The following is a 72,089-nucleotide window of genomic DNA, read 5'->3' as shown; positions in this document are numbered from 1 at the left end:
TTAGGTCAGAGAGGGCTCGGGAGCTCGTTCTCTGGACCAGACGAAGTCGGAGAGGGCTCGGCAGCTCGTTCTCCGGACTAGGTCAGAGAGGGCTCGGGAGCTCGTTCTCTGGACCGGATGAAGTCGGAGAGGGCTCGGTAGCTCGTTCTCCGGACTAGGTCAGAGAGGGCTCGGTAGCTCGTTCTCTGGACCGGATGAAGTCGGAGAGGGCTCGGTAGCTCGTTCTCTGGACCGGACGTGGAAGTCGGAGAGGGCTCGGTAGCTCGTTCTTCAGACTATGTCAGAGAGGGCTCGGTAGCTCGTTCTCAAGACCAGGAAGGCCTTAGGATTTAGGGATGAGAAACTCTAAATCCACATGGGCATTGGATCGGTCAGCAGACCGATCCAGTGATACTCGAGTGATCTGATCGGTCTCGTGACCGATCAGTAACCACACAGAAGCATTCTGTGGGTTATCTGATCGGTCCACAGACCGATCAGGGATCGGCAACCTCACTATGAGTGAGAGGTGGGATCGGTCTGGGGACCAATCAAACTAGGGCCTGATCGGTCCACAGACCGATCAGGGATATCCTGGACCGATCAGGCTATAGCCTAATCAGTCCAGGTCTAGCCGTTGAGACACAAGGGCTAGATTTCTTCTTCTTCTTCGCAGGTTCATATAAATCTGGAGAGGGCCTCTACAGTAGTAACGACTGTTTATTCTTGCTTCTTCCTCACTCTTGCGATCTGAGCTTTGCTGAGCTCCCTATTCCTGAAGCTTCGTGTGAGCTTCCCTCGACTGGGTGATCAGCTGCTGTTGACATCGTGAAGTTGCTGCTTCATCGAACTCCAGTCGACGAGAAGGAAAGCAAAGTGTTTTTACATTTATATTGTTCTTGTTTTCTTTCTCTATTGGTTGTACTCCATTCTTGCTGTTGCAAGAGAGATTGTGGCGAGGTTTCTCCACCCAGAAGGAGTTCATATTAGCCGGTTATCCGGGGTCTCATCCACCGACGGATTGATAGGCTTCGTCCACCTTACGGGCACGCCGAGGAGTAGGAGTATCATCTCCGAACCTCGTTACATCATCGTGTTTGAGGTTTGATCTTCTCCACTTTCGTTTCTACATTGTATTTCCGCTACTCTAACCTAAATTGTAGGAAGAAACGATAATTTGAGGCCGGCTATTCACACCCCCCCTCTCTAGCCGCATCCGAAGGTCCTAACAAGTGGTATCAGAGCAAGGTTGCTCTTCGTCGGATTAACACCCGGGGGGAGCACAAGCTAGAGAATGGATCTACTTGGAGAAGACATCACGATTCCACCCTTCTACGATCGCGACGACTTCGCGTATTGGAAGGTAAGAATGAAGTATTTTCTTATGACTAACCTAGTGAATTGGAATTGTGTACGAGTAGGTTTTACTCCTCCGGTGGATAAAAAGGGAGAACCTCTCGAGAAGAAGAAGTGGACGAAGGAACAAATCCACCAATCCACAATCAACGATGAGGTAACGAAAATCCTTGAATTTTCATTACCTAATGATATCTTGTGTAAGATAGGTGGATACAACGATGCCAAGGAGTTGTGGAACAACTTGGCTAAGTTCCATGAGGAGAGCTCCAATTCAAGTCATGAAGAGGAGTCAAGTGAGCCAAGTAGCTCACATCATGGAGGTATGGAATTAGAAGTTGAGGGCTACTCAACATCTAAGGAAGAAGATGAGGAGAGTTCTTCATCAAGATTGGTGCAAGAAGAAGCCTCTACCTCCGGAAGGGATGAAGAAGAGAGCGTATATCCATCCTCAACCCTAGGTAACTCAAGCAACTTAATTTCAAATAAATTACATATAATGTGCTTTGAGTGTAGGGAATATGGTCATTACAAGAGTAAATGTCCAAAGAGGATTAGGAAAACTCCACCGACGCCAAAGGTCAAGGAAGCCGGAGTCCCGATAAGCAAGGGCAAGGAGCACGTGGTGTGCTTCCAATGCAAGCAAAGGGGACATTATAGGAGCCAATGTCCGAGGGGGAGGCAACCTCGCAAGGACAAGAGACCAAGCACATCTATAGGGGGAGCTGAGGCAAACCCTAAGGTACCCTTTAAGGCACATTATTGCAATTCTAATAAGAAACATGCTAGTAGCTTTATTGTAATTGCCAATGATGATAAGCATGATAACCATAGAAACCGATACATGTGCTTAGGTGCCAAACATGTTAGTCTAGGTAAGGATAATACTAGAAATGCCAACCCTAGAATTAACTCATCTAAGGTTAAGGAAAACCTAGATAGGAATCCCAAAACAACTAGACATATGCCTAGGAATACCTCAAAGAAAAATGACAAATTAAAACTTGAGGTATTAGAGAAGGAAAATCAAGTCTTGAGGTCAAGACTTGACACCTTAGAAAAGACTCTTAAGAATTTGGAGAAGTCAACTCTAGGGTCTAAGGGTCAAAAGCAAAAGCCCAAGGACATGAGAGGTTTGAGTCATAAACCTAAGTCTCAAGTGGTCAAGCCCACATACCATAATGTTCCATTCGATTATGGAACAAGATCTAGGGCTAGGAAGACCATCACCAAGGTCACAAGGGGAGTCACCCCTAGAGTTGATCTTGATGAGTCCCAAATGACCAAGGCTTTAAAGCCTAGGAGGGTCATTAGGAGGGTTGCTAGGGAAGTCATCCCTAGTGAATATTTAGTGAACCCAATGAGCTCAAATAGGTTTTGGGTTCCTAGGAGCGTGATTTCATCACGCTAGATGGTTTAGGGTGTGCCCACCTTATTTGGATAGGTAGTTAACCTAATCATGGCAAAAGGTGGCATTTTAGGAAGTTTCAAGGTATAACCAAGCCTTGAAAATGAAATTAAAAATTATTCCTAAGGTGATTAGGATGTGCCAACCACATTTGAGGAATTTTCTAGGGTCAATCTAATTGGCACATAGTGATCTAAAAATCTTTAGTATATGATTTTAGATCTATTACACTTAGGAATATAGAATTTATGGCAAAATGATCAAATTATCAAAAATGACAACTAAAGCTAGAATTAGGTATTTTCTATACCTTTATATGTTATTTTCCATATATTGTTTGTCATATGCCATGTCATGACATCATATCTAATTTACTATCATTTGAAATGTCATGATAATGCTTAGGTTAATTATATGTCATGCCTTATTTAAGTTTCATACTTTATGTCATGACATCATGACATTGGCACATGTTTCTACTTATGATATTATTTTATGCCATGTCATCATCTCTTGCATGTATGATCAATTAAATTGATTTAAGGATAAAAACACAATTTGATATGGAGATCAAATTGTTCTTTAGAAAATGCATGAGAACTTAGCTTAAGATGACCTAAACCCATATCTCACATCAAAATTGACTTGGATGTGTTTGATACACCTTAGATGTGTGGGAGATATTAGGATTATGAGTTAGGATCAAGGTGCATAGTTCTTGTACCTAGATGAGCCTAATTCGAAATTGAGGATCATAGGGAAAGCTTGCGTACAAGTCATGTACACTTAGCCCTAAGATTGTGATCCTAAATTGAATGGTTTAAAATCATTTCAAAATTGATTTGAAAAACCTTGATGAAGCTTTTCTAGTGATAGCATTCATCATTGAGCAAGTTGATACAAAGATGGATTAACCTTGAACTATTTCAAAGTCTTTCGAACTTTATATCAAGATTTAAAAATGGAAGTTATTTTCATAGAAAACTATTTTTCCATGATAATATATGTTATGAGGAATGTATCCTCAAAATTTTACAATTTTTGGAATTTTCTGTGATTTTTTTTGGGGATTTCTGAATTTCGGGAGAAAAATCAGAAATCCCTATCAGAGATTTGTGGACCGATCAGATGGGATCCTGATCGGTCCAGGGAAGTCTGGATCGGTCACTGGACCGATCCAGAGAAGTGTGGATCGGTCTGGTGACCGATCCAGTGAGGATCTGATCGGTCTGGTAACCGATCAGAGCGTGCCAAAATGCTGATTTTCGATTGTTGTCTGAAATTTTAGCTTTGGAAGTTGGGGTTTTTGATTTCTAAAGGGTTGAAACTCTCCAAGACATTGTTGGTGCAATGGTCTAGGGGGAGTTGACCTTTAGGGGGAGTTTTTACTCGATTTATGAGGATGAGTGATATGGGATTATCACTAAGTTGATTATTGTCTTTAGTATCAAGGGGGAAATTAAGGGTTTCAATGAAAGGTATGGGACTTTCATTAGGAAGAAACTCTTAACCTTGATTCACTCTTTTTAATGTGTGTCAAAAAGGGGGAGAAATGTCTAGAGAATGTTCAAGGAAGAACATTGGAGTTTGGGAAGAATGTTCAAGGAAGAACATTGATTGGAGAACTATTGGAAAACCTAAGTTAGGTTATCGGGTTAACCTAACTTGATTATGGTTTTTGTCAAACATCAAAAAGGGGGAGATTGTTGGTGCAACCTTAGGTCAAGGTTGACCTGGTTGACCCGACTCGAGTTGACTTGACTCAAGTTGTATTTTGATGTTTGACGAGAATAGAAAAGTTGTATCTTGATGTTTGACAAGAATACAAACTTGGGAGATTGTGGGTGCAACCTTCGGTCAAGGTTGACCTGGTTGACCCGACTTGAGTTGACTTGATTCGGTAAAGTCCAAGTATGGCGACTTGGCACGGGAAAAGTCCAAGTATGGAGACTTGGCACGGAAAAGTCCAAGCAGGAAGCTTGGCACGGGGAAAAGTCCAAGTATGGAGACTTGGCACGGAAAAGTCCAAGCAGGGAGCTTAGCACGGGGAAAAGTCCAAGTATGGAGACTTGGCACGAAAAAGTCCAAGCAGGGAGCTTGGCACGGGAGAAGTCCAAGTATGGAAGCTTGGCATGGGAAGTCGGAGAGGGCTCGGCAGCTCGTTCTCCGGATTAGGTCAGAGAGGGCTCGGGAGCTCGTTCTCTGGACCAGACGAAGTCGGAGAGGGCTCGGCAGCTCGTTCTCCGGACTAGGTCAAAGAGGGCTCGGGAGCTCGTTCTCTAGACCGGATGAAGTCGGAGAGGGCTCGGTAGCTCGTTCTCCGGACTAGGTCAGAGAGGGCTCGGTAGCTCGTTCTCTGGACCGGATGAAGTCGGAGAGGGCTCGGTAGCTCGTTCTCTGGACCGGACGTGGAAGTCGGAGAGGGCTCGGTAGCTCGTTCTCCAGTCTAGGTCAGAGAGGGCTTGGTAGCTCGTTCTCAAGACCAGGAAGGCCTTAGGATTTAGGGATGAGAAGCTCTAAATCCACATGGGCATTGGATCGGTCAGCAGACCGATCCAGTGATACTCGAGTGATCTGATCGGTCTCGTGACCGATCAGTAACCACACAGAAGCATTCTGTGGGTTATCTGATCGGTCCACAGATCGATCAGGGATCGGCAACCTCACTGTGAGTGAGAGGTGGGATCGGTCTGGGGACGGATCAGACTAGGGCATGATCGGTCCACAGACCGATAAGGGATATCCTGGACCGATCAGGCTATGGCCTGATCGGTCCAGGTTTAGCTGTTGAGACACAACGGCTAGATTTCTTCTTCTTCTTCACAGGTTCATATAAATCTGGAGAGGGCCTCTACAGTAGTAACGACTGTTTATTCTTGCTTCTTCCTCACTCTTGCGATCTGAGCTTTGCTGAGCTCCCTATTCCTGAAGCTTCGTGTGAGCTTCTCTCGACTGGGTGATCAGCTGCTGTTGACATCGTGAAGTTGCTGCTTCATCGAACTCCAGTCGACGAGAAGGCAAGCAAAGTGTTTTTACATTTATATTGTTCTTGTTTTCTTTCTCTATTGGTTGTACTCCATTCTTGCTGTTGCAAGAGAGATTGTGGCGAGGTTTCTCCACCCAGAAGGAGTTCATATTAGCCGGTTATCCGGGGTCTCATCCACCGACGGATTGATAGGCTTCGTCCACCTTACGGACACGCCGAGGAGTAGGAGTATCATCTCCGAACCTCGTTACATCATCGTGTTTGAGGTTTGATCTTCTCCACTTTCGTTTCTACATTGTATTTCCGCTGCGCTAACCTAAATTGTAGGAAGAAACGATAATTTGAGGCCGGCTATTCACACCCCCCCTCTCTAGCCGCATCCGAAGGTCCTAACAGTTTTGTGCTAACTTTGTTTTGCAAGGAATGTGTTTGGGACTAACACTTTTGCAGGACCAAAGGAGCACAAGTTAAGCTCGGATGAACAGTGTCTGAGGCGCCTCCATGGAGCTTGGAGGCACCTCGGGTGCAAACCAGAAGAAACCAGCGCAGAACAGTCCAAGGCGCCTTGGAAGAGGTTTAAGGCGCCTTAGACCAGCGGATGGAGGTGCCTTCGGGTGCATGAAGGCGCCTCTAGATGGGATAAGCGCAGAATGGTCAGCGCTCATCTGCACGGTGGACTCGGAGCTGTGGAGGCGCCTTCGGAGGCTTTCAAGGCGCCTTGAGCTTACTATAAAAGCAGCACTCGACGTCCAGCTTAAATAACAATTGACAAGCTTTCCTTCTGCTGTGTGCTGCTCAAGAGTTGATTCTAAAGTGATGTTGCAATCGCCGACGACCCAAATCTTCATTTATTATTATTCTGCTGTCGGTATTATTTTAATTTTAGTTGTACTTATTTCTACTTGTACTTATTCATGATATTTTAGTTGTTGCCCATGGAAAGCGATCAAGGATCGCGAGCCTTCGAGTAGGAGTCGATCTAAGCTCCGAACGAAGTAAACGACCGTGTTCTTGTGTGTTTGTTTCTTTTTTATTCCGCTGCTTAAATTACTCGACGAACGTTTTACAATTCCGATAATCGAACGAAATAGCCGCCAGCGCTATTCACCCCCCCCCCCCTCTAGCGCTTCTCGATCCAACAATTGGTATCGGAGCGAGGTCGCGTTGATCTGGTGCAACCACCAATCATGCATTTTTTTCGTGGTTATTTTCTGTTTTTTCGGAGTCAATTAGAATTAGCTAATTAGATACATTCTAATTATTTTACGAATCGATTTTTACTCGAAGCTAGTGCAACACCACTCGAGTTCATTATTTCTTATCCTTATCTTCCCGCATTGCTAATCCAAGACCTAGTCTTGGCACATTTCTTTTGTTTTTGTTTTACATATATTGTCGATATTACAAATGGCCCAACAAGAAGGGTTCAGCACCGTTCGCCCCACTTTTCTCCGGAGAAGACTTCGGATATTGGAAGGGGCGAATAGAAACCTTCCTGAAGACACAATTCGATACGTGGATGATAATCAAGACCGGAATACAACTCCCATCCGACGAAGACGGCAAGGCGACACCCTGCGAAAAATGGGAATCTACCACAATCAAGAAGGTGAAAGTTGATGCCAAAGCGACCTGCATCCTCCAGTGTAGGCTAACCAAGGAGGAGCTCAACAGAGCTGGTCCATTCTCAACGACAAAGGAGCTATGGGAGAAATTAATCGAACTTCACGAGGGCACCTCCGAAACCAAGGTAAGTAAGCGTGACTTATTATTTAATAAACTGTACAATCTAAAAATGCAGGAAGGAGAGGCGGCGAGTTCGCTCCACGCACGGATTCAAGACATCCTCAACTCTCTTCATGCGATCGGGCAGAAAGTCGAGAATCGGGACGTCATAAGGTACGCTCTAAACTCATTTCCGAGTAGTACATTGTGGGCATCAATGGTAGATGCCTACAAAGTCTCCAAGGACCTGTCTTGTTTAAAATTAGATGAGTTATTTTCTGAGTTTGAACTTCACGAGCAGACTAATACACAGCCAACCGAGAAGGGGATTGTTTTGGTTGCAGGTACCAGTCGAACACGGGAACCGAGATTACGGCGAAAAATTGAACGGGAATCAGAAGACGAACCCGACTCAGAAGATGAAGAAGACGAACTGACCAGCGAACTCGTGAACCTCGTGAAGAAGCTCTACAAGAAGAACAAGGGCTTCAACAAGAAAGACTTGAAGAAGGCGGTACAATCCAAGGAGGTCCAACCGAGTTCTAAGGTAAAATTTGAAGTAATCTGCTACGGATGCAACCAGAAGGGGCACATCAAAGCCAACTGCCCCAACCAAAAGGAAGCAAAAAAGCAAAGAAGGAAGAAGGCCCTGAAGGCGACGTGGGAGGAATCTTCTTCGGAGGATGACGACAATGAACTCGATCAGACGAGTTTACTCGCGTTGATGGCCCGGGACCAGATCGACGAATCCGAGAGCGAGAGCGAGTCAAAGGCCGAGTCCGAGCGAAGCCACGGATCCGCATCCGTTTCCGAAGGGCCAGACTCCACTGTAAGTATTCCTAGACTTAATAATTTAGTCATTTATTTATTACGCAAGTTAGCTAAGTCAAACCTTAAGATTAAGTCACTTCTAAAGGAAGTAGCTGTCCTCAAAGAAGTGACTAACTCTAAATCCTTACCTGATCAAGTTCAGACTGGAAATTCAACTCAAGTTCAAAAACTTGAGGAAGAAAATTCTAGTTTAAAAAATCAGGTCAAGGATTTAAAAAATACCTTAGAACGGTTTTCTTTAGGCTCCAAGAATCTTGACCTAATTCTTGGAACACAAAGAGTCGTTTACAATAGAACTGGGCTAGGATATAAAACTAAAAAGAAATATAAATCTTATTTATCCTTAATAAACAAACCAAATAGAAAGATAATCCAAGCATGGGCCCCCAAGTCCAAATTGGTCAATCAAGTTGGACTTGGCTAATACTGGGTCCCAAAGGATCAAATACACTACCTCGATAGACCATATCGAGGCTATGATCCAGGGGGAGTAAACACGAAAACAATTCAAATTATAAATTAAAATTTGAAATTAAATTAAAATTCAAAATTCAAATTACAAATTCAAAATTCGAAATTAAATTAAAATTCAAAATTCAAAATTAAATTAAAATTCAAAAATTCAAAATTCAAATTACAAATTCAAATTATAAATTAAAATTTGAAATTAAATTAAAATTCATAATTCAAAATTCAAAATTAAATTAAAATTCAAAATTCGAAATTAAATTAAAAATCAAAATTTAATAAAAATTTAGAAGGAGGATCCAGAATTTCTGCCACCCCTAACTATACTACCCGACTGGATAACCGAACTTAATCTACCCAAAATGGATAAACAAGAGTAGACTACCCGGCAGGGTAATTAAGGTTTAAAAAAATGGGCTAGGTTTAACTTGACCCACGGTACTGGTGAAGTTTTTGGATGATAGTACGTTAGGGAAGCTTGGGCATCGCATGTCTAGGAAGATATGGCTTCGACCTGGTGCATTTGGCCAAGTGGAACTGACTGAAGCTACCCTTAAATGGATCCTAACCAGTTAGACCAAGGTTTAGTATTAAGTTCAATGGGTAGGACTATTTGGGAAACCTCGAAGGCATGGTTACTTTAATGAGTTCCTTGTGACTCACCATAGCCTAGAAGTTTATCCAAAGAATGCTTACTTGTTAAAACCAAAGCTAAACCTGAATCTAACACAAAGTTAAACCAGACCCTAAAATTCAACCATAATTTATCTCACAACAACTATAGGATACCCTGATTGAAAATTTAAATCAGGTGAGATGACTAAGGAATAAAAATTAATTCAAATTAAATTTGGAATAAACATAAATTCAAATTAAATTGGGAATACAGAAATTATCTTCAAAATTAATTTAACTTAAAATTCTTTTTCAAAATTAATTTAACTTAAAATTCTTTTTCAAAATTAATCAATTTAAAATTCTTTTTCAAAATTAATTTAACTTAAAAGTCTTTTTCAAAATTAATTTAACTTAAAGTCTTTCTCAAAATTAATTTAACTTAAAAGTCTTTTTCAAAATTACTTTAACTTAAAATTCTTTATCAAAATTACCTTAACTTAAAATTCTTTCTCAAAATTAATTTAACTTAAAAGTCTTTTTCAAAATTAATTTAACTTAAAAGCCTTTTTCAAAATTAATTTAACTTAACTTAAAATTCTTTGAAATCAAAATTAATTTAACTTAACTTAAAATTCTTTTTCAAAATTAATTAACTCAAAATTTTCAAAATTATTTTCTTAAAATTATTTTCAAAATTAATTAAAATTTATCTTCAAAATTTTTGGTTATCAATTAAACCTTCAAAATTTAATTAAACTTAATTAACTAAATTATTTAATAAAACAAAAATATGGGGACACATGGCACCTCATGGAGGCGCCTCCCACACGGGAAGGCACCCCCAAGCGCGACGGGAAAATTCCCGCCACATCGTCTTAAGGCGCCTGGATCAATTCGAGGCGCCTCCAAAAATTTACTTAAGGCGCCTTAATTTGCTTAAGGCGCCTTCAATCCCTGAAAACGAACAGAACGCTTTCTGTTCGCTTTCTGCAAACGCCGAGCACGAATTCCGCGTGCGATTTCTAGCAACCAAGGCGCCTTCAACCCGTTGTTCTTCCCTCAACACCTAGCAATGCCTCCTAGGTATAATCTCAACCCTTCCTGATCAAGTTTTACATAAAATTCATGCTTATTTTTGCAATTTTGGTAAAATCGTTGAAAATAGGAAGCGCTGTCACGTTGATCCTACTCCAGCTAGACTTCCATCAGCAGATATCAGATTCCCTACTATACATCTTAGGGATACCTTTACTAGATACACTTTTGATCCTATCAAACCTAGATATGTAAATAGGTCCTTTTTTACCCAGTATTGCCAGCCATCTATCCAGATGATAGAGCACTATCAACTGGACCAACTGGTTTACTGCACTGATTCAGTAAATCAGGAATTATGTGCACAATTCTATCACAACCTTGAGAGGGTTGATGATAAGATTTACTCCACCAGAGTCGCTGGCACTGACATTGAGCTTACTCCCACATTGTTACGCACCATCCTAGGACTTAGGGCTTCAGAGTCTACTTTCCTATGCTACCCCAGTAAGGAACTGCCATTGGCGATCCCTACTCGCATATTACGTTAGATACTATCTATACGTATTTCTTCGGGGAAGAGAGACCTCTTGGCCTGACTGAGTTCAGGTCAGTCTCTCTTCGGGTTCAGGACTATGTGATGTATAAGGTCCTGACAGCATGTATTTTGCCGATCTCATCTCGGGATGTTCCGAAGATGCGGTCTTCACACTCATTTTTCTTGTACGCCTTGTGTCATCGATTAGATATCGATATAGCCTTGCATATATTCCAGAACATCATTTGTGCATCTGGGACAGTCACTTCCAGGATAGTACACATGCCCTATTGTCATATTTTGACACGCTTCTTTTCGACCATAGAGGGCATAGATATGACCAGAGGGACAGTCATCCCTCTAACCATATATGACGAGCTAGGGTCCCGCAGTTGTAGACTAGCAGTGCTGAGATCACTGCTGATGGAGTTCTAGCCTGGACAGGACGACCACAGACAGCCGCTGCACCTATCGCTCCAGAGGCCGAGGACATACTAGGCGAGGGAGAGGAGTGGGTCGACTTCTTAGCTGAGGATCTTTTTGCGGATCCTTTCCCGACTGTCGGGCCATCCACCTCAGCCGGACCTTCGACCTCTGCACCACTCTCTGTCAAGGACAGACTAGCTCGACTCAAGGTCGAGTCCATCCAGACACGACGGATAGTTCTCTCCATTCGATCCGAGATGGCTACCGGATTTACCTCCCTCCGAGACGAGATACGACGTCTAGGTCAGCCAGCACCCGAGCAACCCCATGCACCACCTCCCGCTGATGACCCGCCAGCTGATGCTCCTCGAGTAGATGATCCTACTCCTTGATATGACCCTTTTATGCATTGTACTATGGACTGTTAACTATGTACACTTACACTTCACTATCCATTTGTTTTGTTAGACTTTCTTGAAGTGATATCTACTTATTTGCATGCTTGCTAGTCAACAACTTACTTAGTTTCAAATAATCTGGGTCTACTTATCATTTTAAAAGTTCTAAGAAAATATTTATTTCAAAATCTCAATTTATTAGATTTTTCAAAAGTTAGACTTAGCCTAGGCTTTCCCCTAGAAATCATATTCCCCTAGACTTAAGCAGAGCATCTTACAAACACATAGGTATACATTGATTGTGTTTGAAAAATATAGAATGGCGTGAGATGCATAGGGTACACCTGGACTCAAGAATGCTTATATCTGTGCATCAATATGAGTCTGGGCGTTAAACACGTAATATACATCAATCAAGTCAAGTTTTCCAGCTCTAGTCAAATCTATCTGGACCAAATTTACTTAACTTAACTAACCAAGTGAAAGTTGTTTCCCTCTAGGCAATCAGCAAGTAGCTAAAGGTTGGACAGTTGGTAAAGGATACTCAGTTTTCAGGCTAAGCATGTTTGATCTTTAGGGCTCTGATACAACTTAAAGTAAAACTGGATAATTTGAAATCTATTGAACTTGACTCATGCTTGGATTTAAGGACCAACTGACTTTGAATAAATAACCTAAACCAAATTTTTATCTACTCCACTCCCTCCTTGTCCTAAAATTTAATAAGTATTGTTTAAAATTAAGCTAAGTTTTTTCTAAGCTATAGTTTTCAATACTTGCAAAGAGCTTAGCTAAGTTCCAACTTTTATCTACATAGCTATTTTCAAAATTTTAAAACTTAGCCCACTTTTAAATCTAACTTTGTAAATTCTTGCTTTCCTAAGTAAAGCATAGTTTTGCAAAATTTAACTCATTGCTTTCAAAATTTTCTACTAAGTAAAAAGCGACTTTAAAAATGTTTTCTCAAAAATCATTTGGCCCCAAATATTTCTCTAACAAATTTTCAAAATCTAGACAAGTACTTCTCTACGTATAGTTTTACTAGCTTTTCAACTTAGCTAAAGACTGTCAAAAGGTTCCACCCTCTAGTGGTTTTATAATTTTAACTAACATCATCCTTTACAATCAACCCTTATTAACTTTTAGATCTTTATTTCACTTAACTAAAAGGTAAGAACAGAAAATTATAAAATGTTAAGTGTTATCAAAGTCTTGTTATCCCTCTTTAAAAATCGAATGACTATTTTGATTATTTTTGATATATGGCAAAGGGGGAGAGTAGCAAATTCAAATACTCAAATAATTATCAAATTTAAATTCAAAAATTATCAAATTCAAATTCAAAAATGAGAGTCGCAAATTCAAATTTAAAATAATGAATAACAAAATATTAAAGGGGGAGTAACAGTTAAGGGGGAGCCTAAACTTGATGCTATGCTTTAAATTCATGGAGTTTACTTTAGCAAAATATTCATTGATGTTATGCTTGCTTTAAATGTTTTTTTTCATCTATTCTTTATTTGATATCTGTTTACTTAACTTTGAATTTGAGTTGTCATAATCAAAAAGGGGGAGATTGTTGGTGCGGGAAGCATCCGACGATCGAACTCATGTTTTGATAATGGCATAGGATTCACAGTTAAGGTGTTTTTTGATCTAACAAGTCTGCTTGAGTGTTTCAGGAAAGTTCTAGCTGCGGTTAGGCAAAGGGAAAACCCTAGGGGGTGGTAACCCTAGGTCATAGGGAGTGGTAACCCTAGGTCATAGGGGGTGGTAACCCTATGTGGAAAGTCTTCGCAGGTCAAAGGCTTCAGGCAAAAGTCTTAGGGGGTGGCAACCCTAGGTGGAAAGTCCTGGTGTCGCGAACCAGGTGAAAGACTGGACTAGCCGGGAAGCGGATGTCCAGCAGAAAATCTGGAAGCTTCGAGTGCTGAGCAAAAGTTCAGTCGATCTGGAAGATCGCACTGGCAGCAGGTAAAACTCCTGAGTGGAGTAGGTGAGGACGCGTTCTCCGTAGAGGGAACAGTAGGCGTCGGGTCGACCTAGGGTTTCCGGTTGGAAATCCGAAGTCAGACCCGGACAGTCCGGAGACTGTCGTTATATTCTGTTAACATATTTACTGTTGTTTTGTGCTAACTTTATTTTGCAGGGAATGTGTTTGGGACTAACACTTTTACAGGACCAAAGGAGCACAAGTTAATCTCGGATGAACAGTGTCCGAGGCGCCTCCATGGAGCTTGGAGGCGCCTCGGGTGAGAACCAGAAGAAACCAACGCAGCACAGTCCAAGGCGCCTTGGAAGAGGTTTAAGGCGCCTTAGACTAGCGGATGGAGGCGCCTTCGGGTGCATGAAGGCGCCTCCAGATGGGATAAGCGCAGAATGGTCAGCGCTCATCTGCACGATGGACTCGGAGCTGTGGAGGCGCCTTCGGAGGCTTTCAAGGTGCCTTGAGCTTACTATAAAAGCAGCACTCGACGTCCAGCTTAAATAACAATTGACAAGCTTTCCTTCTGCTGTGTACTGCTCAAGAGTTGATTCTAAAGTGTTGTTGCAATCGCCGACGACCCAAAGCTTCATTTATTATTATTCTACTGTCGGTATTATTTCAATTTCAGTTGTACTTATTTCTACTTGTACTTATTCACGATATTTTAGTTGTTGCCCACGGAAAACGATCAAGGATCGCGGGCCTTCGAGTAGGAGTCGATCTAGGCTCCGAACGAAGTAAACAACCATGTTCTTGTGTGTTTGTTTCTTTTTTATTCCGCTGCTTTAATTACTCGAAGAACGTTTTACGATTCTGATAATCGAACGAAATAGCCGCGAGCGCTATTCACCCCCCACCCCTCTAGCGCTTCTCGATCCAACAGATTACAACCTAGGTGGTTGTTAATCGAAGGTAAAAGAAAGCGCTGAAAGATCTCCTTCGTGTAGGCAGAGAAGTCTATTACACTCTTGAAAAGCTCAACAAATGTGCTAAGAATTGAAAGCTAGAGTTGATATATATTTCCTAGGTCCAGGGGCTTTTTTATAGCTCCTGAAAAATCTTATCCAAAGGCTGAAGGCACCTCCAAAGGAATTGGAGGGCACCTCCAGCGAGGCGCAGTGGATAAAACTTTATCCATTGCCAACGTCTAGTTTGACTGACCGAAGGTGCCTTCCATAGCCTTGGAAGGCGCCTTCACACTGTTCATCGAAGGCGCCTTCCAGCCATGGAAGGTGCCTTCAACAGCCTTTGAAGGCGCCTCCAGCAGCACTTGTAGCTCCATTTTGCTCCTTTACTGCTGCGATCTCCTAGGTGATTTTGGCCATCGGAATAGGGCTCACTCGAACCCAATTTCCGACCTTCTCCTCGAGCAAGCTTCCTCTCCGACTTCTCGTCCCTCGAACGTCGTGTACGTTCTTCTTGCCCACCGGTGTACTCTTCCGCAGCCCTTTCGTCCCTCGAATGCACCGAGCCCGTCGACTCCCTTCCCATGTCATCTTCTCGCTAGCTGTGTCTTCTGTTCGACTTCTTGTGCTCCTAAGATCCTGCACACTTAGGCACAGGGATCAAAACCAAACATGACCTAACCTAACTTGGTTGATCACATCAAAACAACCACGGGTCCAACACTTTATCATTAATCATATACGTATAGAAAAGTAAATAATTACTAATAAATACTTGTCTTTATAAAATAATTGTCGACAAAATACATAAGAAGTACCTTGGCACATAAGTGCACACACTAATAGTTGTATCCTAGAAAACAAACCACCCACATAACCTCAAAGCACAGCCAGAGATGGGACGAATTTGTTTTAAGAAAATTGCTTAAAAACAAGCATTATCATCTTCTTTTTCTGACTCAGGAGCCCTCGAGAGCACTCCGGAGCACTCGGCTTCCACTTGACATCCACTCGGAAGCACTCAGCTTTCATTCGAGATCACCCGACATCCACTCTGCTACTCGATGCACTCGACAAACTCAGTACTCAATTGACTCAGACTCGGCACTCAACATATTTGGACTCGATCGATTCAATTTGATTGACAGTTTGAGATTATCTAATCAGATCACTCAACAGATACAACTAAATTTAAATTTGTAAATTTCAAATATTTCCCCTCTCTATTTCTGCCAAAATCATCCAACACATACTTTGTATTCTAATTAAATTGTTTTTATCTATCAAGTCTTGATCTTTAAATGTTTATTTTGTAGGATTGAATTGTGCGGTAGAAGAGGAGATGAATATTACTTGTTAAAAATTTCTTTTCTTTTTAACAAAACAAAATAGATATGCAGTAAAAAAATAAAATATAAAAAAAAACTCAGATAGTTACTTAATTCATAATATAACGACTGCTGCTTTAAGACTCATAATATCTTAAATCATTTATATATATATATATATATATATATATATATATATATATATATATATATATATATATATATATATATATATATATATATATATATATGTGTGTGTGAAAAGCCGTCAAGAGACATTAATTGTGAGGGATTGATTGTGTAATTGTATGAACTTGATGGAGTTGGTACACTTTACTTGGATACATATTTACTTTTATCCAAAAATAAAATAAAATAAGTGCTACAGTGAGCTATTCCTTGCTTTTATTACAGAATTAAAAAGATTTATCAACGCCAACTCTAAAAAAAATTCAAAGTTGTAGAACTCAAAGCTTCTATAGGGTTTCCTACCTTGGTATCAACAAATGGAAGCTTCACTTTCATAGAACATAAAATGTCTCCAAATCCAGAATAGGTACCTATTTAATATGCCATTTCAATATAGTAATGAAGCATATTTAAAGCCTCAAGCATGTCAGTCTTTCCCTAGCACAATAATTTCCTGAAAGCCCTTTCAAGTCCCAAAAAGAAGTACAACATAGGTTACAATATTTGATACAAAATGGAGTGTGAAATAGGTTACAACAAGCCTTGCGTCTCAAATATTTAGGGTCGGATGCAACATAGGTTACAACAACTAATGCAAAGGAATCGATGAGATTATCCATCATTGGTCAATATAAAGGCTAGCAACGCTACAAAGAGGCTGAAAATAATAGTAATGACCGCAAATAACCAAATAACCCATTGTGAGGCCTTCCTTTCATGACCTGCCATCTCCACCTCCTTCAACAGCTCTCTGATCTCATCTATGTCTGAATCCTTTGCTGCATGAATCAATCTGTTCTGAACCTCATCAAGCTTGTTGAGTCTTTTGGTTCTGGATGCATCTTTGGAGGACCAAATAAAACCAGTCATCCTCCATAAAATGATACCAACATAGATTGCCACAACACAATCCACAGTATAATGGTGTCGCTCCCGGATCTCTCTCTGGGCACTATGCAAGACTAAGAACCACATCAGAATTGATGTCCAACCACCATATGCTTCCTACAACAGGAAATATAATATATTAGATTAGCATACATGTAAGATGTAACCATAAAAAATGTCCAAAAAAATCTGTAACTCAAGAGGTTAAAATTGCTTTAATTTGTAGTAACACAGCTAATTTCACGTTTATTTTAATGGCCACTTGATCAAACTTCACCAATTGGAAGAGTATAAAAGTATATTAATCTATCAAAAGATGTGAAGTACAATGGATCACATTTTTAAGTAGTTCAAGTATTTACAATTGCCACACCCTCTTAGTTTTGCTAAAGATTGATCAGTTCAAACTCTTACAGATGAATCTTTGCAAATCTCCTAGTTTACTTTGACTACTGATTTTATCAGCCTTTTCCTTTTCTTGATCAGCTAAACTCAACATTTTAGTTTACTTGGATATTTTAGTTGGATTTGTCTTCTTTCTTGTACTATGTCCAGTTTTAGAAAGGGTACTTCTTGCAATGCTAGGGGCCTTATTTACTGGGCAAAACTGCTACCCAAGAAAGTAGTTCACTAGGGAACACATATAGAAACAATTTTAAATGAACTTTGTTGGTACCTCTGTTTTATAATCTCGTGTCTCATGATTTGATATCAATAGAGATGACTATAATGCCTTCTTAAATACTTCATGATTCTTATACTAGCGACTTCAATTGTTCTGAACCATGACCTACTCATACTTAATTCTATATCCAGTTCAAATGACACTACTTTCACTCTCAAATTTGTATAATCAAAATGACTGCCATACTTTTTTTCTATTCTAATAATTTTGATATTAAATTTCCTGAGTATTGGAATGGAAATGGAACAACAATAGTGGTTATGGAATTACACTTACACAACAAGCATTTAGAATTACTCACTAATGCAGTAAATAATTTTGAATACAGATAATTTATTTTTCATGGTTTAATCTGCTTTAAAGAAATGGAATGGATATCATTGTAGATAATTTGTTAAAGGATGAAGTTGTAGGAGTAGGTAGAAAAGGGGATAGAATTATAGCCCTTAAGATAATAGTGGCGAAAGAAACTATGAACATAATTAGCGTATATGCACCACAAGTAGGATTAGATGAAGCTACCAAATCAATGTTTTGGGAGGACTTAGATGAAATATTACAAAATATTCCACCAAATGAAATGATTTTAATAGGAGGTGATCTAAATGGGCATGTTGGAGTGAAAAATGAGGAATATGATAGAGTACATGGGAGTTATGGGTTTGGAACGAGGAATGAGGAAGGGAAACTATATTAGATTTTGCAATAGCATATGATCTTATATTAGCTAATACGTTTTTTAAGAAAAGAGAAGAACACTTAGTCATATTCAAAAGTGGGAATAATAAATCGCAAATTGACTTTCTTATGGTTAGGAAGAAGGATAGAAAGATTTGTAAAGATTGCAAAGTCATCCCTGGAGAAAGCTTAACTATTCAACATAGGGTAGTAGTGTTGGATATACGCCTCAAACATAGTATCAATAAAAAGAAAATATATACAATTTCTAAAATTAAGTGGTGGAAGTTAAAGGATGGGAAACAAAATATATTTAAGGAGAAGGTAGAAGTACAAGCACAAGCATTAGGTGGAATATACAATGACTCTAATACAACATGGGATAAGATGGTATCAAAGTTGAAAATAGTAGCTAAGAGTGTACTCGGTGAGTCAAAGGGGCATGCACCACTAAGTAAAGAATCTTGGTGGTAGAATGAGAAAGTACAAGAGAAAGTGAAGGAAAAACGAATAGCTTATAAGGAATTATATATTTGTAAGAATGAGGAAAACTTAAAAAAATATACAATAATCAAGAAAGAAGCTAAGAAAGTAGTGAATGAAGCAAAAAATGAAACTTTTGAACGGTTGTATCGAAAATTGGATACAAAAGAAGGGGAAAGAGACATTTATAGAATAGATAAAGTAAGAGAAAGGAAAACAAGAGATCTTAGCCAAATAAAATGTATTAAAGATGAATGTAATAGGGTATAAATGATGGAGAAATAAAAGAGCGGTGGAAGAGATATTTTCATCAACTTTTTAATGAAGGTTTAGGTGACCAACTTAACTTAGGTAATTTAATTAGGTCAAATGAGCATAGAAATTTTAATTTTTATCGCAGAATTCAAACTTCAGAAGTAAAACAAACTTTAAATGAGATGCACAATGGAAAAACCATTGGACCAGATGATATTCCGATAGAGGTATGGAAGTGCTTAGGGAAACAAGGTATTGAATAACTTACAAAATTATTTAACATGATATTGAAAACGAAAAGAATGTCTGATCAATGGAGGATAAGTACTCTAGTTCCCTTATATAAGAACAAGGGAGACATATAAATACAAACTATAGGGTATTAAACTAATGAGTCATACTATGAAACTTTGGGAAAAGTAATGAAAAAGATTAAGGAAGGAGACCACAGTGATAGAAAATCAATTTGGGTTAATGCCGAAGGATAATAGAAGTTATACATCTCCTTAATTAATTGAAAAATATCGGAGCAAAACAAGATCTACATGGTATTCATTGACTTAGAAAAAGCTATGATAGAGTCCCAAGAGAAATTATATGGAGAATTTTAGAAAGAGAGGTGTTAGCGTAATATATTGAACTAATTAAGGATATGTATGAGGATGTAACAACCAGACTAAAGACTTGCAGAGTAATCAAGCATTTCCAATAAAGATAGGGTTACATCAAAGATCACTAAGTCCCTATCTTTTACACTAATTACGGGCGAACTCACTGCACATTCAAGACGATATTACTGTAGTGCATGTTGTTTGCAGATGATATTATTTTGGTAGATGAGACATGTGAAGGAGTAAATGCTAAGCTAGAATCTTAGAGGGAAACACTAGAAGGGAAAGGTTCTAAGCTTAGTAGATTAAAGACAGAATATATGAAATTTAAGTTTAGCAATATTAGAAGTAATGAAATAATTGTTAAGATAGAAGAGGACGAGTTGCCCAGAACCGAGAGATTTAAATATTTAGGATCATTTTTACAAAATGGAGGGATTGAGAGAGATGTCTTACATAGAATACAAGCAGGATGGGTGAAATGGAGGGGAGTGTCAGGTGTTTTATGTGACCGTAAAGTACCTCTTAAACTTAAAGGTAAGTTCTATAAAACCGCAGTTAGACCTGCTATGTTATATGGAGCTGAATGTTGGGCTATGACTCGAGCACATGAGCAGAAGATGAGAGTTGCAGAGATGAGGATGTTAAGGTGGATGTGTGGACATACGAAGATGGACAAAATAAGAAATGAGAGCATTAGAGAGAAAGTCGGAGTTGCATCTATTGAGGACAAACTCCGAGAGACACGTTTAAGATGGTACGGACATGTACTTAGACGACCAATAAATGCTCCAGTTAGGCGATGTGAAACTATGATAAACATGCATATCAAACGAGGAAGAGGAAGACCAAAAAAGACTTGGTTAGCAACAATAAAACAAGATAAAATTTATTTAAATATAGATGATGATATAATAGGAGATAGAGTTCAATGGCGTAAAAGGATTCATACAGCCGACCCCACCTAGTGGGAAAAAGCTTGGTTGTTGTTGTTGTTGTTGTTATTTAATCTGCTTTAAAAGTTCAATTATAAAAATCAATTATTATAAATCACTAGTTTTGTAAAGAAGGTAAAAATAAAGCCCACTTTTAGGAAAATATGCCCAGAGAACAAGCCTTTGGATTTTATTCTCTATGTTTTAATTTGCTTTAAAGTTTATTGTAAAGATCCATTATTACATTTCACAAGTTATGGTAAAGTAAATAAAATTAGACCCCACTTTAAGGAGAATAGGTTAGAAGAATGAGTCTTTTTTGTTCTATAAAAAAGATCCCCAAACTTTCAAGTATCATTCAACTTTAATAAGAGTCATCCGTGAGATTTTAAGTGAGATTTTCTGTTCAGCGCTGTATCAAGTGGTCTCAATACAGGTTACCATGTAAAGTAAAGAGAATATCTTCATGGTTGTATTCCCTCTGGTCAATGTCCTTCCATGAATGTTCAGTATTATCCTTTGTAGTTTGACTTTCTGACAATTTGGAACCAACTATATAAGAGACAACAAATATATTCTCAAACACAATGGAAAAAATATCAGATTGAACATACTAAAGCTAATTTGATTGAACTAAAGCCCAAGCAAGAAATTAGCTTGATCTTTGAGTCCATCGCTTTGCTTTTTTACCCAATGACAATTCGAAAAGGAAAAGGAAAAGAATGATTCAGGCATAAAGTTTGTCTCGGTAGCTTAACACATTAAGATTGACATAGTAGCACACTAGAGGACCATCCTCTATAGTTAAGAAGATTTTAGGTAACATGAAACGATATAACCCTTAAGTGTTTTCTGATGACTTGGTAATTTTGCATATAGTTTAACACCTTTCAAATTCTAAATTATCAAATCTCACACTAGCATATAATCTTTATTTTTACAATAAAGGTTTTAACTAAATAAGGAAATCAAAGGACATTTGAAGGACTTATTAGCAAAAGTTCTTGTACTGTCACCTAGACTCAATGATATCCTAAATTTGATGACTTAGCATAATGATTATAGAAAATTCAAATATGCAATGGGTATTACTTACTAGAATTGGATTGATGATGAATGGAAAACTATCTTTAAAACATAGGATGGTAGAACTACTGGTGGCAATTTGGGCTGGTAGATTTTCAATGGGTTGGGTTTGTTGGACCCTTAAACTCGACACCTTTTATATACAACAGCAACCAAGTTTTTATCCTACTAAATGGGGTCAACAAACTTGACACCTTTTATATACGAGTCAAAAATCTATAAATGCCTAGTTGACTTGACTCGATCTGTTTATTTAAAAGGATTGCACAAGTCATGTTGTTAAATGACCCTTCAATTAAATGAGTTATACATGTCATAGATGGGTCATGTGAGATGACTTGTTAATTAAATGAGTTAAGCAAGCCATAAATTCGTAACAATGTATGTGTTTAAACCATATAAATTAGAATAAAGATAACATATATAATAATAATAACTTAATAAGATATATTTATAAACTATATATTTGTTGCTTATATGGTTAACTATATGTAATAATATCGATATTAATAGGTATATTTTCAAGGGATTGCTAGATTCCAGTTCTTTACTGATTACTATTAAAATAAATATCTATATATACTAGTTAGCATGGCTGACGCATACACAACCAGACCTAACCAACTTATTTGTTGATCATAAGCGAGCTAACCTCAAACCTAAATGCACAAAATTATAGAGGGTATTTTGTCATGTCAACTTTTATCAAACCTTGGTCGTATGAATAATTAGCTCTGTCATTTGGATTTTTGAATATCCTAAGCACATTCATGATGATAATGAAACAAGTCCTAAAACCCTACAAGATAGTTCGTAGTAATCTATTTTTATGTATTTTGATATACAAGAACACACAAGATACCCACTTAGAACACATTAAATTAGGATTTGAAACCCTTCAAAATGAAAACATATTAGTCTGAAGAAGCACTCATTTTCACAACCCTTGCCTTTACCATTTTTCCATAGAGCATCTTTACAAATCCTAGCAAAGTTAGAAAAACTTTTGTTGGTCAAAGCCCAACACCGTCCAAGAAGCCTGATGCTTTCATGACTGTTTAGAGATGCTTCATTAGGAACTTTAGAACCATTATAGCTATTTTCATAAATTGTTTTGAGAAAGGAAAGCTGAATTAGATTGGCTAGCCTATACAGCCTTTTAAGAAATTAAGGAAAATGATGACTAAGGTCTTTGTTCTTAAACATGTTGACTTCTTAAAACTATTTAAGGAAGCTTATAATGCATCTGGCATACAAATGAAAGTCACTGAAAGCTATGAACGGTATCCCACTGCTTTTCATTAGTAGAAAGTTAAATGAGACACAACAATGCTACTGTAATCATAGCAAAGATTTTTTACATTACTATCTAGCTCCTAAGGCATTAATGCTACTATATATGCTCAAATGAGTTGATACTGCATTCTAACCACAAGCTCTTATTTTCAACCAGTGACAAAAATAGCTAACTGTTAAGCACTCTAGATGGTTTCAATTTCCTCCAAAATTATACTTTTATTAGAAAACACATTCTTGAAAAGGATAATAAATTCATTGATATACTAAGCTAAGTTGTGGCCACCTATCATTAGATGAATATAAGGGCAAAACGATTTGAGCATCTTAAGGATGAGTACCCACGTGTTTTGATTGTTGGATAATTTTTAAGATATTCAAAATAAGAATATGATTAGATTCACTTCACAAATATTTAAGAGTCCACGCATGTATTATTAAAACAGCATTTGAGGTTTTATAGTTGAAGAACTAAGCTCAAGTGCTTTAGCAAGACACTTTAAGATGGACAAGATAATGCACTCAAAATTTTAAATTCCATTTAATATATTATTGAAAAGTTTCAAATTGTTCAAGTAGTCAATTTTTTATAATTTATTTTATTTCTTAGAAAATAACTAGAGAATTTAAAGATTAGTTAGTTTTTTAAAAAAATCAATTAGAGTTTTTATTGGAATATCTTATTGTAAAGATATGAAAAGGGGTTACGATTTCATAAATTAGATACTTTTAACTTACTACAATTTTTCTTTTTATTCTTGACTTGACTTCTTTCCTTTGTGAAAATTTTCCTCTAATGACGTTTATTTTCTCTTTGAAATATTTATCCCCTTCTCTTCATCAATTTCATCCCTAGTTCCTGAGTGATTCGACGGTTCAATTTTGGTGTTGTGTCAATTGATATTAAAGTTGAAACCTAGTGGTTCGGTTTCGGTATTTGTTATCCCTCCATTCTTCATCATCATCATCATCATCATCATCAAGCTTCACCATCACCCTTATTCACACCTTTCCACTTCCACTATTGCTCTCCTTCTATTGGATTCTAACCAAACTTCCACACCCTCTCCTCAACTCCGTACTCTATTAACCTCCTTACTCACTTTTCAACAAACTTCAACAAATGGCACACCAACCATCTAAGGACACTAGTATGATTTGCTATTAACATAGATTACCTCGCCTAAAAAAAGAGCAAGTTAGTCCCATCTATGCAACAAAGATAGTGTCTCCTAATTTTCTTATTTGATTAATTATAGTTGAGGGTTCCACCCATTAAAAAAAAAAGTAGAAAAGAAAGAGAATTTCGATAAAAAAAAAAATAGGAACATAAAGAAAGAAAGATAAATATTGTCTACAAAATATATATAGAGAGAGAGAGAGAGGAAAAGTGAAAAAAGAAAGGAAGTTGTTTAAAAAAAAGTTGTTTACAATAGATAAAGTTGTCTAATAAATGGAAAAAAAACAAGTGTTCACAATAGAAAAGGACAAAAAGTGCAGCCCGATGCACGAAGCTACGACCATGTGGGATCCTGGGGAAGGATCCATGGTACATAGTCTTACCCTCCTCTTTGCAAGAGGTTGTTTCCATGACTCAAACCCTGACCTTTAGGTCACAAAGCAATAACTTTACCATTGCGCCAAGGCTCCCCTTCTCACAATAAAAAAGGACAAAGGAAGAAATTTGTAAAAAAGAATCCATAAGAAAGAGAGATTCAATAAAAAACGAGTAAAAAAGAAAAGAGAGAGTTACTATGTAAAATACCGAAGAAGGGCGAATAACCATAAGGGAATTTTCAGAAATTTTCTGAGAATTTTTCGGAGCTCATATGACGAGTTTAAGGGGATCAAATATTGGGCCCCGGGAAAGCTTGTTTAAGCTACCCCATTTAAGCGAGAAAAAGTTTAAATTTTCTTTTTTTTCTTTTCCTTTTCTTTTTCTCCTCCCCGTTGTCGTGTCGTGCCCGATTCCTCTTCGGCTCCTCCACCCGACGGCGTCGTTCCGTCGCTTCTCCTCCCACGCGGACAAAAAGGGTGGCCAAAGGGGAAGTCGGGCACTTCTTCTCCCGACCTCCACAATTCTCCTCACCTCTGCCCCGATTTTCCCCTCTTCTGATCTCTGCGCGCCGACGTCGACCCCCGACCGCCTGCCCTAATTCCTCGTCGCCTTCTCCACCCGACGGCACCAACACCCGCAGACGCCTCGATCCCTCTGCCCTAGCACCGGCAGCCGACCGCCTCTCCTGTGCCCTAGTTTTGGTTCAGAGCCACCCAATCGCCGGAGTGGAGGGTGTTCAAGACTCCGGGGGAAAACTAGCCACAACCGAAACCTTCTTCTCTCAAATCTTCCCGACTCTGTGTCCTAGTGCTGTCGGTTCTTCTCTATCTCTCTGGTTGACGGCGATAGGATTTGGGAGGTAAGTGTTCTACACCTAATTGATGAGTGGGTATCCATCTAGTGCTTTCGCTAGATCCATGATCAACACCGGTGATTTAAGAGAAGACGTAACGAAAGCTATTTGTTGCTAGATTGTAACAGTTAATAGATTTCTGGATTGATTTCCTTATCTCCTTTTTACTCCGGGCAGTGGGGAGGTGTCCAGCAAGAGCTGTGGTTTTCCTGGTATTTCCAGCAGCTCACCTGGTGTTAGCAGCAACAGCGGCTGTGAATTGAGGTAAGGTGTAGGAATTTGATACATGTTGTAGATGATTTCTAGATAGGATAGCAAGAAATGTTAACTTAGGTTTATGTTTTGAATTAGGTATGATTTGGATTATGATTAATGAGGGTTAATGACTAGATTGAATTAGGTTTGAGGATTTGATTTAGCTATTTAACTTATAAGTAATTAGCTAAATCTGTATGTTATGATTTACAGGATTTTGATTCGAGACGTGCGTCTCGACGTGGGATCTTTCGAATACGATCTCCATTTTTGAGGCGGGTACTCTGACTTATCTCTTTTGATATGTCATGTTGATATGCTTAGTAAATTTTTAACAAGTAGTAATAATTATGTTTATATCTGCATCGGTATGTCATTATTTGTTTCCGAGCTTGTTTTGTTTATTACCTGTTTAGCATTCATGCCCCTGTTTATTCTTTATGTTATAGAGGTAGTGACATGCCATGCCTTATGATATACTGGACTGGTTAGATACCGTACCTGACCTGTGTACCTAGATCATATTATTTGATCCATGTATTTTGGTACATGTTTCATGGAGGTAGATATGGTCAGGATCTTCATTCTTTGTGTCATGCACCATCTCGCATAATTGCATGCTAAGCGATTGACAGCTCCATTATTGTTGAGCACATCGCCAGTTACATGGATCTGCACACACAACCACTCATGGGTTAGTGATATATTAGGCAAGGTCTGTGACATTTATGCTCTGTTAGACTCCGCTAGTCCACTCATGGGTAGTAGTGACGCAACGTGATAATCGGCAGACAGATTTGCTCTGTTTGGCTCCGTTAATCCGCTCATGGGTAGTGTGACGCAGCGTGGTAGCCGGAGGGATCCCTCCTCTGGACTGGCTCAGGGAGATGAGAGCATTGAGCTCCCCTACTTATGATTTGGGATAGGAGGATAGGTGTACTCCGACAGCATCTTGTCCATTCGGTCACTCATCAGGAGCAGTGATGGCAGAATGCACAGTTGTCATAACCCTACCCACTCGATCTCACTATCGTGTGTGAGATGGCTGACTGGCGTCAGGGGTGACCAGGACATGTCATTTGCATCATATGCATTATTGCATTTATTGCTTGTGTTTGCTGCACTTATTTGTTACATATTGGATGGATGCATATGATTGACATGCATACAGGGACATGTTATTTTCGGTCTGACGACCTATCCTGATAGGAGGTGCTGGTGAGTATAGCTTCTCCCTTTTTCTTTCAATTTTGCATTGTATATTATCTCAGGAGACTGTACGCATATTTATTACTATTAGTTATAGTTTGTTATGCATGTCAACTTGGTATCCGCTGAGGAGTTGACTCACCCCGTTGATATTACCATTTCAGGTTGATGCTGTCGGGAGGTTCCAGTCGCTAGTCCCCCATCACTTCGTGTCGCGATGATTTTTGGTTTACGGACTTGGGTTCCTTGTTTGTGTTGATATACTATGTTGATTTATATACTTGTGATGTTGGATTGTACTCGAGGATTTTATCAACTTCTAGTCTACTGCATTTGTTTTTTTTTTCCGCTGCATTGTTTTCTCTGTTGTGTTTTGCGTTTTCCGTTGTGTAGTGGAGTAGGTGATTTTCAAATATAAACTGTGTGGTTGTGTCAGCTAGAGGCTGAAATATATAAACTACGTGATTGTTGAGTTGTATTTTATTATTATTGTTCCGGCCGTGTTGGCCGAGGTATATGTGACCCAGAGGGCTTTGTAGTAAAGTCTCAGATTGTCACCCGTACAGGAGAGATGCCGGCGAAATTTCTTCTGGCAGAGACTACCTGGGACGTGACATGCTAAAAAAAAGGATAAAAAAAAAGTTGGATTGCACCTATTGAAGAAAAACACATATTTAAAATGGTACTAACACGCATTTAGGAGCCCAATAAATGTCCTAGTTAGGCAATATCGAACCATGAAAAAATAAGCACATTAATAGAAGAAGAGGGATAACAAAGAAGACTTAGCTAGGTATATAAAACTGAATTAAATTATTTAAATATAGATGAAGATATAGTAGAAAACTGAACCCAATGAGTAGAAGGATCTAAAGAGCCAACCCCAGTGGGATAAAGGCTTAATTGTTGTTGTACAATCACAATACTATTCATAACAAAAAAATTATATATATATATATATATATATATATTCTTTTTATTAGTGCAGTCATCATCTAATAAAAAGGAATATCATTATTCGCATCTTTTCTTTGCGTTTTAATTTATTTATCATCATATTCTCATGAATTATATTTATCGCATTATTTTATTTTATAATTATCAATATATATCAATATTTTAAGTCAGCATTATGAGAGAAACTTCCCCATTTACCACTAAATACTTGAGAGTATATACTTTAGGAGAGAGGGATACCAACAACATAGTATGCATGTAAATGACGAGCTTAATTTTAAAAACCACCTAACTAATTATTCCTACACTTATAATTCTATGAATACCATGCAAACTCATTCACAGTCAAATTATTTCATATCTACAACAGTATTAATTATATTTATGAAAATAATAATTATTTTACATCTATAAATGTTAGAACAAACTACCTGTATTTTTTATGATAGAATGAACCCTAATGAATTTCATGATTGATTAAACAATATTAAAAATTATTTTACTAATATGACATGACTTTCATAGATGTACTAAAATTTATTAGTTATATGTTTAGACCATTAGAGATTAATACAGATAAGAACCCATTAAACATTTGCATAAAATGAAAAAACATTAGATAGAAGATATGTTCCATCAAACTTTAAGACAAAACTACATTATAAATATATAAACACAAAGCAATTGCCCTTTAGCCAAACTTGACAACAACATCTCAAGGTGTTAGTTCACTTCCTAAACTTTTAGATAAAATAAAAGAATTTTGCACAAATAAACCTCATAATAACTCAGTCTTAAGGAAGTTCTCAATTAGGGTTTTAAAACAAGTTTATTTTTTGTTCAATAAAAAAATCCCCTAAACCTTTCCATTAAGATTTTCTTGAGTAATAAGTCTTTTTTTTATAAGTTTACAAAACGACGATTAAACCTGCTATGTTATATGGAGATGAATGTTGGACTATGACTCTAGTACATGAGCAAAAATGAGAATTTTAAAGTGAATATACGGACATACAAGGATTGACAAGGTAAGAAATGAAAATATTAGAAAAAAAATCGGGATTGTACTTATTGAGGAAAAACATCTGGAGACATGTTTAAGATGGTACGAACATGTACTTAAACGACCAATAAATACTCCTGTTAGGCGATGTGAAATTATAACAAATATGTACATCAAACGAGGAAGACCAAAAAAGACTTGATTAACAACAATAAAATTTGATAAAATTTATTTAAATATAAATAATGATAATATGATATAGTAGGGGATAGAACCCAATAACATAGAAGAATCCATATAGCCGACCTCACTTAGTAGGATAAGGCTTGGTTATTGTTGGTTGTTGTTAATAAGTCATTTTTGTGAATTTTACTCTATAAAATTTTCATCCTTGTTGTTGCATCACTCCATAGTTTACAACTTTGCATGGTGAAATGGTAAACCCCAAAGCCAACCTCCTCCCCTCATAAACAAATTCAAGGAGTAAGTTATAAGTTTGTTTCCTATATGACACCAATTGATAAAATATTAGATGTTATTTCATAAATAAAGTATAGAATATTATGATTGAACAACCTATCCATTTTCTTGATAGTTCACCCTTTGGGTTAAGGCATCACTCTTTAAATCCTCTCCCAAACAAAAGTTCCAAGTACTAATTTGAACAATTGTAATGCCACCACTGTGAAAATTAGCAATGTCACATTTTGAAACACGACATAAACCAAGTGATATATTTTCAAAAAAAAATAAATAACAAGAGTAAAACCTATATGAAATTCTATGGTATCAATAGCTTCAATAAGGGCCTAAAGTTATTTGAGTGTTATTAAATATAGGGTTGGGAAAGAAATATTTCCTTAAATATTAGAATGATTTAGGTTTAATATTTATTTCAAGGTAGTGTCTCTGTAGTTTCCACTGCATTGCTCAAAAGCTTTATCTAGTTGATGTGTAAATTTAACTTTCAAATCTAACACTGAGGTGTTCAAGGATCTTTCAAATAGTCAATTGTTTTCTACAAAACCTATGGTCATGAAGTGATATCATAGAGAACTTCAACTTTCTGCATCTGTGGGATTTCTTTACAATTGAGCTAATGAATTTTCACTTCCCATTGCATCCTTTACTGCAAATGTGTTCAACACAAAACAAGGACCCAATGACATTACAGCAACACACAAATGAACATTTTAAACTTCAAAACAATGACATATGGGGAATTCTGTGTTTTTCATGTGCACCATCTTTCTTGAACAAAAAAAAAGAGTAACAGGAAATAAACCAGTCCAGTGTATTTCCTACCCCATGAAAGGTGGATATGTATTTTTGGAACAATAGGCAAAATGCAAACATAATTTAAAATAATTAAATAGATCAGAAGCAACATTATAAATAAAAATAAGTGCCAAGAATAGATCAAAAATAAAAGGATGTATTACAATAATGACATCAGATGAAACCATCATCTGGTCTAAGTTGACTTAGTCATTCCATCAGCAAGTTGATAAAGATAAAGATAAAAATAAAAACACTGTAGCTTAAAACCTTGATCATGACAATCCATACGTCCCAGGAATCAAAATACTTTGAATCTATCACATACTACCATAAAAAAAGAAGGTTCAACTATCATATAATCATGTTGGTTGAAAAAAAAAATTACTTGGAAAGGGTGTTAAGTACCATCCATGCCATAGCAGTAAGTACAGCAACAAGCATATGACCACTATACAACAGGTCATTACAGCCACCACTAGCTCTCTTCAATAATTTGTACCATGAACCTCCATCTGAAATAGTAGGCCTCAGTATGTCTATAAGAAAGCTCATCCTTCCCCAGTTAGGTCGATACTCACTGGGATATTCACCAACAGTCGCTAAAAGAAAAGCAAAAAAATACAATGAAAATCCTAGGCATTGGATTTAAGGAAATAAATTCAACACTTCTCTAATCTTGATTGAACTAACCATAAGGCATATCAGCTCGTATTAGCTTGTGAATGGCATCAGAATCAGAAGCATATGGGATATAGAATTTCTGTGCCCAAGGATGTGGATAATAAGGTACTGAAAATCGAACTGCAGCACACCAAGGTCGGACTGATGGAATAATTGTAGAAGCAAATGTTATAGCCCGAAGAAGACGTCCTATCGCCATGGTGAACATATATCTTGCAGCAAGACCAAGACCAGGGGCTTTAACAGAGTTGAAAACCACAGAGAAAGCCAACATCACAAACAGCATTAGGTAATGATGAAGCCCAATGATATCTGCTCTTAGCAAATGTACCACAACCCGTGGAAGTTTCTCATTCAGGAATAAAAGAAACCACTGGCCAGTATCAGGTAGAGGAGGTGAAGATCTGCCAATTAAAAGTACTACTTAGATGAACTTAACATAGCACCAAAATAAGCGTCCTCCAATAAATTATTGAAACATCTATTATTTCAGGAATTGAAACATCTCAAAACAATTGTATCCAAACATTATGGTGATTTCTCTACATTTCACAGAGCAGAAACTAGGTTTTCTTGCAAGTTGTCCTTTAATAGTTGGGTTGTAAAGCAAATGTTACTCTGGAAGAAAAGGTCCGCCGGCATAGTGATGGAAAAGAAAAGATGTCCAACTATTCTAAATAAGTAGTTATTGCATAGAGTGTAACCATGGCATGAACAATGTCTTCAGAGTTTATAGCACACTTACTGTACTTTTGCATGAAAAACTGAACAAACTCAATAGAGAGACAAAGCTTCAAATGCCTGAAATAGAAGATCTCTGCATACAATCCAAATCTTATTGGAGATGGCAAGGTAAATACTAGAGAATTGTTAAAAACGGTTTAGCATTGCTTATTTAGATAAAAGCCTCAAAAACTTTGGGGAGGAAAGAAGCTGTGATTGACAATTACAACATGCATAACATTTTGTTGGATTGTGAATGGTCTTCTTGTCTTTTTTATCAAAAAAGAAGAAAAAAAGAAAAGATTATGCTAATGACGCAGTCTCTTACACTTACCGAAATGAGAAGTAGCAAGCATGCTTTATGCAGACATATATAAAATTAGGCGACTCAGAACCAAGCAAACATGTAAGGAAAGCCATAGCGGTTGCACTCCAACAAATATATCATCAAGTCTCTGTTTTCCAAAATGTAGCTCAAGTCTATGGCGGCATATTTGACGAAAATTAGAATCCTTAGTGCCTTGGAAAGAAAGGCATCGATATATAGAGCTATCCTACAAATTAGGTAATCACATTGAGCCATTTCCATCAAAACATCGGCAGGAAATAGCATCGGAAGACCCAAAATCACAAGATTAAAACTGTGAGAGCTTTTAGATATGTTTCAAGGAATACTTATGCCAATCGAGTCCGAGTACGGCGGTAACGAATCGTACGGATAGAGCCTCCCAAAGAAAAGCGGCGAGCATGAAGAGCATGGAAGCGAGGAAAGGGATCGCAGAACGGATCTCCAGCTGCCAGTGCGAGTAGAAGGGTGCGCGCACCGCGGCAGAGAGGGCCAGCGCCACCCACAACGCCGGCTGGAGCCGCGCGTGCCACGACGGGGAGACGTAACGGAGGTAGTCGAGCGCTACATACGAGATCGCCACGAGGCCGAGACCGTGCTTGGTTCTCGGCATCGCCGCCGAACAAGTACTGCTTGAGGGGAAGTGTTCGATCTGTAGCGGGGGAGGAAAAATGCAGCAGAACTCAGGAGCGAGGACACAAGGGAGAGAATGGGAGACGAACACGGCCTGATTTGTAAATGTGAGTTGGGCCCGTCCATTTTGTACGTATCGCCAAATCATTTAAGTGGATTTATTAAAATTTAACCAATTAAAGTTAATCCAGATGGACTGACATGTCTAAGTCCACGATCCATGTCGGTGCATCAGAAATTCAGGATGCGTTTGATTTATGCATATTTTTTTTAAAATATATATTTTTTTTAAAAATAAAAAATGATTTTTAATTATTCTTTATTTTTTCAAAAAATATTATTTATTTTTAAAAAAAATAAAAAAAAAAAAAGAAAATATAAATCAAATACTATTTTTCAATTTAAAAATGAAAATAAAAAATATGTAAACCAAACCCACCCTTAAATTTTTTAATTTTTTATGAATTTTAACAAAATATATATATATATATATATATATATATATATATATATTCAACTTTTTCATATATTTTAACAAGCATATGGACTTATCCGTCTGAACCTTAATTTAAACTTAAATATTTTAATAGTTTTTATAGTTTTTTTATTTATTGACAAATTCATGAATTGACTCTTCTAATTTGTAATCCATTTTAAATTGGATTAGATTGGATTTAAGATTTTTTTTAGTTTATTAAGATGGTAGATTGGTCTTGTCCCATCATATAATAGATTTTTAATAAATTGTCCTGTTTCATCACAGATTGATCCATCGAATCATGCTAGATTTTTGTCCCAAAATCAAACTAAACGCTATTTTTCAAAAGTTCAACGGAATTACTTTCCTTTTAAATCGAATGAACTTTTGTATTTAATTTTAAAGAGTTATTTCTTGCTCATTTGTAAATAGAAATTAATTTTATTAAGTTATACCATTCAAAATTTTAAATAAAACAAATTAATTAAATCGTTCCATAGAAAAATTGAGTGAAAAAAAAATATATTTTTCATGAGATACATACTTGACCATCAACCAGCAACTTTTTTGTTCCAAAAACTAAAAGGGCACCTTTGACTATCGTTTTACAACTAAAGTCAAATAAATAGTCATTTAAGGTAAACTATCCAAATCCTTGGACCAAATTTTAAGATTTAGATGGCAGAAGTTATTATAATATGTAAAAGTTAATTCTAATTTTTTATCATAGTATTATTATTTTATATTCATTTTATTTATTGGAGAGTGATAATTTAGTTAAAACAATATTTAATGAGTAAAATAAACTAAGAAAACTTCATGACATTCATTACATTTCAAATGAGTATTATTTGATCATAATCGATTATATAGAAGTTAGTAAGTAACTGCTACAACGTGTAGCAATTGCTTGCTAGCTTCTACAATAATATCATTATTTTTATATTGATTTTGCTTAACATTTCAAGAAGCAAAACAAATTAAGGGACTCCATGACACCTTCTATATTTCAAATAAACATTGTCTGATTACGATTGGTTGTGTAGAAGTTAGCAGATAGCTGTTACAATGTATAGCAGCTAGTCTGATATTGATTTTGTTTATCTGAGAGTGATAACTGTTAGGACACGTATGACCTAAAGGGGGTGAATAGCTTTATTCGCTTCTTCAACTTGATGTTGCAGTTGAAACTTGAAGTGAAAACTCCACAATGCTAACACTTGAATTTTACTTGATATTCACCTTTTTGAGGTGAATAATCCAAGGGTCCACTTCTCGCACTCATAGTTCTACTATAAATATCTCCTTCTCGAAAACTTTTCGGAGACAGAGAAGCCTCGTACAAACTATTCTTACAAGAACACAACAAGAAAACGAGAATGCAAAGACAAATATAATCGAAAACCACTTTACAACAATGAATTTTGTTTTGCTTACTCTTTTCTTGCTTTGAATTGTCTCTTGGTGATAGGAAATGCATCAACATTTGTCTCTCAAATCCTCAAAAACTGGCTACTGCAAAACATCATGAAACCCTTTTCTAGATATTGTCTTGGGCTAGAAAACACCTCACAATCAATTAGTCTTACCCCAATCAATTATCATGTCAAATCGATCATTCAAAACATACATAATGGTTCTTTTTGCCTGTCCAATTGATTGATGAGTCATATCAATTGATTGACAGTTTCTAATCAATTGACTCAATCGATTCAGAAACTTTTTGTTCTCGAGAAAAGCACTCCAACCAATTAGTTTAATGGATTGAATCCTACCGAATCAATTACCCCAATTGATTTCATCACCTTCTGTGATGTTGTAAGAAATCGACCAATCAATCGATTGTCCAATCGATTCTGGGGCATACTGTGCTCCCGAATAAGGTCTTCAATCGATTGCACCAATCGATTGGTTTAGGCCAATCGATTATATCGATCAATTACTATAATTGATTGCCCAACCCTAAGCTCTGATCCGAGTTTAGGGTTCCTTTGTCTAACACTAAAATTAGTTGTGACTTGTTGGGATTTTCCGTTGCCTAACATTCAATCAACCTTGACCTACTAGATGTTTGGCACCAAATGTAAGATCAACCTTGGACCCACTTGGACGTTTTTACAACTTCCTATTGGATTTTTTATCACCAAGTGTCTGGTCAACCTTTGACCCACTTGGACTTTTCTCTTGCCAACTTTCTCGTTGGACTTTCTCTTGCCCAACCTCAGTTAAGACCTAATCTTTAGTTAAGACATCCATTACCTATTTTCCATCTAGGTCTTCCACTACCTAGCTTCGATGGGACTTCCATTGCCTAGTTCCCAACTAGGTATTTACATTGTCTAACCTCTAGTTAGGACCTTTCGTTACCTAGTTCCCAACTAGGTCTTCCACTACCTAGTACTGCTAAGACTTTTCATTGTCTAACCTTCAGTTAAGACTTTAAGTTAGACTTTCCTAGTCAAGTATCTAGTCCTTTCTTGACCTATTTAACTTTCCTTTCACGTATTGTAAAACATTGAAACTTAAGCTTAAGTCAACCCAAGCTTAGTCAAACTAGTCAACATTGACTCGAGGACGATTACACCAACAATCTCCCCCTTTTTGATGTTTAACAATATGCTTAAGTTAGGATAAGCCATTAGCCCAATTTTATCTTTATCCCAAGCCAAAACATGAATGAGGATTTCCTAACTTCAACTTATAGGATTGTAGACACATAAGAGGGGGTGAATCATGTGATTTAAAAAACTTATATTTTATGAACTTTAAAAAAAAAAGTGTGAGTGTGCAGTGGAAGAAAATAGAAAATAACACGCATTCGATTTTACTTGGTTCGGAGCCTTCGGAGACTCCTACTCCAAGACTTAGGTAATTTGGACCTTTTCGATTGGTAATCCACTAATCAAGGAATCTAGTGCAAAGAACAAGGAAGTGTAACAACCTATACTTCCTTGCAATAATGTAAATAACTAAAAATAATCATTACCAACATAAGGATGAGGAAATTGTTGGCTCGAGTGTTGGCGTTGGTCTGCCGACAGTGGTCGGATGTAGCTGAGTAGTAGTATAGCAATGCAACGTTAGAGCAATCGAACGATCAAGAATAAATGTAGAAGAGTTGTAGAAAATTATTATTTCAGCCTCTGCTTGAAGCCCTCTTTTAAAGAGTATTGGAAGCGCCTCCCGCTCCAAGGGTCTAGGGTGCCTCTAATAGCGCTTATCTGATCCACTACCTCCGATTTTTATTCGCATGAGGGGATCTCCAATAGCTTTGAGGCACCTCCAAGTCGCTCTAGGGTGTCTTTAATGAGCTCCAGGGCGCCTCCCCGTAGTGAAACATTATCCTTAAATCTTATTTGCGCGAGGACACCTCTATCATATCCAGTGCGCCTCCATCTTGCTCTGAGGTGCCTCCTCGTAGCTTTGAGGCTCCTCGAACAATGTTCATCCGAGACTCACTTATGTATTTTCGCTCCTGCAAAATACGTTAGTCTAATCAATAAAGGTATCCTGTAAAACAGAGTTAGTACAATAAAAAAATAATATTATTAATTAGATCCTATCTTATCAAGATCAGGATCTAATCATGGTCCAAAGTAAACACATACCCCGAGGTTGATTTACTGTTATCCCTATCTGATTGGAAGTCCGAATCCGTGTAACCTACAGGGAGTAAATCATCCGTCTGGTAAACCAGCATATAATCTCTAGTTCTTCTCAGGTACTTTAATATATGCTTTACAGCAGTCCAATATTCCTGTCCTGGATTATTTTGGCATCTGCTAACCATGCCCACGGTAAAATAGATATCCGATCTCGTACATAGCATTTCATACATTACGCTTCCTATGGCCGAAGCATAAGGAACTGTCTTCATGTCCTCTATCTCCTTTAATGTCTTAGGATACATCTCTTTAGATAAAGGTACTCCATGCCGAAAAGGTAGAAAACCTTTCTTGGAGTTTTGCATGCTAAAATGAGCTAGGATAGAATCGATGTACGAAGCTTGGGATAAGCACAACATCCTTTTCTTGCGATTCCTTATTACTTTAATCCCAAGAATATGTCCACATTCTCCCAAGTCCTTCATATCAAACTGCTTGGACAACAATACCCTTACGTTTGACAACACTTTGACATTGTTGCCAATGAGCAAAATGTCATCTACGTATAGTACAAGAAATACCACAATGTTTCCGTCACTTTTCTTGTATACACAAGACTCATCTGGACACTGAATGAATCCATAAGACTGGATCACTTCATCAAACCGGATGTTCCAAGATCTCGAAGCTTGCTTCAGTCCATAAATGGACCGATTGAACTTGCATACAAGATACTCTTTGCCCTTCGCAATGAATCCCTCTAGTTGCTTCATATGGATGTTTTCTTCAAGACTTCCGTTAAGGAAAGTTGTCTTGACATCCATTTACCAAATCTCATAATCCATATGAGTGACAATAGATAAAAGAATCCGGATAGACTTGAGCATGACTACCGGCGAAAAGGTTTCTTCATAATCGATTCCCTCTTTCTGAGTATACTCTTTTGCAACAAGACTTGCTTTGAAGGTTTCCACCTTCCCATTTATCCCTCTTTTTCTTTTGTAGACTCATTTACATCCAATGGCTTTTACACCATTTGGTGGTTCTACAAACTCCCAGACCTGATTAGAGTACAAAGATTTTATTTCAGAGTTCATTGCATTTTGCCAAGATGCTACATCTTTATCTTGGAGTGCTTCATCATATGTCTAGGGATCAGGTTCATGTTCGCCAGAGATCAAGTCCGAAGACTCTCCAAAAAACATGAATCTATCAGGTTGCCTAACAACCCTCCCACTACGACGAGACACTACTTATAATTGTGCATCATTTGTGACACGTGTTGTAGTTTCTTGTGGTATCTCATATAATTGTACCGTTGGTACTAAAGTAGACATGTCTTCTCTTATTTTCTCAAGAACAATTTTACTCATGGGATTATGGTTCATTACATAGTCCTCTTCTAAAATCGGGCATTGGTGCTAACAATGACTTTCTGATCTTTAGGACTATAAAATAAACCACCTTTCGTTCCTTTAGGATAACCCACAAACAAGCGAACTTCTGTATGTGATTCCAACTTATCAGCGTCTCCCTTTAGCACATGTGTTGGACTACCCCAAATCTGAATGTGTTTCAAATTAGGCTTACGCCTATTCCACAATTCTGTGGGAGTAGAGGGTACTGACTTAGAAGGTACCAGGTTCAGAATTTACACTGCCGTTTCCAGAGCATATCCCCAAAATGAATTTGGTAATTCTGAATAACTCATCATTGATCTAGTCATTTTCATAAGAGTCATATTCCTTCGTTCTGCCACACTATTCTGTTGGGTGTACCAAGTGCAAACAATTGTGATTGAATTTCGATATCTGATAAGTAACTCCTAAACTCTCCTAAGAGGTACTCGCCACCACGATCAGACCGTAGTGTCTTGATACTTTTACTATGACGTTTCTCCACATCAGTCTTATACTCTTTGAACTTATCAAAGCACTCAGACTTGCGGTGCATCAAGTAAATGTACTCATATCTCGAATAGTCGTCTATAAAAGAGATAAAATATTTGAAACCACCTCTCACCTGGATAGTCATAGGTCCACATAAATCAAAATGAACCATTTCCAACACTTTTTTGGCTCTATATCCCTTGGCCTTAAAAGGTCTCTTGGTTATTTTTCCTTCTAAGCAAGACTTGCAGGTTGGAAAGTTTTCCACCACCAATGAACCCAAAGGTCCATTGACTATTAGCCTTTGAATCCTACTCAAGTTAATATGACCAAGCCTTAGATGCCAAAGATATGTTTGGTTCATTTCCGAAGGTTGCTTTCTCTTATTAGAATTAGAAGATGTGTTATTAATTTTCATTTGTTGCGTCATGGGAGTTATTGGATTTAGAGTGTATAAATTTTCAACCAACGTACCAGAACAGATAATCACCCTATTTTTCTTGATAACTACTTTATCATCAAAAGAAACAGAATATTCATCCATAAATAATTTAGAAACTGAAATCAAGTTCTTTCTAAAAGATGGTACGTAAAGACAATTTCTCAAAATCAAAGTTTTATTCCTATCGAAAGATAATAAAACATCTCCCACTACAATAGCCGCCACTCTCGTATCATTGCCCATGTAGATGGTGATTTCTCCTTCATGTAGTCGTCGGGTTTCCTAGAACCCCTGCAATAAATTACAGACATGATCAATGACTCCTGTATCTACACACCAGGTACTGGTAGATAACACCACTAAACATGTTTCGACAACTAATGAATAAGATACACCTTCATTGTTCTCGTTTCTGCGAGGATAGTCCAAGTTTTGTTTCCAATTAATATAAATGGGGCCAGTAAGTTTGTTTTCTTTTAAAATAATATCGAGAAGATTGAAAGCCATTTTGAAATCCTAAGAATCATAAAATAAGATATTTGGTCAAAACTTTAGAATTTAAAATAATATTGATCCCTCAAACAATATAATTTAAATTCACCAACACCTCAAAATACCATGAATTTAGTATGCCACGATAGTGTAAACGTATACTAATTCAAACATTTGTAAGAGGAGGTTTTACCCATTAATTTTATTATCTTGTTAACCTAACTTTATGACAAATAAAATTAATAATTGGTTTATCTTCGGTCACACAAAATAATAGCAGTGACTCTGATGGGGAGGATAATATTAAATGCGCTTAAGTGTATATCATTACTTGATATTTAGTCCATTAATTAGGATTGTGCCCCTTCAGATGGAGAAGATCACACAAAACTAAATAATTTCCTATAATCATCCATAGAGGAAGTTTGATCTAGTGATCTGCAAACAAACTCATCCGATGTGGAGGAAGGCACTTAAAGCCAACGCCCAAGTTTGAATGCATCACTTACAAACTAGTAATGGAGACCGCAGAATTTAAATAAATAATTCCTCCCCCACTTAGTGATTTAAAATCGAGGAATTTTAACATGCATACACATCACAACACACATCATAACGCATAAAACAACATATAAAAACAATAAATATGAAAATTAAAATTTCCAACTATTATGACCTCATCCAACGCTGCCCTCCAATATGTCACCAATGGATCAAGCTGTTGCGTATGCCGCTAATGGGTCATGTCGTCGCGTCTATCTTGCTTCCTTTTCTACTGCGTCTCTGGTCCTCATAGCACCACACCTTGCAAGGATACGATCCGCGACAAAAATAAAATTTTACATTTATCGATCCTATATTCCACAAGGGAATATACATGTAATCTAGATTGAACAGAATGTAAAACAACAACAATAATAATGTCACGCCCCCAGAAGAGTCCATGTCCGAGAAAATTTCGACAGCATCTCCCCTGTATGGCGGACAATCAAAATTTTCTACAAGCACTAAATACTCAGCCACATGCGGCTGGAATAATAACAGTAATAAAAATCAATCACCACGCAGTTTATATATATATATTCAGCCTCTGGCTGACACAACCACGCAGTAATAATACTCTGACTCGAAATCAACCCTACTCAACTACACTCGTAAAGCCCAAATCCGATTTTTCTTACCTCTTCTGCCGTCCAGGCAGGCATGTAGTAGAGTAAATCCAAATCATACGAAAAGTCCATCCAACGAAAAGATTCCATACAATATCCATATGTAAGTCCAAAACAAAACTAAAATAAAGTCTGATAGCGAAAAGCTAAAAATGAAACAACTCAAAAACCAGCAGCGGAGTAGCACTACGTGCAGTGGGGACTAGCGACTGGAACTCCCTCCTGACAGCATCAACCTGAAAATAACAACAATGGAGGCGGGGTGAGTCCAACACTCAGCAGGTACAGTTGATATGCAAAGTAAAGAAACAACACCTAGCACTAATCATGCGTACAGTCTCCTGATAAGAAAGATAAGAATGCATCTGAAATAAACAGGAGAATACTGTACTAACCAGGTCCTGAGTATAAGGTCAAACAGTCCGAGGGATAAGGAATCCTGTATGCATAGGTATCCAAACAATATGCAGCATATAAATGCAGCAAACACAAACACAAGCAATAAATGCATCATGCATATGATGCCAATGATGCGTCCTGGTCACCCCTGACGCCAGTCGATCATCTCATACAAAAGTGAGGCCGAGTGGGTAGGGCTGTGACAACCGTGCACTCTGTCGTCACTACTCCTGATGAGTGACCGAGTGGACGGGATGCTGTCGGAGTACACCTATCCTCCTACCCCAAATCATAGATGGGGGAGCGCAATGCTCTCAACTCCCGGTACTCAAAGATGGGGAGGAATCCCTGTCGGATAACTCGTTGTGTCACACTACCCACGAGCGGACCAACGGTGCCTAACAGAGTCCCTGCTGCAACACACTCATCCTGAATCGACCACTAACCCATGAGTGGTGGTGTGTGCACATCCATGTAACTGGCGATGTGCTCAACAATAATGGAGCGGACTATCGCACAGCATGCAATCATGCAAATGATGCATGGCAATAACCATATAAACATCCTGACCTAATCCATATATATATAGAAAAGTGCACCCTAGGTCAACGAATCATATCGAATCAAAGGTACACAGAAGGTATAAAAACCTAGGTCCTGAACATGGTCAAGCATGGCATATCACTACCCCTATAAGCATGTATAAACAGGTAAAAATATACCTGAGATGCAAAACCAATCAATCAATCAAGCATGTAAGATTTGGGTAGTGATTAACCGGAATAGATAAGAAACATAATTAATGCAACATGTTAATTTAATTACTAAGCATATCAAATGACATAAGTCAAAAGTACCCGCCTCCAATAGAAATGTCCAAATCCGACATCGAGATACTCGTCTCGCGTCAAAGTCCTGAAATACCAATACACAGATATTTTATTTAGCTAAAAATTCTAATGAATTGCTAAATAAAATTCCCAACACAACTTAGGACAAAACCCTAAGTCATAATCATTAACCTACCTAATTAAACACAAATAATTTTAGTTACTCAACCTGTATCAAATAACTAAATCAGACTCTTAATTCAATTAGGAAACCCTAATTGTCGATTAACCTAAATTGATCATCAATTAACTTGTCCACATAAAAACCTAGATCCACCCAACCGTTAAACAAGAACCTTACCTTTCACTGCTCTCTAGGTTCTGTCTGTATCGCCAACACCTGCAAATATTCCAGCCAGCATAAGGATTCTAGTGACGTTAAAATGATCACACAAGAGATCGAATCCACACTTACCCCTAAGTGTCTACTGATGACTCTCAACAACCCAAAATTTCCGACAGCCAGGACCAATGAACAGCAACACTCAGCTAGTACTCATGGCAACCGATGCTAGGGCTGAGGCTTAGTCGACAAGGGCAGAAAGCACTAAGCAGTGGCGTCGGCACTGTGCAGAGGTGCGGCGGGTCGTGAGCACAGAGAGAAGAGGGAGTCGGGTGTCGGCCAGACCTAGAGCGGAGGAATTCACAGCGGTGCAGGCTGTGGCTAGGGCACGAACAAAAACCCGGTCGCCGGCGCTAGGGCATAGGCAATAGCGACACTGGTTCGAATCAAGAGACAGCAGCGACACTGTGGTGGTCGATGCTGAGGCACCAGAGGTGAGGCGCTGCTCCGTGCGTCGCCGGCAACAGTGGTGTCGGGTCGGAGTGGCGGCGACGCGGCTAGGGATCGGCTCCGGTGCTCGAAAGAGGGAGAAGGATGTCTCGGTGGCTGGCGGCTCCTGGTGCGGCTCGGGAAGGAGGAGAAGGAGAGGCCGACGTCGATGGAGAAGGTGAAGTGCTCGGTGACGAAGAGGAAAAGAAGAGGGGAAGAAAGGAACCGTCGGATGGTTAGGGCACGGCACGCGCGGGTTCGGCGAGAGAGAAAAGAAAAAGAATTTAAAAAGGAAAAATCAACTTTTCCTCACTTAAATGGGGTAGCCTAAACAGGCTTTTCCCGGGCCCCGTTTTTGTCCCCGTTAACTCGTCCGTACGAGCTCCGAAAAATACCCGAAAATTTCCAAAAATTCCAGAAAAATCCCTTATTAATATTTCCTATTTTTCCGGTATTTTACAAATAATACCGCAATCGACCATATTTAATTATTACAATCATGCACACACAACAACCTCGACATGCCCGAGGGTTCAAATCACACACAAGCACACAAAAGTCATAATAGTTGGATCTAGAATGCCTGCAACCACAGAGTTAATCTATCTAGCACATCCTACTATTATCTAGCCTAAACTTATGTATGAGTAGTGCATAATTTAACCAAAAACCAAACACACAGAGGCAGAAAACTAGCTCTGATGCCACTTGTTGGGTGCTACTTAGAATACCATTCTGTTTCCCCTGTAAAAAAATTTATACAAGCACATAACTTTTCTTAGCAACCCATGTGCTCTTCAGAAGTTAAACTTGGATTGGAAATGAAACTTAACATTTTTACTCCAAGTTCGTTCTTCAAAGTTAAACTTGGATTGGAAATGAAACTTAACATTTTTACTCCAAGTTCAACCCTTGTGTTCGTCAGAAGTTAAACCATATTACAGAAGTTGATTAAATATCTATTTCAAGGATTGGCTTCCAGGTCGTTGGCAAGGCACTAGACCTTCTTGGTTATGAGATCATCCATCACTTCCTAGACAAAGCCTTTCAAAGAAATTGAATATTTAAACTTCTCATAGTAACCTTAGGTTTAATTACAGAGACCTCAATCAAAGCACAAGATCGAAACACAAAATCAAAGCACAAAAATGAAAACACAAAATCGCTAGCCTCTTGTATTGGTATTTCATGATCCATACAAAGAAAACAAAACTAGTTGTGCTACGGAATAAATAACTAGTTGTACCTTTCTTTGTAGACAAAGAACTTTCGATCTTCTGTCGTATTCCTCTCTTCTTCTTGGACGTCGTGTGGGAGAAGATCTACCAAGACAAAAACACCTGAACCCTTTTTGTTTCCAAGCCGCCTACCACAAAAGGATGCAAAGAAAAGAACGCTTCCTTCTTCTTCTCCTCCAAAACCTCCGGCCACCAAGGTGCTTCATCTCTTCATTTTCTTTTCCTCCAAGCTCCGACCACCAAGAGAAGATGGGGCACCGGCCCTAGAGGGAAGAAAAGGGAAGAAGAAAAGAAGTGGGGCGCCGACCCTAGAGGAAAGAAAAGAAAGAATGGGGCGCCGACCTTAAGGGATAGGAGAGGGTTTTTAGTTGTGGAGAAAAACTTATCAATTCTTAATTGATTGATTTTTGTGGCATAACCTCCTCTCTTTTTATAACCCTTTGCCCCAGGTAAAAAAAGAGAAAAAGTAATAGATTTTTGTTTAGAAAAGAATTAACATAATTTTTTTTAGAAAAATTTCTTAAGAAAGAATTAGTATAATTCTTTTTAGAAAATTTCTAAGAAAAAATCAACATAAATTTTTTTAGAAAAATCTCTAGAAAAGAATTAACATAATTCTTTTTAGAAAAATTTCTTAGGAAAGAATTAATGTAATTCTTTTTAGAAAATTTCTAAGAAAGAATCAACGTAATTCTTTTTAAAAAAAATCTCTGATTCTGTTGAGAAAAAATCTCCCCCCCCCCCTTTTTTCTTTTCTTTTTCTTTTGGTTTGGCCGACCCCTTCCTTGGGCACCAAGCAAGGCTTGGCCGACCCCTTTCTTGGGTAGGAATCAAGGCTTGGGCGACCCCTTGCTTGGGCACCAAGCAAGGATGTGGCCGGCCCCTTTCTTGAGTAGGAAGCAAAATCAAAAAGGGTTAATGCGAGGATTTATAGAGGCTACAACAGGGACCAAGATGAGGAATTGGTTTTGACCTCTTGATGGACTTGAGCTTCTTGTGTTCGACCCGAACACCCAACTCAAGTTCATCAATAAATAACTCATACTACTAAAGAGTTATTATTGAACAACCGCACCAATCCCATATTACAATATGAGCTCCTTCTTATCATGAGTGTGTTAGTCTCCCTGTGTTTAAGATATTGTATGCCCTTAATTAAATGAGTTACTGACAACTCACTTAATTAACATCTAGCTCCAAGAGTAGTACCACTCAACCTTATTATCATGTCGGACTAAGTCCACCTACAGGGTTTACATGATAATCCTTATGAGCTCCTCAAGGGGACATCATCAACTTGGATTACTAGGACACAGTTTCCTTTTTATAATCAACAACACACCATATAAATAATATTATTTCCCAACTTATCGGGTCTATTGATTTAACTGAATAAATCTCACCATTTGATAAATTAAAGAAATAAATATGCACATCCATAATAACGGAGGTTTTGTTCTTTTATGCAGTCAATATAAAAAGAAATAACCTCAAATGGTCTTACTCAATACACACATAGTGTACTAGTGTAATTTTATAGTCAAGATAAACTAATATCAAATTACACTACAACCATTTCAATGATTTGCCCCTATTCATCTCGGTCATGAGCTACTATTTATAATTTATAAGGAACTAATAACATGATCTTCTGTGTGACACCGCACACCATGTTATCTACAATATAAATTAAATGGACAACTGTATTTAACTAAATGCAGACATTTGACCAATGTGATTCTCATTTCAAAATAAATATTCATACAAAAAGCTAGGCTTTTAATATACATCCTAACACCAATGGAGTGAGAAGAATGACACAGGGAGTGAGAAAGATGACCTTGGTGCATCCAAGAGACAAGAAGCCGGAAGGAAACTTGCGTAAGGTAAGCTGGTGAGATGAGTTGAGTGATATGTATTTGGGATGAGAATAGACTCAACTATAGGCGAATTCATGCATTGTCAAGTGAGTCAAAAGGTTTAGACGGATGAAATAAGGTTTTCAATCAATTGGATCTTCTAGTCAATCAAACCACTGGTTTAGTCGACCTATGTATTGTATATCTATAATCCACTTGATAGGTTATTGCTATCGAGCGATTAGATACTAGGATCGGACAACGAAACCCACATGGAAAAGGAAAAGTTTTTTTAAATAAGAATCATATATTTTTTTTAATCCTGTATGCTAGTTGTTATTTAGAGTTTTCTTGAACTTGCATACTTAATATACTAAGTAATCTACTAATTATTGCATGCCAAAATTTGTTTAAGCAATTAAGTCGGGATTTGCTCTTACATTTTCTAAGTTAGTTTAAATTTCCGGTGCATACTTGTTTTGTTCGTACTTTCCCCTCCTCTAATGTTAAATTAGATCCTACACCATGGTTCCATATTTTTGAGAAAACAAAGTTTTGTTGACACTTTACTAAGAATTAGTTGACTGAATGACCAATCTAATCGATTGATTATTGGCTTGACATTAATTAATTGGGTAGTCAGCTAATTTTACTATTCAAGTTCATAGTATGATTTCTCTTTTCTAACAATCAATTGATTTTAGATCTCAATTAACTAGTTAGTCAGCTGATCAAAAGACATAAATTTAGGTTTGAGCAATCGACTCGCAAGTAAATAGTAGACTTGTAATTAAGCTACAATTAGTAGACTATTTGCAATAGATAAGAATATGAAATCAAGTTTTAGTCAACCTCACCATGGTCTTTCATCTCTTTATGATGAAGCTCTTCATAAACATATTTCCTAATCAACCTTCCTCCCAAATTCAAAATCAAACCTTATTTCCACTTCATAGAACCTAAGCAATGTCCTTTTGTACCCAAAATGCTCATTTTCTTGTTTTAGAATATTTCATTGAACTGATCTCATTTTTATTCATGCTTTACCCATGATAGTGCATCAATAATACATTATCCCATACATCATGCATATCACATCTTAATCTCATTTTTTTAGACTTTTAAGGCAACGATAGCATATTGGTGGATCCAACGAGGCTCCATCACACAAAGTGGGTGCCTTGTAGTCATGCATCGAATCTTGTTTTCCTTTTGAGAAATATCAAAGAAAATTCCATGTTCAAAATAACTAGCACATGTTATTTGAACACTCAATTCGTCCAAATATTTTGTAGGAAAGTCACTGACATTGTAGATCTTATATGTTGCATAAATTAGTGCATTATACTCAATTTATAAAAATTGGTCTATGCAAATAATTTTCAAATAATTTGAGAAAGAACTCTTACACTATTAAGGCAGGATGAATAGATTTCTAGTTCATCCTCGCTATCGTTAGGGAATATCTTGAGTGTGTAGGGAGCTCGAGAGTTTGTGTTATGATCCATCCAAAATCCCCCTTCTCATTGGGTGATGGTGTGGAAGCTTCCTCCATGGATAAGCATGTGTAGATTAATTAACACGTAGATTAACACATGCCAAAGGGAGCCATAGATGTCCAACAAAGGCCCTTCCACTCAATGGCGAGGAGAGAAAGAATGAAATTTAGGGAAGAAAAGAATTGGAAATAATGAGGTTTGGCCCCCCCCCCCCCCCCCCTTTTTTTTTTGTTACCATTTACTGATATTACAAGTTTTCATTGATAAATTTAGAAAGCTATTAGTCATTATAAGTTTTCATTGATAAATCTAGAAAGATATTAGTGAGTATTCAATATCTTAAAGTTTATAATATTTAAGTTTGATATTCGTGCTCAGACTAATTAATATCAGAAATTCAAATATAATTGTAGGAATTAAAAAAATAAAAATATATAAATTGGGATATACCCTAAGCAAAAAATCATACTACTAAACTAAATATCCAATTTGATAATAAAATCTAGAAAGTTATTAGCCTTCCAATATCTTGAAGTTTATAATTGTAACGACCCGGTCCTTTTGGCCCATTTGGCGGCCCATTTGACGGCCCATTTGGCGACCCTCGGGTCGTCGACCGTCGGCCCTTATGTCGTCGGCCCATTTGGCGACCTCTCATGTCGTCGACCGATAAACCTTGGCCGTGCCGTTACTCACTAGGACTTTCCACCCCTGGCAGTGGATTTTTGCCTCCCCCAGGATTCGAACTCTAAACCTCCAGGTTTAAGTATTAGAGTTTATGAATCCTGGTAACCAAGTGAGTTTTGCCACCCCCCCCTCAGTTCAATGAAACATTCTAAATAAAATAATAGAGTCATAAATTCAAGTATAATTATAGGAATTAGAAAAAATAAAATATATAAATTGAGGTAGTACCCTAAGAGAATCATACCACTAGACCAAATACCCAATTTGATAATAAAATCTAGAAAGTTATTAGTCAGCATTCAATATCTTAAAGTAAAATATATAAATTAATTGGGATATTTCGAGAATTGAACTCGGGATCTCTCAAAGTAAAATATATAAATTAATTGGGATATTTCGAGAATTAAACTCGAGACCTCTCGCACCCTAAGCGAGAATCATACCACTAGACCAAATGCCCAATTTGATAATACAATCTAGAATGCTATTAGTCAATATTCAATATCTTGAAGTTTATAATATTTATATTTGATATTTGTGGTCGGACTAACTAATATCATAAATTTAAGTATAATTGTAGAAATTAGAAAAAGTAAAATATATAAATTGGGGTAGTACCCTAAGAGAATCATACCACTAGACCAAATACGACAGATGGTCAGAACTTCATTTGGGTACGAATCCTATTGAGAGGTCCACCAGAGATCAGAAATTTTTGAAGAAAAAACAAGATGTTTCTTTTGTCCCTTCCAGGCGAGCAGAAAATAAGGAAATGGATGATATATTCAAGATAATTACGTATTTACAAAATACTATTCTCAATTCATATAATAAAATCTAGAAAGCTATCAGTCAGCATTCAATATCTTGAAGTTTATAGTAAGTTTATAATATTTAAGTTTGATATTTGTGCTTAGACTAACTAATATCGAAAATTCAAGTATAATTGTAGGGATAAAAAAAAGTAAAATATTTAATTGGGGTATTCCGAGAATTGAACTCGGGACCTCTCGCACCCTAAGCGAGAATCATACCACTAGACCAAATACCCAATTTAATAATAAAATCTAGAAGTTTATAATATTTAAGTTTTGGTATTTGTGCTCGGACTAACTAATATTAGAAATTCAAGTATAATTGTAGGAATTAGAAAAAGTAAAATATATAAATTAATTGGGGTATGTGCTCGACTAACTAATATTAGAAATTCAAGTATAATTATAGGAATCAGAAAAAGTAAAATATATAAATTGGGGTATTCCGAGAATTGAACTCGGGACCTCTCGCACCCTAAGCGAGAATCATACCACTAGACCAAATACCCAATTTAATAATAAAATTTAGAAAGCTATTAGTCAATATTCAATATCTTGAAGTTTATAATATTTAAGTTTGATATTTGTATTCGGACTTAGGGATGACAATGGGTTAGATTTGGGTCCGATTTCATATTCTCCGTATCCATACCCATTTATTATATTCATCCCCATAACCATCGGGAATTTAACTTTCATCCCCATCCCCATACCCATCGGATGATCGGATATCCATACCCTACCCATCACCCTATTACTATCTACAATTCTCATTAAAAAAAATGAAATCTACTCAGAAGAAGACATACTATTTGTGATTGTGATTCATTGGGAATAAGTCTAAATCAATTTATTAGTCATCAAATCATGTACGTACTTCTTCAGGATCACCCAAAGAATCAACAGCTTTTGGATTGACCTTTGCACAAACAAAGAGTTAGGAAATAGAGTTAGCAACCTAACAAGGCAATTTCAAAGGAAACTTTAATAGATATAAATAAATATAACCTACTTTTCCTACCATATATTTTAACAAAAAGCAAGCTATTCATAAAAAAATTGGCGAAGAAAAAAGAAACATGCCTTACTAAGATTTTTTTCCCAAAATGATACAATTTCTTATACTTTTCTTGGAAGATATGACCTTGCCATCAATGCAGCTCCTGGAATGCGATATTGTGATTATCGTAAAATATGAATCCTTAATAAAAGAAGGCAAACTTTCACAGGACAAAAAAATACGAGATAGAATAGAAAGCAAATTGTCTCATAACACAACACGGAATTACTTGTCTACCAATAACTGAAGAAAATCTTCCATTTTACTTAGCATGAATAAACAAAGAAATGCAATGTTATTATTTCCTTGTTCTTTTACAAGAGACGCTAGTTTTATTATCCCTTCAGCATCACCGGGGGGTGAGTAAAGAAGCAACAATCCACTCAAATCCATATCTTGTGAAAGACATTCCTCAGTCATCTCTAATTGTATAACAAGAAATAAAATATGAGTTGATGACTATACTATATCAATTGTCAAAAAGTACTAAGACAAAATGGCATAGGACTTCTTCAGGTTAGCAAGCCATTTTTCAGTCTTGATACATTAAATTTAGAACAAAATAGATTATTATATTTATCAGATATCAAAGTTAAGCAATTAAGTGCATTATAATAGACATTTACCTTTCTTTAGGCATCATCTTGTCTAATTCATTAATACAGTCTATGCTGCCATCTGCTAAAATCATGGCACCCCATTCCAAATAAAATCACTATGAGAATAAAAAGTTTCAAGTTGTAGTTAATAGAAAAGATTTTAAAAGTTTCACTATGAGGAATCCACCAAACTTGTAGCTTTGTGATCAACAAAAATATATTAGAATTCACATTATATCCCAAAAGTATATTAGAATTCACATTATATCACAAAAAAATATAATTCAACGAAAACATATTAAGCATCTATATGTTACTCCCGATTTAATCATATTTAAACATCATTCAAAAAGTAAAATAGATCAGTTTCAACTTTGAAATAATCATAACTTTCTTCATCACTTGATATTGTAGTACCCTGTAAAAATATAAAATAATGAAAAATATAAATAATTGACCCAATAGTATTAAATTTATTGAACTTAAGTTATATTAAAAACTTACCCCATCAACATCAATAGTATCCTCATCATATTCGACTGAAGAGTAATATGCTTTTGTTTCTTGTGAACTTGTAGCTACAAAATTCAATGAAAAAGATAAATCATTATCGGAGATTATAAAAGAAGAATATTTTCATACAAAAAATAATAAAAACTAATTTGCAATTTATATTACCTTGTTTCTCATTTGATAACCAACTTTGAGCACTCATCAATGTTTCTATGGTTTTCGGATGAAGCCTACTTCGATGAGAACTCACCAATCTACCACTTGTACTAAATGCAGATTCTGAAGCCACGGTCAATATTGGAATGACAAGTATATCTCGTGCTAGGCTCATCAAAGTGGGATATTTGATTCCATTGGTCTTCCACCACTCCAATATGTCAAAATCCACATTTCTTGGCAACACTTTATCTTCTAAATAATGATTTAGCTCGGTCTTCAGATCAATATTAATGTCACATCAAGTGTTACTTCTTTATCAAAAATATCCAAAAAATCATCTGTACTTGTATGCAATCTAGTCTCCATTGATCTTTTTTCAACACTAGCATGGCCATTATTATTTGTGTATTCCTCAAGCAAATCATAATACATTTTTTGAATCCTTCTAAGAGGTTCTTTAAAGCCAATCTCTCCCTATGTTCTTTTGAAACAATACTCCACCAACTTTGACTTATATCTTGGATCTAAAATAGTAGCTAATCCCATAATTCCATTAATATTAGACTAATATTTCTCAAATTTGGAAGGCATTCATTTAACCACAGAAGAAATAACCTTATTAGGAGATGTGACCCACTTTAACAATGAAGCTTTAATTTCACAAACCTTAGGAAAAAAGATATTTGTTGTGGGATAATTTCTTCCAGAAAATATTCCAGTCACAGAATAAAAGACTTTCAACATTTGAGATACCTCTTCTGCTAACAACTACTCCTCCTCTGTTGGAAAACATTTATAAGATGAATCACAAAATCTCAGACGAGCAAACACATCTTTAAAAGTTATAGCAGTTATGAGCATCAAATATGTTGTGTTCTAATGGGTTTTACAATCAAGCACCAATTTTTTAACATTCATATTGTGTACTACTATCTGTGCCACATCATCAAACTTTTGCTCTCTTTTAGGAGATGCTTTCCAATATGCAACACTTTCATGAATTTTCTCAACACTAGGTGCAATGACATCCAAACCGTCTTAGACAACTAAATTCAAAATATGAGCAGCACAACGTGTTGGCACAGTGGGGTTAGCAAGAGGAGGGTGAATTGCTTGAAATAGAAAAATAAAACCCTTCCTCGATCTTCAACTCAGATTAGTAGCACACTTATATAAATGACGTTAAACAACTAATAAATAAGGAAATACACAAAGAAATTACTTGGTTACAACCTAAGTGGTTGTTAATCCAAGGCAAAGAAAAGCACTAAAAGATCTCCTTTGTGTAGGTGGAGAAACCTATTACACTTTTCAAAAGCTTAGGTATGTGCTAGGAAATGAGAACTAGAGTTGATACATATTTCCTAGGTCCAGGGGTCTTTTTATAGCCCCTGGAAAATCTTATCCATAGCTTAAGGGCGCCTCCAAAGGGCTTGGAAGGTGCCTCTAGTGAGGCACAGTGGATAAAGCTTTATCCACTGCGAACGACTACTTTGACTGGCCGAAGGCACCTTCGATACTCATGGAGGGCGCCTTCCATGCTTATGGAGGGTGCCCTCTATGCTTATGGAGGGCGCCTTCCGCCTGAAGATGGCGGAGGAGTGCGCATGCCTCAGAGGTTCCTTCAACCCTTGTTGAGGGCGCCTCTAACAATCTTCATCAGCTTCTTTCGCTCTTACGCTGCTCAGATCGCTAGGATGATAGCGGCCAACCGAAATAGAGCTCACCTGAACCCAATTTATGACCTTCTCCTCGAGCAGGCTTCCACTCCAGCTTCTCGTCCCTCGAACATTGTGTACGTTCTTCTCGTCCATCGGTGTACTCTTCCACATCACTTCGTCCCTCAATGCACCGAGCTGTCGGTTCCCTTCCCGTGTCATCCTTCTTGCTAGCTACGTCTTCCGCTCGACTTCCTGTGCTCCTAAGCTCCTGCACACTTAGACACAAGGATCAAAATAAAATAGGGCCTAACTTAACTTGGTTGATCCCACCAAAACAACCACGAGGACCAACAATCTCCCCTTTTTTGATGTGCATCAACCCAAGTTCAAGTTAGGGTTAAAACAAACAAGTTGCAATAAAACAAATTTCAAAAAAACATTTTAAGCATAAGTTTGCAATCAAAGAAATTCAAAAAACATAATTCAAATTCAAACTGATAGAGTTAGCAGAATTCAATTTTTTTAAAAAAATCTTAACCCCTTAACCGTCCTTGAATTTGTATCTTTTCCTCCTCCTTTGATCACATCAAAAAAACTGGGTATTTAAAGAATTTTAGTAAGGTTAACAATAAGTTTGAGTTTAAGAAAACAATTTAAAATTTTATAATTTTGCTAAATTAATTGAAATGATTGACAAATATTGAAAGCATAAATTTGACATGCTTATCAGTTTGTCAATTAAATATTCAATTTAGTAATTAGCTTACAGGCTGTGGCAAGACACTAGGCCTTCTTGATTATTGGATCATTAACCACTTTTAGACAAAGTCTCTTAAAGAATTAAACATTTGATTTCCTTTTCTGAAAGTCCAAAGTAAAATTTAGTTTAAACATGTTTTTGTAACCCAATACAAGTTCCTTCCTACTGGATTAATTAAAAATAGGGGGGGTGCATGATTTTTTAGAATTTTCCTAATTTATCTTTGGTGTTTCCTTATGCATCAATTGATTTTACCATAATTTCTAAATTTGATTTTTGAAAGTTGGTTAATTTTAAACACGCATGTTCTTTTAAACTTTCAATTTGACTTTTCAATTTATCATTTTCTAATTCTAAATTATTAAATAAGTTTATGGGACATGCATTTGCTAAGTTTAATTTTAACTCAGCATTTTCTTTTTCTAATTTGACTAAATCTTTAGAAAAAATCTTAAAAAACTGAAAAAACTGCTTGGGAGATAGAGCACACACCTCAATTACCTCATGTTCTGATGCTCCCCCTTCATCGCAGCTTCCTTCTTCTGATTCTCCCCCTTTATTGATGCTCATCTTTGAGCTAGTTTCATCTTCTACTTGGTGGTTGGTCAGTAAAGCTAGTTTGGAGAAAGTTTCGACCTCAGAATCGAAGGATGATGATTCATCCTATGTGACCTTCAGATTCTTGTGTTTAGAAGATGTTGGTCTTTTAGACTTATCTTTCTCCTTGTCCCTCTTCTTCAATTTTGGAGTCATCCTTGATGTGCCCTTCTTCATTGTAGTTATAGCATCGGACCTTCCTTTTGTTTCGGTAATCCCTCTTTGTTTGTGATTTAAATTTATTAAATCAAATAAATTTATTGAACTTCCTTACCATTAGGGCTGCTTCGCTTTCATCAATTGATTCTTCGGAGTCTGAATCGATTGTTCTTGCCTTCAGGGTAACGTTCTGACTCGGTCCTTTTCTTTGTCCTGCACACCAAGATTCGTGTAATTCGAAAGTAGAGAAAAGACTTTCTAAAGTACTTACCTCAAGACCCTTGGATATATAGTAGGAATCTATTATAGATGCCCATTCAAGTGTTCATGGGAACGCATTTAATTCATATCTTTGTGCATCCCAGTTTGTTACTGTTTCTCTGAGGTTTGATAAGCCGGTGATTAGCTCCTTGAGTCTTCTGTGTAGTTGTGCTACTGACTCTCCTTCTTTCTGTTGGTGCAACCTTAGGTCAAGGTTGACCTGGTTGACCCGACTCGAGTTGACTGACTCGAGTTGTATTTTGATGTTTGACAAGAACAGAAGAGTTGTATTTTGATGGGAGATTGTTGGTGCAACCCTTGGTCAAAGTTGACCTGGTTGATCCAAGTATGGAGACTTGGCACGGAGAAGTCCAAGTATGGGAACTTGGCATGTGGAAGTCGGAGAGGGCTCGGTAGCTCATTCTCTAGACTATGGTCAGAGAGGGCTCGGTAGCTCGTTCTCTGGACCGGATGTGGAAGTTGGAGAGGGCTCGGTAGCTCGTTCTCCGGACTAGGTCAGAGAGGGCTTGGTAGCTCGTTCTCTGGATCGGACGAAGTCGGAGAGGGCTCGGTAGCTCGTTCTCCGGACTAGGTCAGAGAGGTCTTAGTAGCTCGTTCTCTGGACCAGACGAAGTCGGAGAGGGCTCGGTAGCTCGTTCTCCAGACTAGGTCAGAGAGGGCTCGGTAGCTCGTTCTCTAGACCAGGAAGGCAGATAGAAAGTCCTGGTGAGTGAAGCCAGGTAGACGGAAAAGTCCTGGTGAGTGAAGCCAGGCAGATTGGAAATCCTGGTGAGTAAAGCCAGGTGAAAACCCTAGTGAGTGAAGCTAGGTGAAAGTGAAAGTCCTGGTGAGTGAAGCCAGGCAATTGGTGAAAGTCCTGGTGAGTGAAGCCAGGCAGTTGGGAAGTCCTGGTGAGTGAAGCCGGGCAAGGAAAAATCCACATGGATCAAGGCTGATCGGACATCTGGTGTTGAGAAGGTCAAGTAGGTCAAGGGAGTGACCGGATACTTGACACGAAGAGAAAAGTCCAAGTGGGTCAAAGGGATTGACCGGACACTTGGTGGGGAGTCTTAGCAGGTTAAGGGAGTGACCAGATGCTAGGCATGATGTACCAAAAGGTCAAGATTGACCGGATGTTGGTTCGAGAGACTTGGGACTTGGTGTTGAGGAAAACCAAGCTCTGGATCGATCAGTGGATCGATCCATTGATACCATGGATTCCTGATCGGTCAGCAGACCGATCCAGTGATACGGCTGATCGGTCTGCAGACCGATCAATAACCACACAGTGAGCTTCTGGGTGTTATCTGATCGGACTGAAGACCGATCAGGAGGCCGATCAGAAGAAGGCAACAGAGCTGGGAAAGGACAGCTGATCGGTCTAGGGACCGATCAGCATAGAGCCTGATCGGTCCCCATGACCGATCAGCAGCACCCTAGACCGATCAGGGTGGAGCCTGATCGGTCCAGGCCTAGCCGTTGTGACTCAACGGCTAGGCTATTTCGGGCTTCTGTGTTCTGGCCTTTTTGCCTTGCAGGTTCGCAGGTTGACTCAGGATATCAGAGGTTATAAAAGGAGTTCAAGGGCTTCTACAGTGCGCTCTTGCTTCTCTTCTTCTTCCTACTCCTGACTGTGATCGAGCTTTGCTGAGCTCTTAGCTTACTGAGCTTCGTGTGAGCTCCTTCTTGAAGCTTCGGGTGAGCTTTCCTCGACTGATCAGCTGCTGCTGTGAGTTTCCTGAAGTTGCTGCTTCGGATTCCAGTCGACAAGAACAGTAGGCAAGCTTTGTTTTGTATATTCATATTATCTTCTGTTTTGGGCTGTATTTTTGTACACTTTTCTTGCTGTTGCAAGAAGTTTCTGTGGCGAGGTTTCTCCACCCAGAAGGAGTGTTCTTATTAGCCGATTTTCCGGGGACTCATCCTCCGACGGATTGGTAGGCTTCGTCCACCTTACGGACACGCCGAGGAGTAGGAGTTTCATCTCCGAACCTCGTTACATCGACGAGTTTGAGGTTTGATTTCTCCGCTTTTGTTTCTATTATGTTTATTTCCGCTGCGCTAACCTTGATTTGTAGAAAGAAACGAACGATTTGGGTCGGCTATTCACACCCCCCCTCTCTAGCCGCGTCCATCGATCCTAACAAGTGGTATCAGAGCGAGGTCGCTCTTCGTTGGATTAACACCCGAGGGAGCACAAGCTAGAGATGGATCAACTCGGAGAAGACATCACCATTCCACCTTTCTATGACCGCGACGACTTCGCGTATTGGAAGGTAAGAATGAGGTATTTTCTTATGACTAACCTTGAAAATTGGAGTTGTGTTCAATTGGGTTTCAAGCCTCCGATGGACAAGAAAGGAGAAACCCTAGAGAAGAAGGAGTGGACCAAGGAACAAGTCCACCAATCCCTAGTCAACGATAAGGTATTGAAAATTTTTGAATTTTTTTTACCTAATGATGTTTTGTGTAGGATAGGTGGATATAACGATGCCAAGGAATTGTGGAACAACTTGGCAAAGTTCCATGAGGAGAACTCCACTTCAAGTCATGAAGAGGAGTCAAGTGAGCCAAGTAGCTCACTTCATGGAGGAATGGATTTAGAAGTTGAGGGCCACTCAACATCTAAAGAAGAAGAAGAGGAGAGTTCTTCTTCAAGTTCGGAGCAAGAAGAAGAAGTTTCTACCTCCGGAAGGGATGAAGGAGAGAGCGTTCATCCATCCTCAGCTCTAGGTAACTCAAGCCATTTAGTTTCTAGCAAATTACACATAATGTGCTTTGAGTGTAGGGAATTTGGACATTACAAGAGTAAATGTCCAAAGAGGGTTAGAAAGACTCCACCGGCGCCAAAGGTCAAGGAAGCCGGAGTCCCAACACGCAAGGGCAAGGAGCACGTGGTGTGCTTCCAATGCAAGCGAAGGGGACACTATAGGAGTCAATGTCCGAGGGGGAGGCAACCTCACAAGGACAAGAGACCGAGCGCGTCAATAGGGGGAGCGAAGGCAAACCCTAAGGTAACATTTAAGTCTCACTCTTGCAATAAGACACATGCTAGTAGTTTTGTTGCAATTGTTAATAATGATAAGCATGTTAACTTTAGGAACCAATATAGGTGCTTAGGTGCTAAACATGTTAGCCTAGGTAAGGACAACACTAGAAATGTCAATCCTAGGATTAACTCATCTAAGGTTAAGGGAAACCTAGATAGGAATCCCAAAACAACTAGACATATGCCTAGGAGTACCTCAAAGAACAATGACAAATTAAAACTTGAGGTATTAGAGAAGGAGAATCAAGTCTTGAGGTCAAGACTTGATACTTTGGAAAAGGCTCTTAAGAACTTGGAGAAGTCATCTCTAGGGTTGAAGGGTCAAAAACCAATGTCCAAGGACAAGAAAGGTTTGGGTCACAAACCTAAGTCCCAAGTGGTCAAGCCCACTTATCACAATGTTCCATTCGATTATGGAACAAGACCTAGGGCTAGAAAGACCATCACCAAGGTCACAAGGGGAGTCACCCCTAGAGTGGATCTTGATGAGTCCCAAATGACCAAGGCTTTAAAGCCTAGGAGGGTCATTAGGAGGGTTGCTAGGGAAGTCATCCCTAGTGAATATTTAGTGAACCCAATGAGCTCCAATAGGTATTGGGTTCCTAGGAGTGTGATTTCATCACGCTAGATGAGTTAGGGTGTGCCAACCTTACTTGAATAGGTAGTTAACCTAATCATGGCAAAAGGTGGCACTTTAGGAATTTTCAAGGTGTAATCAAGCCTTGGAAATGAAATGGAAATTATTCCTAAGGTGTTTAGGATGTGCCAATCACAATTGAAGAGTTTTCTAGGGTCAATCTAATTGGCACATAGTGATCTAAAAATCCTTAGTATATGATTTTAGGTCTAATACACTTAGGAATATGGATTTTATGGCAAAATGATCAAAAATGGCAACTAAGGCTAGAGTTAGGTATTTTCTATACCTTTACGTGTTATTTGCCATATATTGCTTGCCATATGCCATGTCATGACATCATACTTAATTTATCATCATTTGAAATGTCATGGTAATGCTTAAGTTATTTAAATGTCATGCTTTATTTAAGTTTCATACTTTATGCCATGACATCATGACATTGGCACATGTTTCCATTTATGATACAATTATATGCCATGTCATCATCTTGTGCATTAATGATCAATGAAATTGATTTAAGGACTAAAACACAATTTGATATGGAGATCAAATTGTTATTTAGAAAAATGCATGAGAACTTAGATTAAGCTAACCTAAACCCATATCTCACATCAAAATTGACTTGGATGTGTTTGATACACCTTAGATGTGTGTAAGATATTAGGATTGTGAGTTAGGATCAAGGTGCATAGTTCTTGTACCTAGATGAGCCTAATTCTAATTGGGGATCATAGGGAAAGCTTATGTACAAGTCATGTACATTTAGCGCTAAGATTGTGGTCCCAAATTAAAGGGTTTAAAATCATTTTAAAATTGATTTGAAAAACCTTGATGAAGCTTTTCTAGTGATAACATTCATCATTGAACAAATTGATACAAAGATAAGTTAACTTTGAGCTATTTCAAAGACTTTTGAACTTTGTATCAAGATTGAAAAATGGAAGTTATTTTCATAGAAAACTATTTTTCCATGATAGTATATGTTATGAGGAATGTATCCTCAAAATTTCACAATTTTTGGAATTTTCTGTAATTTTCTAGAGATTTCTGAATTTCATGGAGAGAAATCAGAACTTATCAGACCTTTATCAGGTTTGTGGACCGATCAGAAGGGTTTCTGATCGGTCCAGGGGAGCCTGGATCGGTCACTGTGACCGATCCAGAGGGAGCCTGATCCAGACCGATCAGGACGTGCCAAATGCTGATTTTCGACTGTTTTGTCTGAAATTTCAGCTGGGAGTTGGTGTTTTTGGATTTCTAAAGGCTTGAAACTCTCCAAGACATTGTTGATGCAATGGTCAAGGGGGAGTTGACCTTTAGGGGGAGTTTTACCTATTAGTCAAGGGGGGAGTTGACTTTTAGGGGGAGTTTTTACTCCTAAAGACTTGAGTGATATGGGATTATCACTAAGTTAATTGTTGACCTTAGTATCAAGGGGGAAATTAAGGGTTTCAATGAAAGGTATGGGACCTTCATTAGAAAGAAACTCTTGACCTTTATTAACTCTTTTTGATGTGTGTCAAAAAGGGGGAGAGTGTAGGTTTGGGGAGAATGTTCAAGGAAGAACATTAGAAAACCTAAGTTACGTTATGGTTTTGTCAAACATCAAAAAGGGGGAGATTGTTGGTGCAACCTTAGGTCAAGGTTGACCTGGTTGACCCGACTAGAGTTGTATTTTGATGTTTGACAAGAACCGAAGAGTTGTATTTTGATGGGAGATTGTTAGTGCAACCCTTGGTCAAAGTTGACCTGGTTGATCCAAGTATGGAGACTTGGCACGGAGAAGTCCAAGTATGGGAACTTGGCATGTGGAAGTCGGAGAGGGCTCGGTAGCTCGTTCTCCAGACTATGGTCAGAGAGGGCTCGGTAGCTCGTTCTCTGGACCGGATGTGGAAGTCGGAGAGGGCTCGGTAGCTCGTTCTCCGGACTAGGTCAGAGAGGGCTTGGTAGCTCGTTCTCTGGATCGGACGAAGTCGGAGAGGGCTCGGTAGCTCGTTCTCCGGACTAGGTCAGAGAGGTCTTAGTAGCTCGTTCTCTGGACCGGACGAAGTCGGAGAGGGCTCGGTAGCTCGTTCTCCAGACTAGGTCAGAGAGGGCTCGGTAGCTCGTTCTCTAGACCAGGAAGGCAGATAGAAAGTCCTGGTGAGTGAAGCCAGGTAGACGGAAAAGTCCTGGTGAGTGAAGCCAGGCAGATTGGAAATCCTGGTGAGTAAAGCCAGGTGAAAACCCTAGTGAGTGAAGCTAGGTGAAAGTGAAAGTCCTGGTGAGTGAAGCCAGGCAATTGGTGAAAGTCCTGGTGAGTGAAGCCAGGCAGTTGGGAAGTCCTGGTGAGTGAAGCCGGGCAAGGAAAAATCCAGATGGATCAAGGCTGATCGGACATCTGGTGTTGAGAAGGTCAAGTAGGTCAAGGGAGTGACCGGATACTTGACACGAAGAGAAAAGTCCAAGTGGGTCAAAGGGATTGACCGGACACTTGGTGGGGAGTCTTAGCAGGTTAAGGGAGTGACCAGATGCTAGGCATGATGTACCAAAAGGTCAAGATTGACCGGATGTTGGTTCGAGAGACTTGGGACTTGGTGTTGAGGAAAACCAAGCTCTGGATCGATCAGTGGATCGATCCATTGATACCATGAATTCCTGATCGGTCAACAGACTGATCCAGTGATACGGCTGATCGGTCTGCAGATCGATCAATAACCACACAGTGAGCTTCTGGGTGTTATCTGATCGGACTGAAGACCGATCAGGAGGCCGATCAGAAGAAGGCAACAGAGCTGGGAAAGGACAGCTGATCGGTCTAGGGACCGATCAGCATAGAGCCCGATCGATCCCCATGACCGATCAGCAGCACCCTGGACCGATCAGGGTGGAGCCTGATCGGTCCAGGCCTAGCCGTTGTGACTCAACGGCTAGGCTATTTCGGGCTTCTGTGTTCTGGCCTTTTTGCCTTGCAGGTTCGCAGGTTGACTCAGGATATCAGAGGTTATAAAAGGAGTTCAAGGGCTTCTACAGTGCGCTCTTGCTTCTCTTCTTCTTCCTACTCCTGACTGTGATCGAGCTTTGCTGAGCTCTTAGCTTACTGAGCTTCGTGTGAGCTCCTTCTTGAAGCTTCGGGTGAGCTTTCCTCGACTGATCAGCTGCTGCTGTGAGTTTCCTGAAGTTGCTGCTTCGGATTCCAGTCGACAAGAACAGTAGGCAAGCTTTGTTTTGTACATTCATATTGTCTTCTGTTTTGGGCTGTATTTTTGTACACTTTTCTTGCTGTTGCAAGAAGTTTCTGTGGCGAGGTTTCTCCACCCAGAAGGAGTGTTCTTATTAGCCGGTTTTCCGGGGACTCATCCTCCGACGGATTGATTGGCTTCGTCCACCTTACGGACACGCCGAGGAGTAGGAGTTTCATCTCCGAACCTCGTTACATCGGCGAGTTTGAGGTTTGCTATTCTCTGTTGTCGTTTCTATTGTTTATTTCCGCTGCGCTAACCTTGATTTGTAGAAAGAAACAAACGATTTGGGTCGGCTATTCACACCCCCCCTCTCTAGCCGCGTCCATCGATCCTAACACTTTCATCCGGAGGTTCGTTAGTTAATTCTGGAGCACGTCTCGTCTCACAAGCTTTGTTTCGGAAGTTCATTTATGCAGTTCCAAAAACTTCTCCCAAAGTTCCTTTGCTGAGTTGTAATCTCAGATTCGATTTACTTCCTAGGGTGGAAATACGCTTAATAGGTGGAACTCGGCTCATCCGTTTGCTACGAAGTCTACTTGCTCTTTCTTGGTCCACTGATATTCTTCTTTTTCTTCTCCTTGGTGGAATTTTGGAGTTACAAAATCATATTTAATTATTGGAAATATTTCAAAGTCGATTTTGAAGAATATCTCCATTTGTTTCTTCCAGGACACAAATTCTCCCTCGAATTTTGGTGGATAGATTGTCGATCCGGCCATCGTCTTTGATCTTAATGCTTCAGTCAACAGTTAGTCCTTCTGAGGTGGTTATGTTCTGATACCACTTGTTAGCATAGCGGGGCTGGTAAGAGGGGGGTGAATTGCCTGAAATAGAAAAATAAAACCCTTTCTCGATCTTTAACTCAGATTAGTAGCACACTTATATAAATGACGTTAAGAAACTAATAAATAAAGAAAGACACAAAGGAATTATTTGGTTATAACCTAGGTGGTTGTTAATCCAATGTAAAGGAAAGTGATAAAAGATCTCCTTCGTGTAAGCGGAGAAGCCTATTACACTTTTCAAAAGCTCATGAATGTGCTAGGAAATAAGAACTAGAGTTGATACATATTTTCTAGGTCCAGGGGACTTTTTATAGCCCTTAAAAAATCTTATCCATAGCTTGAGGGCCCTCCAAAGGGCTTGGAAGGCGCCTCCAGCGAGGCGTAGTAGATAAAGTTTTATCCACTGCGAACGACTACTTTTACTGGCCGAAAGCGCCTTCCATGCTTATGGAGGGCGCCCTCCATGCTTATGGAGGGCGCCCTCCATGCTTATGGAGGGTGCCTTCTGCCTGAAGGTAGTAGAGGCGTGGCCATGCCTCGGAGGCACCTTCAACCTTTGTTGAGGGTGCCTCTGACAATCTTCATCAGCTTCTTTCGCTCTTCCGCTACTCCGATCGCCTGGGTGATTGCGACCAATCGAAATAGGGCTCACCCGAATCCAATTTCTGACCTTCTCCTTGAGCAGACTTCCGCTCTAACTTCTCATCTCTTGAATGTCGCGTACGTTCTTCTCATCCACCGGTGTACTCTTCCACAGCACTTCGTCCCTCAAATGCACCGAGCATGTCAACTCCCTTCCCGTGCGATCCTTCTCGCTAGTTGCGTCTTCCACTCGACTTCCTGTGCTCCTAAGCTCCTGCACACTTAGACACAGAGATCAAAATAAAACAGGACCTAACTTAACTTGGTTGATCACAACAAAACAACCAAGGGGACCAACACAACGCATATAAAATAAAGACCCTCCTAGCATAAGTGTTGAATGATCAAGTTTATGCAACATGATCCTGTCTGAGAAGCTAGACAAAACGGAAAGCTGGGATCAAAACCTACTGCTGACGAAGAATAATACTTGTGGAAGATCGATCCGAGAAAACCAAAGCGGATCTAGGTGGATGAAGTCACAGAATGCCCTTCTTGTGCGAGGATCCAAAAATGAAAGGAATGATTCAATGAATAAAACCAAGACCTGGAGCTTCCAAAGCTTCCTGTGCACAAGAGACCAACCAACACTATCGTCAGTGACCTAAGGCCGGGGTGAGAATCCCTGGCTAGGCCCTCCGATGCTCAAGTCAGTGATCTCTTTTAGTGTGGAAGAAGGAAGAAGAAGATGAACAGTAGTTGAAAATTAAGGTTATGAGTGCGAACAACAATGTGTGCATACCTGGCCAACGGAGAGGATTTCCCTTTTTATACCACTTCATATAATCTCCGTAGTCATGAAGTGGACCCCGGTTTGTTAGAGTTTGTTTATGAGATGACGTAAGCTCTGTACTTGCATAAAATAACTTTTAAGGAATCTTTTTTGTACCTCAGATGTACCTTCTTTGTCATTTAGTACCTGCAGAAGAATCTAGAAACATACTTCCCGCCAAATTAGCAAAACCTGTTATACAAGCACATACCACAGATATCTTTTATTAAATTATTTATGAATATTCTTGAAACATTTGCTCCTGCCCTGTCTTATAAGTTATATCGGAGTGTATTTATCACCCCTACCTGCTTGTCCTGTCCTCATTATATTATAGACAGCTTGGTATGATACTGTGCCTTGTATCGGTCGAAATTGAACCCAGGTCATGTCCGGTCGGTTTATTATTACCGTTCAACTAATCATTCAATAATATACTATAAATTCTGTAAAGCCCTAGATCTTTTCAGACTCGGGCGATCATGTATACTCAATTAATAATAGTCTATGTCCAGGTATGCCCCCTTAAACAATCTTGGTTCTCCTATTTTAATCGTGTAAACTCGGTCGATATTGGCTTACCTCTCCCAAGGTATATCCCGACCGATATTGATCTATCCTTCTTACGGTATTTCTCGGCCGGGATTGATCTGTCTTTCTCACGGTATATCCCGTTCGATATTGGTCTATCTTTTTCAAGCTATATACCGGTCGATATTGGACCATCCCTCTCAAGGTATTGCCCGACCGATATTGGCCTATCCTTCTCAAGGTATTACACGGTCGGGGTGGCCTACCTCTCTCAAGGTATGCCCTGGCCGATATTGATCTATTTTCTTAATTCTGCTATCTCCTTTCCCTTTTTCACCTAGGACCTACAAAACCTAACCTATATCACTAGCCTTTCCTTCAAGTCTAGTCGAAGGAGGTGTAGCCGACTGACTAGACACAAGCCTATTTTTGTTCCTTTGCATATCTTTACCCGTGACTCTGCTATGGGCACTGTAGTGGCCCCGTGATCTTCTTTATAATAGCCCTCGTGACTTCTGGTACAACAATCCCGTGAACCCAAGTACAATGATCCCGTGAGTCTTTTGATCCTTTAAATAGGGCTATGATCCTCTCTTCATTCTCCATTCGACTCAGTTCTTTTTCCTCCTTGTTCGCCTTCTTCTTACCTCGAGTATGACTTCAGATCCCCCTCTTTGGGGACAATTCTTGTTGAACAAGGCGAAGTCTATATATGCGGTTGCCCAAGCTTTGGCCTTGGTTAACTATTTGGTTCGAGAAACTGTCCCGAGGAACCGAGTTCCTCAAGATTTAGAATCTCAAGCCAAAGGCGTGACTGCTCCACAGACTAAACAGACTTCAGAGGGGTTCACACTAATCACGGAGGGTGAACTAAATAGCCCATGGACGTCCCGATGAAGGCATAACCCAGATTATCTGCAGGCTAAGGCGGACCCTCTAGAAGCAGAGCTTCAAAGCTCAAGCAGGAAAGAGACTCTTCAGTCACCTTTCCACCGGGGCATAAATAAGTCTGCCCTCCCTTTTTCACGAGGCCACTCTGCTTCATAGTTTCCTTCGTCCCGGGTAAAATATTCCCACTTCTACATCCCGGGCAAGTTTCCTTCGTGCCAGGCAAAATATTTCCACTTCTGTTGCTTGGTCGGGTTTATCCTTAGTTGGGTTGAAGTTTTCCAAGAAGTATGAGAGATCGTGTTTCAGCAGGTTTCTATTCAAGTCTAGCTGAAGGAGGTGTATGAATTTATGTTTAGTTGAATTACCTAGTTTAGGCAACATTACGTGTTCAATCAGGCTTCGCCTATTGAGTATATGTAAACCCTATCTGTTCTTCACTTAATTGATGATATATTTCGAGCTATGTGAGAGTAAATACTTTAAATGCAATCAATATGTTAGACTCAATCAAACTCCTTTTGGCTTCGGTTAATATTAACCTTGTTGGGATTTTCGGACCGCGAAAACCGCTTTTTCGCGTCGTGAAAACCCCGAAACCCCCGTCACCGGATCCGTGCGAAGAATAAAATTTCGAAAAACCTTCGAGTATGAGTTTACTAACTATAGATCTACATTAGAGTTCTAGATGGTTAAGAGTTTTTACCCTTGATGCGCGCCCTTCGCGAATCCCGCTCGTCCAAGGTGCTGGATCTCAAGATTGTCAAAGTAGACAATCCTCTACACGTATCCACACGAACAAAAGAGGGAGAAAACCAAACTAAAGTGTGCTAGTACCTTAGTAGGGTTCGGCCAAGGTAGGATGAGAGGGAGAGAAGAAAGAGCTCAAGGAGGAAGAAGATAGAATGAATGCCTTGAATGAAAAAAAAAAAATTCATTCTCATTCATTTTGAGTGGTCGGCCACAATTGTAACTCCCTTACAATTAATGTGGCCGACCACATTAAATGGAAAGGGGTTTGTAACCTCCATGATGTGGCACACACATGTGCTAGCTTTGATGATGTAGCACATCATCATTAGTCCTCCTATTGCCAACTCACAAATGAGGTGGCAAATGGTCAAGTCAAACTTGACCTTTCATCTTCCTTCTCAAGTCAAGTCAAACTTGACCAAATCTCTCTCATGGTTGATCTAATCTAACCATTTGATTCAAACCAACTTAATATAATGAATCTAATTCATTTAATTAAATTGATTCAATGAGTCATAATCTAAATTAGACTCATTGAACACATGAATCAACTTGAGTCCAACTCAATTCGCCTAACTTGGATTACTCTTAATCCAATTTGGTTCAATACATGAACATAATCCTCTTGGTTCATCATATGAACCTAATCTCCATCTAATTATCCTTAGTATGTGACCCTATAGGTTCTTGTAACATTGGCAATGCCCCTAAACCCATTTAGGAGCATAAGTAATGAGCGGTATCTAGCAACACATCATTGCTACCCAAGTTACAAGAATGTTGAGATCCAACATCACCTTGTGACTAATAATTGTGACTCCTCACAATATATGGCAAGTGTCCTTCTATCCTAGACATCTAGATTGATCAATGTGAGGCATACACCGTGTCATCCTCTGACCAATCTAAATCTTGAACTCCAAGTAGACTCACTAAATCAAATGAGCTCAATATCTCATATTGACTCATTTGGGCATGGTCATGCACTTCGTGGTCTCACTCTATCAAGAATATCGATGTCACTCCCGTCATATAGGAGGGATAGATCCCATCTACATTACTCACATCCCTCTGCATAATTCGTTACATACCCAGTAATCGCCTTTATAGTCCACCCAGTTACGGGTGACGTTTGACGAAACCAAAGTACATAACTCTTTATCACCTTATGTAAGGATCCATGGTGACTTCAGGTCCAAGGAGGGTGTCTTCAATGAGCTCTAGGGCGCCTTCCCGTAGTGAAACGTTATCCTCAAATCTTATCTACACGAGGACACCTCCATCCTATCCAGTGTGCCTCCATCTTGCTCTGAGGTGCCTCCTCGTAGCTTTGAGGCTCCTCGAACACTGTTCATCCGAGACTCACTTATGTATTTTCGCTCTTGCAAAATACGTTAGTCCAATCAATAAAGGCATCATATCAAACAGAGTTAGTACAATAAAAATAAAATAACATTATTAATTAGATCATGTCTTACCAAGATCAGAATCTAATCATGGTCTCAATTTGGACTTCCAAAATGGATCTAAGTTGGACCATCACCTACAGTCCCACTGGGACTCATCCTCACTGAATCACTCTCCTCCAGTGCTTACCTTACTAACCATTGCAGAATTACTTGACACTTGACCTACCAGGATTTCATGTCAAATGTCTCATCTGGACTTCGGCTAGTTGTCAAGTCTCGCGGACCCAATTGGACTTACTGCTAATATCAACCTATCTGGTCTTCCCGTGCCAGCTATCAGATCCTTCAGACCTAACTGAAGTTCAGCCTGGTGTCAGGTCCCATCAAGTCTTTCAGTCATGCACACTTGGTAAATAGGTTAGAAAACACAACAACGAACTTTAATTCATTTGTCATTCATCAAAATCTAAGTTTGACCATTAGTGCTAACTACACCGACAAAACCCTATATTTTTCTCCACACATATCAAATATCTTCTCCCAAGATTCATTCCTCTTCCAATGCTCTACCTTGAGCATTCAACCAATTTCCTTCAAAATTTCTTCTTCCATACTAAAATCATGTCTTTAAGGTGGTCCTCTCCCTCAATGCATGCTCCAACTTCTATCATTGCACCAAGAATGATTTGAAGTTCCTAAACCTTTAGAAAATTTATAAAATTAAAATTATAAGGTTAAAAATTCAACCTTGAATATAAACCTCCTTCTTAACTCCAACTTATTCTCCTTTAACCATTTATTTCTCATTTTTATAAAGAAAATTACCCTTAAATATTTGTCAAAGTATTTATAAGGTTAGAAATAGTTAAATTGCATGAATGCGACTTAATCGACTGAAATCATACCATTTCAACCTAGCATAGTCACTACCAATCGATTAGTTTCAGGTACCAATCGATGTTTACTTGTGTTATTTGATTAGCGTGAGCTACCAATCGATTACAACATGTATCACAACCCAATCGATTAGCATTACTAATTTCTCAAATCTGATTTCTGACCAAAATTTAGAAATGTATAAACAATTCTATGTATTCAAAAAATTATGAAATTTCACGTAGACGTACATTACTTATGCCACATACTATCAGGGAAAAATAATTTCCTATGAAAATATATCCCATTTTTAAAGAATAATATAAAATTATAAACTATTGAAACTTTAATGTTCACTCTAACTTTATATCTAACTAATCAATGGTGATTCATATCAACAAATAAACTTCACCAAGATTTTCTAAAGCATTTTTGAAATCAGTTCAAAACAAATTTCTAACAACGATCTATAGGCAAAATGCACATAACTTATATATTAGCTTTCCTCATGATTGGACTTCATAAAATCTATATATTTTGATGAAACTAAAACTCAAATAGATGCACTAAATCAACATCTTGAGTTTCATTGATCCTCCTAACATCTCACTCGTATCTAATATGTCTCAATACACATACAAATCATCCTATGATCTTGTGAGATGTAAAGTTAGGTTTTTCATAATTAAAGGATTGTGTATATCTATCTAGTCATTTTAATTTTGATCATCATACTTAGGATGTCAATTAATGTCATTGTCCTTAATTACAAGGAATTAAAATAATACATAATGATATATGCAAATTTTTCAAGAGAAAATTCATCATATTTAAATGATGCATTTATGCATGACATGTGTTAAAATACTAACACTATAATATTATGTCAAGATAAATAAATAATATGATGTATAAAGAAAATACTTAGATTTTCATCTAAATTCTAATAATTAATCACTATGCTAAAAATATGGTTTGACATAGACAACCCTATCTCTCTTGAATGTGTCAAAATTCCAACTCAACACACTTTTGAATTTTATCCTATTTGTACTAATTTGATTAACCTCAATACCTCAAATTTTATTGGCACATTTTTAACTTTTCAAGAGTAAAAATTACTTTCTCATTTTTTAAGGTGTCATAATATCTTGAAAATACCCTAAAGTGCCAACTTCACCATGGTTAGGTTAACTACCCTTCCAATTAGAGTTGACACACTCTAAACTCATTTAGTGTGAAGAGATTATATTCTTAAGAACCCAATATCTATTGGTACTCCTTGGGTATACTGGGTACTCACTAGATATAACTTTCCTAGATACATTCCTAGGCTTCTTAAAAGCCTTAGTCATGCTACTACTCAAAGTCAACATTAGGGATAACTTTCCTTGTGACCTTGACTTGACTCCTAGACATAGGACTAGTTTCATAGCTATATGGAACTCATGATATCACATTCTTCTTGGATTAAGTTTATATCACAAACCTTTCTTGCCCTTAGGTGGCTCTTGTCTACCTAAACCTAGGTTTTGCTACTTGGATCCTTTGACATTATTTGTCATTTTCTCTAGGGTATTCTCTAATTTTTCATGTTTTAATCTCAAAACTTGGTTTTTAATTCTTAAATCCTCAAACTTAGATTTCCCATGATTTCCTTGAATAATTTTCTTTCTAGGTGTATATCTAACTTCCTTAGAGTTCTTGCCTAAAGTATCTAGCTCTTTAAACTAACTAATCCAGGAGGTGACCTGCCCGGTTCTACGGAAAATTTCCACCAGCCACTAGAGTAAATCGAGAAGCACTAATGGAAGCTCATCTAGATGGCCAGTATTCTTAGGCCTACTTCTCACTAGTGGAAAAATCTCCTACAATGTGTGTCTGAGGGACGAGGTCCTACGGAAGAGTACACCTACGAACAAGAAGGGAGTTTGTGGTGGTTCCGAGGGATGAGAAGTCGGAGTGGAAGATTGCTTGAGGAGAAAAAGATGCAGCTGTCCGAGGGATGAAAAGCTATGGAAGAATATGCTGGCAAACGAGAAGGAAGCAAGCAACGATTCTGAGGGACGAGAAGCCGGAGCGGAAGTTTGCTTGAGAAGGCCAAAAGTTGGGTTTGGGTGAGCCCTATTCCGGATGATCGAAATCACCCAAGCGAGCTAAGCCGGAGCGGAAGACCCGGACCGGAAGACCCGGACCGATGTGAGCGGAACCAAAGTAGGAGACTGGGACCAAAATCAACAAAAGATGATTTTTGGTCCCGGGGCACCCAGACTAGACCGGGGCGCCCGGACCTGGTCTGGGCGCCAGGACTGGGGGCGCTCGAACCTGGTCAAGGCGCCCGGACTGGGGGCGCCCGAACCAGTCTGGGTGGTCGGACTCTAGGCGCCCGAAACCTAGCGTTTGAACGTTGCATTAGGGATAAAGTTTTATCCCATTCCAGGCACCTAGAACGCTTCCAGGTGCCCCGAGCAAGGCTATATAAGCATCCCTACTCCCAGAAGCTAACAAGAATAAGAAAAATAGAGTAACAACACTTGTGCTTGAGTTTGTCTGAGTTTAGCTTTTTGATTCTGTGCGTTCATTGTTGTAAGAGGCTTCTCCACCCAGAGGAGATTTTTAGTGCGCTTTTTCATCTGTCTTCGATTAACAAGCTTCCTGATTGTAACCAAGTAAATCTGCTGAGCCTTGACTTTCTGATTCATTATTTCTTTTTATGTTTATGCAAGTATTTTAATTAAGTAATAAGTTCGAAAAGGTCTTTTTGTTTTATCTTTGTGCAGGGCCAATTAACCCCTCCCTCTAGCCGATCACCAAGGGTCCTAACAAATGGTATCAAAGCAAAGTTGCTTCAGGAGGACTAACCGCCGAACGAAGCACACGAGATAGCCAGACCAAGCATCTATCCACCCAAGTTTGAGGGAGAGTTCGCGAGCTAGAAAAAGAGAATGGAGGTATTTTTCAAAACAAATTTTGATTTATTATTAATAATGAAATTTGGTTTTGAAGCACCCGAGGGCAAGGAAAAGTATCAATGGAGGAAGAAGGAACAAGCCGACTTCGTGGCAAACAACAAGGCAGAGTTTCATTTGTTAAGCGTCCTATCGCCACAAGAAGTCAACCGGATCGGAGCTTATGAGTCCGCCAAGGAGCTCTTGACCTGGAACTTCATGAAGGAACCGTGGAGGCGAAACTTGCGAAACAGGACTTACTTCGCAACCAAATCAGCAACTTTCGATTAGAAGAAGACAAAACTATAGCATATCTTCACTCGAGGATCAAGGAATTCATCACCGGACTTTCAAATCTTAGAGAAAAAGTAAGCAATTGGGATTCACTAAGGTACACTCTTAATGCATTCCCTAGAAATACAAAATGAGCATCATTAGTAGATGTCTACTATATCTCTAAGGATTTAGAATCTGTTATCTTAGAAGAGTTATTTTCAACTTTTGAAATCCATGAAACAAGATGTGTAAATTCAAAGAAGAAGTCAAAGCACAACATTGCCTTTAGGCAAAAATGGATGAACAAGACTCAGAATCCTCTCTCGATGATGATGAAACGACAATGATGGTAAGACGATTTAAAAAATTATTTAAATCTACAAAAACTAACTGATCCGGTGGTAAGGTGGGGCTCGTCTGACAGGAAGTTAAAGTGGTCAACATCCTAGGCATGAGGTCGATCGGGCGAGCTACCTTCCCGGTCGGCATGAAGAATAGCTGATCTGACACTTCGACATCTTGGTCAGATACCGAGCTTTCGACACTCATAAAGCTCAAGCAGGGAGGGACAAAGCCCAAGCGGCCGTCTCGCTCGGCTAAACAGCAGACGCAGCCTCGACTCGACAGGCAGGGCTCCCTCGCTCGGCAGGGTGGAGTTGGGTAGCAGATCATTGGCCGAGCGGACGCTCAGCCCAGCCAT

The 72,089-nt window shown here is 38.5% G+C and overlaps 1 protein-coding gene and 2 non-coding genes across 4 annotated transcripts; all 3 read right to left on the bottom strand.

Moving 5' to 3' along the window:
• Positions 1-16,616: 16,616 nt before the first annotated feature.
• On the bottom strand, positions 16,617-32,693 carry LOC122042387 (protein PHLOEM UNLOADING MODULATOR-like). Of its 2 annotated transcripts, none has more exons than XM_042602485.1 (4): positions 32,290-32,693; positions 30,901-31,295; positions 30,616-30,809; positions 16,617-17,182 (listed from the first exon to the last, which is right to left on the bottom strand). In XM_042602485.1, exons 1-4 carry the CDS (start codon positions 32,571-32,573, stop codon positions 16,790-16,792), a joined length of 1,266 nt encoding a protein of 421 aa, XP_042458419.1. In that variant the 5' UTR covers positions 32,574-32,693; the 3' UTR covers positions 16,617-16,789. The 2 variants fall into 2 exon arrangements, with proteins under 2 accessions (XP_042458419.1, XP_042458421.1); XM_042602487.1 differs by lacking the exon at positions 32,290-32,693 and adding an exon at positions 31,949-32,199.
• Positions 32,694-48,991: 16,298 nt separating this feature from the next.
• Positions 48,992-49,063, bottom strand: TRNAP-AGG. The gene has a single exon. It is a non-coding gene; the product is annotated as a tRNA-Pro (tRNA).
• Positions 49,064-49,264: 201 nt separating this feature from the next.
• Positions 49,265-49,336, bottom strand: TRNAP-AGG. Its single transcript has one exon. It is a non-coding gene; the product is annotated as a tRNA-Pro (tRNA).
• Positions 49,337-72,089: the final 22,753 nt, after the last annotated feature.

Source organism: Zingiber officinale, chromosome 2A (assembly GCF_018446385.1).
Source record: "Zingiber officinale cultivar Zhangliang chromosome 2A, Zo_v1.1, whole genome shotgun sequence".
Taxonomy (NCBI): Eukaryota; Viridiplantae; Streptophyta; class Magnoliopsida; order Zingiberales; family Zingiberaceae; genus Zingiber; species Zingiber officinale.
This window is presented reverse-complemented; position numbering and strand designations above follow the sequence as displayed.

Coding starts and splice junctions, on each gene's coding strand:
- LOC122042387 (XM_042602485.1), bottom strand. CDS start 32,573: ATGCCGAGAACCAAGCACGGTCTCGGCCTCGTGGCGATCTCGTATGTA. Junction 31,296..32,289: donor CTCGGACTCGATTGGCATAA/GTATTCCTTGAA, acceptor TTTAATTGGCAG/ATCTTCACCTCCTCTACCTG. Junction 30,810..30,900: donor ACGAGCTGATATGCCTTATG/GTTAGTTCAATC, acceptor CTTTTCTTTTAG/CGACTGTTGGTGAATATCCC.